This window comes from Zingiber officinale, chromosome 3B (genome assembly GCF_018446385.1).
Source record: "Zingiber officinale cultivar Zhangliang chromosome 3B, Zo_v1.1, whole genome shotgun sequence".
Lineage (NCBI taxonomy): Eukaryota > Viridiplantae > Streptophyta > Magnoliopsida > Zingiberales > Zingiberaceae > Zingiber > Zingiber officinale.
Window position 1 is genome coordinate 76,481,285 of NC_055991.1, and position 72,089 is coordinate 76,553,373.

The 72,089-nt window shown below is 38.8% G+C and overlaps 1 protein-coding gene and 1 long non-coding RNA gene across 4 annotated transcripts; both read right to left on the bottom strand.

Annotated features, from left to right (window-relative positions):
- Positions 1–9,378: 9,378 nt before the first annotated feature.
- On the bottom strand, positions 9,379–18,667 carry LOC122056579. Its single transcript, XM_042618591.1, has 9 exons — positions 18,268–18,667; positions 17,105–17,205; positions 16,655–17,000; positions 12,540–13,406; positions 11,332–11,386; positions 11,185–11,246; positions 10,990–11,096; positions 10,816–10,903; positions 9,379–9,942 (listed from the first exon to the last, which is right to left on the bottom strand). Exons 1-9 carry the CDS (start codon positions 18,403–18,405, stop codon positions 9,625–9,627), a joined length of 2,082 nt encoding a protein of 693 aa, XP_042474525.1. The 5' UTR covers positions 18,406–18,667; the 3' UTR covers positions 9,379–9,624.
- Positions 18,668–37,414: 18,747 nt separating this feature from the next.
- LOC121968370 lies at positions 37,415–39,691 on the bottom strand. Of its 3 annotated transcripts, XR_006108098.1 has the most exons (6): positions 39,439–39,691; positions 38,377–38,483; positions 38,182–38,272; positions 37,896–37,987; positions 37,659–37,766; positions 37,415–37,480 (listed from the first exon to the last, which is right to left on the bottom strand). It is a non-coding gene; the product is annotated as an uncharacterized LOC121968370 (long non-coding RNA). The 3 variants fall into 3 exon arrangements; XR_006108099.1 differs by lacking the exon at positions 39,439–39,691 and having other exon boundaries at positions 38,377–38,572; XR_006108100.1 differs by lacking the exon at positions 39,439–39,691 and having other exon boundaries at positions 38,182–38,275; positions 38,377–38,572.
- Positions 39,692–72,089: the final 32,398 nt, after the last annotated feature.

Sequence of the window (72,089 nt, forward strand, 5' to 3'; positions counted from 1 at the left end):
CTGTCGATCGGTCCACGCATCGACGTAGTACGCATGTACGTCTCGCAGATCGACCGATCGGTCGGGACCGATCGTAGGGCCTGATCGGTCCACGCATCGATCGTTCTAGCCGCTGCAACGCAACGGCTAGTTTCTTCGCTGTTTCTTCTTCGCAGTATAAAGGAGACGAGGGCATCTTCGCGACTTCTTCTTCCTCTTCTCTTCTGCTACAGAGCTGCTGTTCTGGTGCTTGAGCTTTGTTGAGCTCTTCTTCGCAAGCTTCGCGTGAGCTTCTTCCTTCGGCTGGGACTCCGACTGAGCTGCTGCTGTGGTTGGCGTCTGAGAAGCTGTTGCTTCTTCAACAGTCGACAAGAAGGCAAGGGTTGTTTACATTTGCTGTGTATTTACTTCTTGTTTCTCTTGTATTTGTACTCCTTATCTTGCTGTTGCAAGAAGTAGTTGTGGCGAGGTTTCTCCACCCATAAGGAGCTCATATTTAGCCGGTTCTCCGGGGACTCATCCACCGACGGATTGACCGGACTCGTCCACCTTACGGACACGCCGAGGAGTAGGAGCCCTAATCTCCGAACCTCGTTACATCCATCGAGTTTGAGGTTTGATTTCTTTCTTTGTCGCTTCTATTGTTTTATTTCCGCTGCGCTAACTCGACATTGTAGAAAGAATCGAACGAATTGGGGTCGGCTATTCACACCCCCCTCTCTAGCCGTACGAAAGGATCCTAACAGAAGTCTTACCTAACCCAAACTGGATATTAGCAATGTAAGAGGAGTTAACCCATTTTGAAAGAAACCAAGTCTGTGAACTTGTACCCAAACCCATATGTAAAATAATAGTTGACACTAAATGGGTATTTAGAAATAAATTGGATGATAAGGGTGAAATAGTAAGAAATAAAGCTACACTAGTAGCAAAAGGGTTCAGCCAAGTAGAAGGGTTAGACTATGATGAAACCTATGCACCCGTAGCCAGACTTGAATCCATAAGGATGCTGCTATCTTATGCAGCACACAAAGGATTCAAGTTATACCAAATGGATATAAAATTTGCATTCTTAAATGGGTTCATCAAGGAAGAAGTGTATGTAAGTCAACTCCCAGCATTTGAGGATTTGGACCACTCAGACCATGTCTTTAGATTGAAGAAAGCCCTATATGAACTTAAATAAGCATCTAAGGCTTGGTATGAACGCCTATCAACTTATCTAATATCTAAAGGATTTAAACAAGGTCAAATAGATCAAACCTTATTTGTAAAAATCCTAGAAAAAGACATCTTTATAGCTCAAATTTATGTATATTATATAATTTTTGGCTCAACCAACACTAAGTTTTTAAATTTTTTTACCAAATTAATGGAAAGTGAATTTGAAATGAGCTTAGTTGAGGAACTTAACTTTTTTCTAGGCTTACAAATTAAACAACCCAAAGAAGAAATATATATTTTTCAAACAAAATATGCTAAGAAACTAATTAGAAAATTTAGCATGGAAAATTTTAAAAATATAAATACCTCAATGACAACTAATGTTAAAATTGATTCTGACTTTGAAGGAAAATCGACAGATTTAAAATATTACCGAAGTACTATAGGAAGTCTACTATACCTAACTGCAAGCCGACCTGATATTTTGTTTGCAGTAGGTATGTGTGCTAGGTATCAATCTTGTGCAAAAGAATCACACCTAACAAATGTTAAAAGAATATTTAGATACATTAAGGGAACCTTAAATGTAGGACTTTGGTATCCTAGGACTAGCACCTTTGACCTAATTGACTATTCTGACTCAGACTATGCCGAGTGCAAACTAGATAGAAAAAGTACAAGTGGAAGCTGTCAATTTCTAGGTCAGTATCTAGTAAGTTGGTTAAGCTATGTTGTTGCTTTATCCACTACTGAAGCAGAGTACATAGCCATGGGGGAATGTGTATCTCAACTATTATGGATGATGCATACCTTAAAGGACTATCAATTGGAATATAAAAATATAAAAATTTCAATTGATAATATAAGTTCTATTAACTTAACTAAAAATCTTATCCAACACTCAAGGACTAAACACATAGAAATAAAATACCACTTTGTAAGGGATCATGTAACTAATTAGGGTGGCATTGTACTTAACTATGTAGAGTCCAAGTCAAACTTGGCTGACATTTTCACAAAATCCTTACCTGATCTTGAGTTCAGTGCACTAAAAAGACAAATAGGAATGTGCTTAGTAGAATAGAGATTACTTTTTGAAAATATTAATTCCTCTTTATTATTGTTTTTTTATTAGCTTGGTTTTAAAATTCTAGGAAAAATATTTTCAAAATTCAAATTTTATTAGATTTTCAAAATTTGGACTTAGCATAGGTATTTACCCCCTAGAAAGAATGTTCCCCTAGGTCTCAGCTAGAGCATCTCACAAGCACACTAGGATTACCTTGTTTGTGTATGAAAAACACTCAGAATGCTTATGTCTGTGCATCAACATAAGTCTGGGCAATAAACACCAAATTTAAATTAATCAAATTAAGTTATCTATGCTTAGTCAAACTAATTGGAACACTTACTTAATTTGATTAATCAAGTGAAAGCTACTATCTCATGGTATACAGCTAGTAGCTAACGGTTAGACATTTGTTTAAAAGTAAATGTTTATGCTTGAACATATGTTGTTACTCATGCTTGGACTCTAGGACTTTAAAACTTAGAGAGGTTTTTGACATTAAGGGGGAGTGAAATTTTAAAACTATTTTTAAAAAGACAGAAACCAAGTTTTTTCTAAATTTTTTTCAAAGAAACCATTTACTTAGTCAAGTATTTTAACAAGAAAATAGTTTTAAAATTAATTTTTTATCAAAATGTTTTAAATCTAAGGTTTTATCAAAATATTATTGAAGCTAAAAGTATTTTTAACAAAAATTTTTTTGCTTAACTTAATTTTAATTAAATATTTTAAAACTAAGCGTTAATCAAAATCCTTTTTAAACTAAGTACTTCAAAACATTTATGAAGCTGAGTACTTTTAACTAAGATAGCGTCAAAACCTAAGACTAGCGTCAAAATTTAGCTAAGTCATTTTTTTAGAAAAAGCTGAGTTTTCAAAGAATTTTTTTCAAAGTATTTCCAAATTAGCTAAATGTGTTTTTAAAGTACTTATTTTCAAGAACTAAGTTTAACTAAGGTTTTTTTAAGTACTATCCTTCAGGGGAGCTTAAAGTTAAATAGAATAAATATAATTTTTATATTTACATGTAAAACAACCTTCTCTCTAGTTAGTATTTTTTTATTTATGTCAAAGGGGGAGAGAAAAGTCAAAGATAAGAATTTAAACATAATTTTTATAAAAGAGGAGCATAAGAAAGCTTTTACAAAGTATTGTAAAGGGGGAGCTATAACAACTTATACTAAATGCAATTTACATTTCTGCGGCATTTCTTGATTACATTTCTTCTTGATTATCTTTTTATTGTTTTATATTTTATTTAACTTTGAACCGTGTTGTCATAATAAAAAAGGGGGAGATTGTTGGTACGGGAAGCATCCGACGATCGAACCTGTGTTTTGATTATGTCGAAAGGTTCAAAGTTAAGTTGTTTTATTATCTAACAAAGTTCATTGAGCTTGCAGGAAAGTCCTAAGTTACCTTAGGCAAAAGTCCTAGTGGATTCTAGGCAAGTGGAAAAACCTAGGGGGTGGTAACCCTAGGTCGTAGGGGGAGGAAACCCTAGGTCCTAGGGAGAGGAAACCCTAGGTGGTGGAAAGTCCTAGCTGCGGTTAGGCGGATGAAAAATCCTAGGGGGTGGTAACCCTAGATCCTAGGGGGTAGTAACCCTAGGCTGAGGAAAATCCTAGGGGGTGGTAACCCTACGCAGAAAGTCCAGTCGATCTAGAGGACCGATCTAGCAACAGGTAAACTCTCCTGAGAGGATAGGTGAGGACGCATTCCCCGGCGAAGGAACAGTAGTCGTCGGTTCGACTTAGGATTTTTGAGAAATCCGAATTCAAAATCGGATAGTCCGGTGACTGTCAAATACCTATATTTATCTTGTTTTATTGTGCTAACTTTGTTTTGCAGGATATACTTTGTTTGTGGACTAATATACCTTGCAAAAAGTGAATTAGACACTTTTGTCTCGGATGAACAGTGCTCAAGGTGCCTCCATGGAGCTAGAAAGCGCCTTGAGCACACTGGTCGTAGGATCCATGTGGCAGCGAGCGAAGTCGCCTTCGAAGGGGCTTGAAGGCGCCTTGGACAGTTGATGGAAGGCGCCTTCCATGGAGCTTGAAGGCGCCTTCGGGCAAATAAGCAGCGAAGACGTAGGAGCTTATCGACGCTGCGGATTTGACAGGGTGGAGGTGCCTCCTATAGCTGTTGGAGGTGTCCTCCACTGGCTATTAAAGCCCGGTTCGAGCAGCAGCCAAAATATAACAAGAACTTGCAATCCTTCTTCTGTGTACTGCTAACAAATCGATCAGGTGAAGCCCTAACTCTACTCCAACAACCAGAAGCTTTCCATTTCAGATTTCCTTGTTGTTGGTATAATTTAGTGCTTTAATTATTGTATTCTTTTGTAAAAGTTATAGTTATTGTCCATCGAAAGCACTCTTACGTGCATGCCTTGGAGTAGGAGTCGCCACATGCTCCAAACCAAGTAAATCTTGGTATTTGTGTTTGAGTTTAATTATTCCGCTACGTACTTATGAAACAAAAACGAATTTAGCCTCTAGTGCTTTTTGATCCTACAATCTTTAGTTTTGTCAATTTTAGTTTCATCCAAATCATCAAAATCTATATTCTCTTCATTCTTATTTTCTATAAATTTCTCATTCTCGTCACTTTCATTTCTCACAAATTTTTCATTTTCATCATTCTTGTTTTCAACAAAATCTTCATTTGCATTTGATTCATTAGTTAAAATCTGAACTAAGCTTTCTGTTATGTTATGTGATTCTTTCCTAAAATATTTATTCAATGAACCTCTTAAGCTTTGGATTCTCTTTTTCTTTTTCCTTTTTTTTATCTTTTTTGATATCCAAAGAGTTGTTTCATAATGATAAATATTATGAACAATAAGCAATAAGTAAAGAACAATAAAACCTAATATGAAATTTTTTTTCTTTGATTCAAAATCTACTTATATAAGATATCCTGCAAGTTATTAAAAATACACAACAATTCAATTGTTTACATAGAAGAATATTAAGGTAAATAAATATTTAAAGTCATTTGATAACTTTAGTACTTCATGACAATAGCTTAAGTAGAACCTCCAAATTTCCTAGGTAAAAACTAATGATAAAGATAAATTATTGTAAAAACATGACACAGTACTCAAAGTAAAATTAAAAGAGGTGGAAATCCTCAAATATATGAAGTAGTGCACAGTTTATGCAAGATGCCTTGTGAAAAGAAATAAAATATGTTCAAGGTAAAAATAACAATAATTACGTTGACATACACTAGTGAACTATGGAAAATGATAATTTTTCTAATAGCATATCACATTACAGACTCATAAGTGATAACACAAGTTGAGGACTAAGATTAACCATTTCTTGTTCAATTTAATTAATTAAAAAAATAACCATTGATCATCTTTACAGTACTAACAAATTTGAACATCAAGGGCAATCTGTCATCCATCAATAAGACGAATAATCCCAGATTTGGTTCATTTTGTCTTATGTTCACTTAACCTTTTAGTTTTTTTTATTATTTGCAACAATTATCGACAAATTATTAAAAGAACCATTGATCCCAATCAAATAATCAGCAATGGGAAAAGGCGAAAAGCTCACCCTTGCTTGCATTGATCAAGAAGAATCGACAGTGGAAGCACAGAACCGACAAGGCAACAAGGAAATCTAAGAGCTTTGACCTGATTGAGTTGTAGACGATGTTAGGGAAGAAGAGAACCGACAAGGAAGCAGCGGAGAAGCAAAAATGAGCAGTGAGGGCGGCAAAAGCACCGTCAAGACACCATCGATTCGTCGAAGCCTGATGAGGATGAGAAGCTAAAGGTTTCTCTTCAGTCTTCACCAAATTAAAAAAAAAAATGATAATCTCAGTTAGCCTCACTGACTATTCTTGGGATGACCAACCCGACCCTACAAAAATTTTCCACCAATCATCAGGATAAATCAAGAAACGCACGCGGCGGCTAGCCCAGAAGCCCATCATCCTTTGATTGTGCCCCCATTTGGAGAAAAAATTTCTACAAATATGTCATAGCTGTGATCAAATCGCAGGTACCTGGGTGACAACCTAGATGTTCTACCGTGAGACCATAGCCCCAGGGACTAAAAAATGATAATTCCAGTTAGCCTTATTAACTATACTTGGGGTGACCGGTGGCAGTCGCCTTCTCACATGTCACTAAGCGCTCCAAATTAATAAAAATAGGGAACCAAAGTACTCAAGAAAGAGATGTAGTAACGAGTCCCAAGTCATATTTTTCCAAGGGTAACTAGTGAATGTGTGTGAATTCTAGTATTGATTCAAATTGAATTTCCATCAATAAAGTCAATTAAGCTCTTCCATTTGATTCACATTGCAAATTGAATTCTTCTACAATAAAAAATAAGATCAAAGAAGATTCATTCTCATCTAAACATGATCCACTCTCTTTTCATCAAATTAGTATCAATTAAATTTGGATTCTAATGCACCATTAAATCAAACAATTCAATTTCCATATTTTCTATTCTCAATCACAGTAATAAGAAAACTCAAAGGTTCGAACAAACTTGTAGGTACCTAAATATCATCCAATTCACAATTACAATATAATTCAACAATTAAACTCAAAAGCTCATTCTCAATAACAATGAACAGAGGTAAACAATCAAAACATCAAATTAAGCATCCAACATTTAAACAAGATCATAATCACGAAGATTGATTCTATAGAGCACGGAATTGCTAACTAAATAACAAAAACCTACAAACTAACAGTAATCTGTATTGCAAATTCAAAACAGAACATAGATCAGTTACAAAGGTTCAACATGGTCGGGGTTGCAAGCAAGAAATCAAATTGGAATGACAAGAACTCAAACAAAAATTAAATTACAATGTAAGGATTCAGATCTGAAGATCTGAGCAAGTTTAATAAAAAAGAAAACTAAATTGCAAGAAAAGTAAATCGTTCACAACTCAAATCCATGCTTCAGCTTCTTCATTCTGCCAGAAAGCAGAGTCACCTCTGAGAACACCCTTCGGGCAATCACTGGTGAAGATCCAAGCTCCCAGCTAGTGCAGCCTTTCGATCACAGCTTCTGGGAACGCCCTTCGAGCTCACGAACTGGCTGGCACTCTCATCGCACGAAGAATAGTAGCTCAATTCTGAAAATTTGCATCACTCGATTGATTGATCAGTTCAACTCGAGTACAGCAGATGAAATGGAAGTCGTAATGGAATCGAAAGGTTCTAGGAACGCCCTTCGAGCTCCGTTGGCTGATGGAGATCTCAAATCTTGGGGAACACCCTCTATCTAGATCGCGGACGGAAATCAGAAATCGAACTCACGTATTGGGGAACGCCCTCTGCTGCTCTTTAATCTTGGACGATGAACGCTGGCAGCTTAGGAATCATCGGCGATGAAGAAAACTTGCTCACGGATCTGGAAATGGAACGGGAGCTGCGGGAACGAAGATGAACAGTGGATTTGTTGCGAGAAACGCCGAGCTCGAAGGGCACTGTAGCTTCTCGAGCCCTTTTAAATCAACCTCAAATCTGATCAACGACTGAGAATGCTCTGATCTCATCTAACGGTTCAAACTTCTTAGATCAGGGTCAAAAGCTCTAGATCTTGATCGATAGCTATGATGTACTTCCTCTTGGCTTGGATGGATCAGATCCTCAACGAATGGCTCAGATCTCTCCAATCTTCAATGAACGGTCCAAATCGCTCCAAGGCTTGATCGACTTGTTTAGTCCTAGATTTGAGCCCAAATATAGTCTGATCTGATCGGGTGCATGCCCCTTTTGATGCCTACAAAGAATATATCAACTATTAGCATTAAATATCATCATTAAAGGCTAATTTGTAATTAAGTCCAAGATCAAATACAATTTGTGAAATGTAAAGTAAATATGAGTTTAAGTTATGCAAAGATCATTAAAAACATGCATTATGAATCAAGATAATGTAGTAAAATCATAGTTATCAATCGGCTCAGCCCAACGGAAGTTTCCCACCGGCCACAAGGTAAATCGAGATGTGCACATGGTGGCCAACCCAAAAGCCCAATATCCTTTGATTGCGCCTCCCATTTGGAGAAAAATTTGCAAATACGCCATAACTGAGGATAGAACAGTGGATGCCTGAGTGACAACTTGGATGTCCTACCGCAGTACCATAGCCCCAGGGATAAAATGATAATCCCAATTAGCCTTATTGACTATCCTTGAGGTGACCGGCCCGACTCCACGAAATTTTCCTACCGGTCACCAAAGTAAATCAGAAAGCGCACACGATGGACAGTCCAGAAGTCTAGCATCCTTTGATTACATGCCCCATTTGGAGAAAAAAAATTCTACAAATACGTCATAACTAGGGATCAAACTACGAATACCTAAGAGACAATCTGAATATCTTACCGTGACACTATAACCCTTATAAGTTAAAGTTGTTAAGTTTTGATACGAGATTTACAAGATTTAGACAATTTAAGTGATCTCTAACTCACAAGCTCACAATCTAAAGAGTAATTTGATGGTGCAGAACCCATTGAATGAATGGTTTCACGAATAACACTTGGTATTTACACGGAGAAGCATTCAAACTTCTCCGAATCCATTCATACTTTGGCGCATATATATACACGGTGACAAAAAAAATGATTTGTCCTCCCCAAGCTAACATTAAAGAAGTAAATCACACATAACTATTAGTGTCAGACAGTTGAATAATGCATAGGAAGTGACAGACACTCGGACTATTAGCCAAGATTTAATCAGCAGATCTCATGGTGACACCATCATCATGTGCTAACTAACTGTCCATCCGGAAGAAACTTGGCACATATATATATACACAATACTACAGAGAAGCATTCAAACTTCTTAGAATACATTCATACTTTGGCATATATATATACATTTATACACAACCCGAATTGGAATAACCGTGAACAGATTTGATACATATATGAAGCTCGATTATCTATCAAATTTGAATACTTTTGCGATGAGAATGTTGAATGGTTTCAGAAACTGAAGATAGGTAGTTTGTGAATGCTTCGCCATGAAAATGCTGAATGGCCAAGAGATATACCTGTGTGACTACAAAATAAGCATACTGTTATTGATCACCATTGCAAGTAATCCACAGATATCGAATTCAAGGAGTATAATGATCCCAAATTGTCAAGAGGGCGATAAAAAATGATCCAACTGTGAGACTTCCTTTTATTTACAGAAACGTTTCTGGGCACGACTAACTGATGCAATTGACGGATGAGCAACAAAAAGTTGAATGAATTGACTCATCCTAAAAAAGCTTAGATCTGTAATCGCTTGCTAATCAGTCTATATAGGTTCTGGCTAACTTTCAGATCCCTGCACTTTGTTTCGCATCGGCAAAACAGAGTCAAAATGTAGCAAAAAGTGGCAACCGCGCAGATGAAACAAGCTAATTTGAACCGGAGAGCCCAGCAGCAGGTTTGGGGGCAGTCCGAACATAAGTGAGACTCCTAGCTGTTGGAGACTGCACATCGGATGTTTGAGAAGGTTTAGCATCCTCTCCTGAGCCTGAGGGCACGGTCGACGTTCCACGCTTCCATTGCAAGCTCCTGGCGCCAGGTTTGATTGGCAGGCGTCCTCTGAAGGTACCAAGAAGTAGGCCTCGCGGATATGGCCTTCGGCCAAGTCGAGAAGGAAATGGTGGTGCATGAGCCATGCGTGGCCACGGTAACACAGGAGCAGCTTCATAAGAGCTTCTGCGAACAACCTTTAATGAACAACCAGATAACCCATGTCAACATATTTATATGTACAATAATATGTAGATCATCATCAATCATTAATACGTGTTTGTTCAACTGTATTTGGTCAGCTACAAAAATGGTAAACCTCCATTAAGCTCTATAGAAGGCAATATGTTGCGGGAAAAAAACCGACACTACAGTTGAATAACAAGGATGAAATTTTGAATAAAAAGCACTGAAGTTCAGTAGCAATGAGCAACTCAACTATTATACAATCATTAAAAAAATAAGCAGAGCAAAAAAAAAATAACAACCGATGAGTGACCAGCAAAAGCATAGTTACAAAACTGAACTGAGAATCGGATTGGATGAGCCAAAGGTTCGGTGGATCAAATCACAAATTGACCTGGACATCAATCCAGTCAAATTTGTTAAACATAAAGGGGAGCCATAAAGGGGAGCTTAGGTTGCAATGATAAAATTGTTGCTGTATGACTTTGAGGTTATGGGTTCGAGTCGCGAAATCAGCCTATTGCAATGCAAGGTAAGACTATATACAATAGGCGGACCCTTTCTTGAGACCCCACATTAGCGGGAGATTCGTACACTCGGCTGTCCTTTTCTTAGTTAACATAAAAAATCTACCTAAATCTTACTCATAAAACATCATATTTATATAGAGCCAGTAAAAAAATAATTTGTTAGCGCACAAGGAGCAAATATTGATACAAAAATTAGAATAACTTGCGAGTACTTTATAAATGGAGGAATCAAGGTTGTTATTGGATGTATTTGCTGTTAGGGTAGGTTAAAATATGAAAAGGAATTATTTGCCTATCCTAATTCAAATACTGTAAATTGTTTATTGGTGTTTTTTAATGATAATGGAGGCTTGCCTTCAGAATCCGGGACATAAATGAAGTGCCGTTCAATGACAATGCTGAATCTGCCGATTCTTTCTTTAGGAATTCGACATATGCAGACCTGTTGAAAGACAGAAATTTTTTTTTAGAATTTGTGTTGAACTAGAAATAACAAGAAGAATGATATAAACTGCTCTTATTGTTTACCCTGTAGGTTGACCAGTAGTAGCATCAGTGATGATGATTACTTTAAGCACGTCTCCGAACTTGTTGAAATGACGAGAAAGTGTATCTTTAGTTGCAGCAAAGTGAACCTGTAAAATCCAATCAACGCAGATCAATTCCACTGCTTTCCAATATTCACCTGTTTGTCAAAGAGAGGGGAAAAAAACAGATACTTGCATTGCTAACAAATAGAGTTCGAGAATCTCCATCGTCCAAAGGACGGCCAGTAACATATGAACCTATAATTTGAAGAACTTGCTCATTAATCGTTAATAGTAAGCTAGTTGTGATTCTCAGTGACAAAAAAGTTAGAATTCAGTATACCTGGTACCAATAATTGTTTCTGAGTAGATTGCCTTTGATCTGCATGTTTAGTTTCCTGTAGTTATCATTGTATAAACAGACAAGCATGTTACATAAATTCAAATCACATTAAAAAAATGGAAAAGATAATAAATGTGCATGAATTACAAAGCATGTCACTTGAGAATAAAAGTAGATAATATAAAGTCTCTTCACGAACAAATCACTCCAAAATCTAAAAGATTTGCAGGATGCTAATGTAGATGATCAGATGGAGTGGAACTGTGGTATACTAAATCAATAAACAAAGAAACCAATATCTACTAGACTAGTATGATGTCAAGATTTGGCTAGACGTCACGAAATTAAAAAAAACTGGGCTCAAGCCTGGAATAGCTGTTCCAGCTTAGCCATTTGGCATCTTCATTATGCTCCCGTACTAGATACCCAAAAAACCCCTTCGTAAATTAAAAACAGTTGGCTAAGCCCAATGGGTTGTCCTAAAGTTGAGTATGTTTGAAGATGGTTAAAACAAACAAGTCCAAGCCAAGACTTTAAATACCAACCCCTGTCAAAAAGACAATTAAAATGTGAGCATTTCAGCCAGTGGACCATAAAAAATGCAGAGCATGGTCACCAATCCTAGCAGGATTGATATAAGACCATTTGGCAAACACCAATCAGAGAATGACATTATCTAGCCTTTCCATCCTCATTTTTTCTTAAACAAGCATTGTTTCTGTTTAAGCATTCACTCAACTACTTTCCTAATGCTTGAGGTTATATTATCCTGATCAACTGGAACCTTCTTTACTCTTTACTAGCATACCAATAGTTGCATCAGACTAGTATTTTTTTCAAGGATGTATGATAGGGATACCTGAAATTTGATTCAAAGTTTAATCAAGAGTGCTCAATATGCTGTAAGGTCTGAATGTGCTAGAAACTTGTATGCGAGAAATTTTAGGAAATACAAAATGAACTGTGCTTACAAGGCTCTAATGTAAGGAAAGGTCTGAAGAACTAGTAGAGAATCAAAACCTAGAGCACAAACTTTATACATCTACCCCTCCCAAATCTAATATTTTCCTTTTGGCAATAGTTAGAATTGGGCAAAACAGGATGATGAAAATAAAGAATTTCAATTTCTGCCAACAAAAGAAAGTGATTTGGACTACAATGAGCACAACACTAATTGGTTGATGCTTCACGTTGACGAGCACACTTACTGTCATATTCTGAGACGAGAAAACATCATTGTCCTTTAGAAAGTTGACATTCTGGCTTCCTGCACCTTCACTGTTTCTTGCAGTGACTTGATTCTCTACCTTGGGATCATCACTGGCAACTAGATAATGGATATGTTTATGTGTTTCGTTAGCAGAAGTACTCATAATCTTCTTGGATGTCAAAGCTAGTGGACCAGTGCCATGTTCCTGCTCCAACAATCTTCTTTTATTTGATATTTCTTCAGCTACAGCATGAGGTTGCATGATCATTGACTTCACATCTCTATTAGAAGATGAAGTGCCTAGCAGTGAATCTTGATCTGGCTGGCTAAGGTGGCTAACATCAACAACACCATCGCATTCATTATTATCTAAAACAAAATCATCAGCCACATCAGTCTCTTTCTCTAATATGGTCATGTTGTCATCAAAGTTAGCATATTCATTTCTGTAATGATGATCCAAATACAGTGGCTCTGAAACTTTATCAATAGGATCATACTCACCGTCTTCAAGATCTAATCCAGTAGTAACTGGCAACCGGTTAACACTCTCTTCAATCTTTTCATCATGACCCAATCTATTGAAAACACTACCAACTGACCTAACCCTGGTTACATCTTCAGCAGCTTCAGCGGCAGCTTTCAAAGCAATTGATAGAGTACCCGGTGCTCTTAATTCTGATTTTCTATGGAATTTTCCTTCTAGCAGAGAATTTGTAGTGCATGTTGAAATTACTGAGCAAAGTCTTTTCGAAGCTGGCTCAACCCTAGAACTTGACTGTTGCACAGCCTTTACAGCATCTCGAACGGCAAATTGAAGAAGCCGGCGTGGAGCACCAATTACAGGATAGGAAGCTGTATATCTCTGTCAATGATGCATAATAAGCAAAGGAAAAAGCATTTAAGATAATTACACAATGTAAAAACATTAGGGCAACACATTACATCAATAAACAACGAGTATAAAATTCTTCACATTATCAAGGATTAAACATATACAAAGTAGTTCAAACAATTCAACATTATAAAATTCATTATCCCATGTACAATTTATATGGGAATAGTTTTACAAAATGTAACAAAATGGTGAATGGACAGGAACAGTTTTACCATTCAATAGTGTTACGATACTAATAAGATCCTAACCCAATTTCCTTTGATTTCTGCAACATATTTGCAGCCAAAAAAAAATTTATATATACACACACACATATAACGATGTACTTTAAGGGACATTTTTTCCATTTGCTAACCTATAGTGTCATAGCACCCCACCTCCCCAACCAACTCATTAGCAAGCATGGCAAGGGATGAGGAGCGCACATGGGTGATGTTCTTTTGAATGGAACAAGTATGAGTTGTTGGGTTGAATGACCCAGGCAATTTCCATATAGGGATCAGGAGGCTTGATTCAATTATGAGATGGAACATACTACAAAAGTTACATGTGCTGTAGTATAGGATTGAACATCAATAAAATTTCAGGTTTTCTTAAAATTGTTGTCCCTTGAGGTTTTAGAGTTCCAGAATCCCAACTACCTCTAGAAAATCTTATTTATATTCGTCTAATGAATGTTAATTATCTGCCATCAGCAATGGTCCGATCTTGTCTTTGACATGCTTCTTTTTATGTGAACAAACTTGCTCATTCATAAATTAGCTAATTCTCTGGAAAATCATACTTTCACTGATGACTCAAAAGAAAGAAAGAGATTTGGAAACTAAACCATCAAGTATGCCAAAACCTTCAGGACTCCATTTGTATCAAATAATTCAGCTGCAGATGATGAATAAAGTTTTTGATACAGAACAAGAGTGGGAAGTAGAGAGGACTGGGGGAAGAGAAAGTAGAGAAAAGGTGCAAATGAAAAAGCATAATCAATTAAATATACTAGTCCAATTACTATATAACATAGTCATTAGATAGTTGCATGAAAAATAGGAATTACACACTAAACACAATGTCCAATATAAACCAATTATTGATAAAAATGAATGCTAAATTAATTTATATTGCATCATTACCATTACAAGCGGAAATTGACTTTAATGAGCTGAATCGAAGCAATGAAATGACTTGAACATGAACTTTAAAGTGTGCTGCTTCTTGTAGTTTATTGTAGGCAGCAAGCAATTGGATACTCAAAGTCATGATATGGAGTAGGCAAGGTGCATAGTGTCCTTTTTTAGTGATGAGATACAGCAATATAAAAGTGTAGGGAGATGCAACCATTCTATTCTAGTGCTGAGCAGCATATGATGTAACAACTGGCATTAGTGACAATTAGCATCATTCAAGTGGAGGGGAAGGGGAGAAAGAAGAGGAAGGAGGAGGAGAAAAGGATGAAGAAGTGGAGAAAATGATGAAACATTAGGCCCATTTCTTTTGCCTAAAAATGCTTTGTATGTATAAAACACTTCCTAAGGAAAATTTTAAACAATTTTTGCCGCAACCTCCTCCACCGTCAAAGCCACCTTTCCAAAGCTCCCATGGATTGGTGCAGTTGGTACATGCATATGTCTCCCCCCCACCCCCACCCCGCCCTGCCCCGCCCCGCGGCGCGATTTACCTGCCTGTATCTAGCCACGGGGCCGGCGATATTGGGCCACTTTGGGGGAAGTGATATCATCTTTTGCTCCAAAAGCCACCTTCCCAAAGCATGGTGGGCCCCACCCAACCAAACCGGGAACGCCACCAGAATTGCCCATCGGGTTGACGACTAGCTCCACAGACCACCGAAGGTCCTTTCAGCGTGTTTTGTCCTCACACGCACGCACCCTGGAAAACTTCCCAGGAGGTCACTCATCCTCAGATTTTTCCAAGTAAAGCACGCTTAACTTTGGAGTTCTTAAGTTTGGGCTTCCGAAAAGGAAGGTACACCTTGGTGATATGGATAGTACCATCTAACCTTTTAAGTCATACTTAACCAGAATCTCAGAACCGGGGTATTACAATCACCCCCACTTAAAGACACAACGTCCTCGTTGTGTAACCATGAATCACACCACAGACAAATCCCAGAATCTCCCTCGCTAGGTGGTGCCCTAGGTGCTCCTGCCACAGGCGCACTCACGGTCACAAGGTCGCTCTGATACCATCTGTAATGCCCCGGCTCGGGCGCGCCCCACCCGGACCGAAGCATTGGTTAGAATCTAACCTTGCAGGGAGCCTAACCGACAAGATGCTCACCTCACATCCGCTGATTGTGCGACACAAGTGTGAGGCTACATGATGGTTCGCAAAAGGCTACCAGTGGAGAGGGCTCTGTTGGAAGGACAGAGGATCAGTGGAAGGGCAAGTGATTTTTTGGCTTTGTTCTAAGATGACATGATATCTTATCTTAAGGAGACATGGGTCATATAGGTGATTATAGTAAGTGCACGGATACAAGCTAATACAAAGTTTTGGAATTGTGTGAATCCAACTACTTTGTTTTCATCAAAATAAAGCTGTTTTTTCCTTTATAATTTCCCACTTTGTTGCTGTGGAGGACTTGCAGATTGCAAAGGACTGCAAGTCAAAGCTTGCAAAATAGAGTTTGTAGCTAATAAGGAATTCTGTAATTTACCCTTCTTGTTATCTAATTATCAGAGCAATATTGTGAATGTCAACCCCAAGTCAGAATAAAAAAAATGGTAGGTTGTTGTAGTCCCTGTTGCTAGAAAAATACTTGTCAACAACTTTGTGAACATAAAGTTAAATAGTAGAATAAAATTTAGGAACCTAACTCTAAATAGCTGAGAATCATAGTTTCTTGTATAGAGTCTTTTAGCGGAGAGAATTGTTCACCTACAATGTAACACATGGTCACAACATGATTAATACGATCAAGGAAGTAGGATGGTGTCTGCTCAATGGGGAAGGAGATGATACAAAACTGGAGCAGGAAGAAGAGAGAGAGAAAAAGAGGATACCCTAAAAGAATTAACTCAGAATCAATGATATAAGGCATTAGACAACGATTATTCACTAATACAACTAAACAAACCCAGTGCCCATACTACACCTAGTCGCCAATTACTAGAGCAACCCCTTCAATTAATTTGGTTCCTACAACACTTTTACAAGTGAAAAGCAAAGACTACCTCAAAAGCGTACAGAAAGTTATGTACCTGTGGGTGCTCATCATCTCTGCTCCGTTTTCTCTGAATGTGAGCTGTAGGTGAATGTGACTGCCCAACAACATTTTGTCTAGACACTTCCTCCTCTGCGTGCAATATATTGGTCACCACACTCCGAAGAGGAAATGCTCCATTATTATCCTTTGTTTTCCCTTTCCACCCTCTTCCATGACTATTTCTGTTCGTATCAGTTTGAGCAGTAACTTTCTGATCCTCCTGAGAATTCTGCCTTTCAGACAGTACACAAGAAATGGGCTTAGACTTGGCCACTTCATCAGGAATAGATTGGTTCGGTTGTGTATACAAGTGTATATTTGACGATAGATGATCCCACAACCTATAGAACAAAGATTTATAAATAACAGTCAATAGACAAGAAAAATATTAGAATATAGTTTATGATGTAAACAACTACTCTTACACAATGCTAAGAGTCCATACCAGGAAATAAAAGTGTCACTATCATCCCCCAAAAACACATTCAGCTCCTTCCTAGCTTCATCTTTGCTACGACCATTCCTGAGCAAAACTACAACATAATCCTGCCAATGTGAAATTAAAATGCAAGTTAAGCACTAGACAGAAAAATAAAAAAATTTAATACTTAACTAGCTAAATTAGTAAAATGTTGTAAAAATAAATAAACGGATACAAAAAAAATGAAAACAACACAGTAAAACAGCAACCGAAATTCTTCCATCATCCATGTACATTAACAACGGAACTAAATCTTTGAAAATCGAGATTTTATGAAAAGCCAAAAGCTGAAGAGGAGTCAGCCACTCAAAAGACCAAGGAGAAAAAAAAAATGAATACATGAGGCACAAATGAGAGAATGAGAGAAAATAAGTTAGCCTTCACTTTCACTGATCCCAGTAAGGTGACCACAAATGGCACAATGAATAGGTGAAGTGCAAGAGATGGAACTTTCCTTCTGCTGAAGCAATTGGTTCAGTTTGTAACAATAGGAAGTGTGCCCCGTGCTAACATGGCATAGGCTTACCATTTTGTCTCTCAGACCATTACCCATTTAAGGTCATATGTGACAATTGATATTACAATATAATGTATAGAAGTATTAGAGGAAGCTACATGTGGTGGCACTCAAGTATGAGGAAAATTCTGTGTCGTCATGAGGGAATTATTTGACGAAGGCATAGTTGTTAGTGCAAAAAAGTGAACTTTGGCATGTAAAAGGGAAAAACTTATCATGGCATTGAAATTCCAATCACAGTGCGAAGTCAGTGGCATAAAGTTACTCGGTCAAATGGAACATTGATCCCAAAGATTTAGACGTCAGGTGAACATTGTCACACGAAAACATAAATAGAACAACTTTTATTAAACTATCAAGCTAAAGAATCATCTTACAGTAGCATCCACTTGTTTAATCCTCCAAAATTTGATATTCATATATTAGCAGGGAACAAAAACGATCAATGTCTCCAAAAAAACAAAAAATTGTTTGTTTGGATTAGTTGTTTATATTAGAGGTTCAGTTTTCGTTCTCTCCCAAACTAAGGAAAAACAAAGCCTTTCATTCGGTTAAAACACCAATGCCTCAATCCAAACATGAATATAAGTTGGCGGGAACAAAACCTTACCACGAGTGTACCATCAGTATAATCGCCCATGAACTCTTTAAGCTTCTCCATTACCTTCGCATGCAGTCTCGATAAGCCATCCTGACTGAAACTGACCTTAAACGTCCGGTCATATCCGGCGCAATCGGGCCCGCCCATGACCGAGTAGAAAGGCGATCAGATCAAAACCCTAATCCACCTTTTTCTTTCCTTTCTTTTTTTTGACGGCGACCGACGGGTAAAACAATGAACCTATTCGCGACACCGAGACGAGGAGTTAACGCGAAGCGGGAAGAGGCGAGCGGCGGCGCAGTCGACGGCCAGCTAATGCACGGCGGCGGAGGCGTCGCCGGAGCAGATCGGATTGGATTAGGGCTCCGCCTGGGCTCGACTGATTCGATGGTGAACTCGCGGCCTAATCGTTTTTGGGTGAAATATTTTTTTTCATGTACTTGTAGGGGATTAAATTGTGAAAAACCATAAATACCCTCCAAAAATAAATCAAAATCACATTCCTATCATTAATCCAATGATCCAGCTCTTAGAATTCTACTTATCCTAAAAATGGACAACTCAATCCCACAAACCGACTACCAGAAAAATTCAGGAAGCCTGCCATCAAGGAAATTTGGAAAGCATGGATGAGTCCTATCATAGCGTCCGATATCCAGTATCCGATATCATAAGTAGTTCAAGTATTATAGGCTGATGAGGTGAAGCTATGCAGTCCTACATGTCCCGTAAGATAAAAAGTTATACTGAGCTATCAGTTAAAGTCAAAGATGTTATAGATGCTCCTTATGAAGGGTTAAATTCATCATAAAAGGAACTTAAGTTGAGTCTAATAAGCCCAACACATCCATTCTAAAGATGCAAAGTTAAATAAGGGCAAGTCAGTTATCATAGTCCCTGTCTCAACTAAAAGCTAAATAAGGTTAAGTCAATTACCATTGCCCTTGTCTCAGCTAAAATCCCAACACCTTCCTTGGCTCAACCTCAAACCCCAACGGTCTCAATTTCAACTACCGACTCCTTCGAAGTCTCAATGACAGACTCCCTCGTAGTCTTAGCGACAGAATTCCTCTTAATCTCGACAATAAACTCTCTCTCAGTCTCAGCAATAGAATCTCCCTCAGTCTCAACGATAGACTCCCTCACAATTTGGGTCTCAGATACTAACTTTGTCTATTCTCAAGGTCATTCAATATTGACCTCACCTTTTATGCCTCCCTAGGTCGATTCGTTGATAGTAACTATGAATATTCAGGATGGGTAGCATCTTAAGAATAGAGGAGTTATTACGAGGTTATCAAACCTGGTCCCCTATATACTCTCCTACGAACACGTGGCGCTAGATTAGCGGAGCAGTAACTAACGGCTATCAAATCCAGTCCTCTTAACGACCCCTATAATGATGAGGTTTCGGTTAACGTGCAAATGTTCTCTGAACTACCATATAAACACTCACAAAGGTGATGACAAAGGATCCTTAATTTCTGGAAACACTAGACTAGGTTCTACCCTTCTTCTCCATCTTATTCTGCTCACATCACCTTAAATAAATCCTAACTTGAGTATCGGAGTAACCCCAGGATCCGTCCCACGACGAGTCTAACCCTCTTTTGGAGTGCATTATACGTTCTTTCATCTAAATTATCGACGACCTTCAGAAGAGGCGTGAGTCGACAAGTTTGTTGACTAGTATCTTGAACATCCACGATATTTGGCTAGAACAAATTGGTGTCATCTATGGGAACTCTGAGCCAAGACGTTGCGATAATTAACACTAGAAGGATTGTTGACAATCGCAACTCCGGTGGAGAGAAAAGTCTCGATGAAGCGATGACCATCACATAAGAAAACATCGATGAAATAGCCTCTAAGGCGTTGCAAGGAATACTATAACAACACGCCTTCTTGCAACCACCAATAACGGGAGCTCCTCCTCCCGTAGTGGGTACACCTCCTCCCCTGGTTAATATACCACCACCCTTCGTGGGAGTTTCGCCGACCATGGTGTTAATTAAACGAGGCGTGACTCTCCAAGGTGAGGGGACCGCATGAATCCCAAGCAGGAGAGACGCCTCCTCATGACCACAAAGGAAAGGCTCTCACTACCAATGAAGGGATTGTTCAAAGAATATCTTTCTCTAGAGAAGTTCATAATTAGGAACCCCCTCGCAACTTTCAACAACTACAATTGGGAGAATACACAAGGTCATCGAACCTAGAAGATCACTTTTATCATTATGAGAATGCCTCCACATTGTATCAATACATTAATGAGGTTAAGTGTTGGGTCTTTCTAACCACCTTATCGGGTTTGCCCTAATGGCTTGTTGGAGGATCGGTGGCCGGCTTGAAGGGGGGTTGGATAGCTCGGTCACCCCCTAATCGATTTCTTCTCTATAAGAGGGTTAGTGCACAGCGAAATATACTAAAACTAAAGCAATGAAAAATAAACAAGAATACAAACACTAACAAGCTCGATGTAACGTGGTTTGGAGATGATGCTCCTACTCCACGAAGTGTCCTTGAGGTGGACGAGCCCTTGATCCTTCGGTGGATCAGTCCCCGGCAATCTCCGGCTAAAGCTTCTCCTTCTCGGTGGAGCAAACCTCTCACAAAATGATCTCTTCCTCTTTACAAGATGAAGTTTAGATTAGGAGGAAGAGGATTGAACTTGGGAGCTTTGGGCACAGAATAAGAAGGTTTACAATTAGCACCAGTAACCTTCTTCAAGCCCCAAGTCTCTCCATAAATAAGAGGAGAGAGTTGATCAACAATCAACTCAACTCGGCACCAGTCGACTGGCAAAACCATCAGTCGACTGGTGTTACCGTTAGAGGTAGCCAACGGCTACTTTCCAGCACCAACGGTCATTTACCAGTCGACTGCTAAAACTAGCAGTCTACTGGTAGCTGTTTGCTGAGCGAACAGAATGCTTCTGTTCGCTGCCAGTCGAGTGCTAAAACATGCAGTCAACTGGTGTAGTCGACTGCTAAAACATGCAGTCGACTGCTAAAAGTTGCAACCGACTGGACTGCACCTTGTTACACACTCACACTCATCCTCTCCGGAGTCGCCCTTGAAATCCTCTTCTTTGGCCTTCGTCCCTCAGATGCACCCGAGCCCGCGGCTCCTCTCCGTGCCATCCTTCACGTTGCCTTGAAGTCTACTTCCCTCGGCTCCACTCCATTACTCCTCGTCCGACAGTCCCTCGGATGCCTTCCACACCATCCTTCACCGACTCAAGGATCCGAGCCCTAGGATGAGCTTCCCAAGCTTAGTTGCACCAAGCTCCTCATGTGTGTTTCACCAAGTCCTGCAAGACTCAAACACACGTATCAAACACATATGAAAGCCTAACTTAAACTCTTTGACACACACATCAAAATCATGATCGTACCGATCAAACTTAGGTCGATTGCACCAACAATCTCCCCCTTTTTGATGTGTGGCAATATGTTTAAGTTAGGCATTAATAACAATATGAAAATTAAAAGCAATATGTAAATATGAAGCATAATTCCCAAGCTCCCCCTTAACATATGCTCTTCAACCTTAATTTTCAAGTTTTGCACACAATTAGGTTTCTAACTTAAACCTTTCCCATTTCTCCCCCTTTAACACCATAAAAAATTGTACCAAACATGTACACATGCCTAGGTATCAATGGGTACTTAAAATTTCCCAAAACCAGCTCTTGACAGTGCTGGAAAATAAGTACCAGTCGACTGATAACTGTCGCAGTCGACTGGCACATTACTAAGCAGAATTTCAGCCTTCCGAAGTCAACTTCAGAAATGCATAAAAAATTCTAGAAAATTCAAAAAATCATGAAATTTTGAACACATATTTATTTTAATGTCCTTTAATAAGGAAAAATATGGTTTCATGAAAATTCATCATATTTTTGAAGTTTTGATAAAAACTCAAACACCTTGAAAAATACTCAAGTTTGTATCAAATTAAACCCTAGTTTTGAATTCATATGTTTTAAAATAACTATCCACTGTAAATAAAACATAGTATTGTTTTCAAAGCATTTAAAATGTCTAACTATGATCTATGGGCAAGATGTCCATTAATTAAACATTTACTTTCCCCATAGTTGGTCTATGATCACTAAAAAATGATACATCACATAACTCATCAAAATGCCATAAGCATATGTGAATTATTTATATCATCCTAATATCTCACATTTATGGTTAGAAAAGAAGACAAGTCATTGTGAGATAAAGGTAACTTCTACTTAGCCCTCTTAATCATGAATTTCTAGCAATGCTAAGTGCTTCCCCTTAAGGTCTCAAGTCAACCATTCTTCAAGGATTTGAATTATGATTTCCATGGTTGACTTAACCCAAAATCCTCTAACCCTTGAGGATTGATTTTGGCACTCAATAGAAATTATTTCTAATTGGGTTAATCAAATATTCCTTGGAGATCCATTTTCTATCTATGGTCTTGATTTTTGATTGCCCCCTAACAAGTAAACAATGGTAGGTCTTTTCATTATTTGGTTCATTGTTTCCTATCCCATTTTTCTTAAAACTTGCCATTTGGCTCCCAATGATCATATTTAGTGTTTTAGAGCCAATTTCAAATTTCCTAAGGGCATTGGTAAGGTATTCTACCTTTTCCCTTAATTTCCTATTTTCTTCTTCTAAACATGAATTATTTGAAGAATTAGAAGAAGCATGCATATTGTTGTCCTTAGAGCACATGGATTCTAATTTTTCTTCAAGACAAATAATATCATGTTTCAAAGATTTATTTTTCCTTTTTGCCTTGAATAAATCCTCATTTGTGCTTTTAATAATCTTAACCAAAACCTGGGGAGGAAGATTGTGTACCTCACTTACCGAGAAGTCCGAATCCGAGGTTTGACCTCCCCCTTCACTTGAGCTCCCCTCTTCATCTTCACTTGAGCTCCTTCCTTCTTCTCTTTCGGATGAGGTGGAGACTACATCATCAATTCCCATTAGAGCAAAATTGACTACATGGTGCTCTTCTTCCTCCGATGATGATGATGGATCATCCCATATTGCTTTTAGGTTGTGAGCCTTCTTTCCCTTTCCTTTTGTCTTTTTCTTCTCCTCCTTCTTCTTTCCTTCTTTCTTTTTCAAGAGAGGGCAATCATCCCTCATGTGTCCTTTTCCTTGGCAATTATAACAAATGACTCTTCTTGTCCTACTCTTGCTTCTTGAACTCCTTCTAGCATGAGACTTGTTAGTAGAAAAGGTTTTAAATGCTTTTCTCATCTTCCTTACCATATATGCCTCTTGATCGCTATCTATTGAGGCGCTTGAATCCTCGGAGTCGGAGGATGATGGGGATGAAGTTTTCTTCTTCTTCCTTTCTACAACAAGAGCTATTCCCTTCTCTTTTGAAGGCTCATTAGCTTGTTCATGAAGTTCAAATTCGGAAAATAATTCATCAAGCTTAATCAAGGAAAGATCCCTAGATACCTTATACGCATCAACCATCGATGCCCATAAGGTGGTTCTAGGAAAAGATTGGAGCACATACCTTACTAGGTCTCGATTGTCAATCTTCTCACCTATTACATGAAGTTCATTTACTATCTTCTTGAATCTACCATGCATTTGACTCACGGTCTCATTGGTCTTCATGGCAAAGGTTTGAAGTTGCCCCAACAAAAGATCTCTCTTGGCCCTCCTAGATTCACTTGATCCCTCATTTAATTCAATGAGTTTTTCTCAAAGTTCTTTAGCGGAGTTGAATGGTTCTACTTTGCTCAATTGCTCCTTAGAGAGTCCACATTGTAGAGTTGTTGTGGCTTTTGCATTTGCTTGAGCCTTCCTTGCCATCTCTTTTGTCCAATCCTTGGTTGGAAGAGGCGCTCCCGGCCCATCTTTTGGTTTCTCAAATCCATCTACAACATTAAACCAATTTTCAATATCATTTATTAAGTAATATTCCATCCTACCTTTCCAATATGCGAAGTCGTTGCCGTCAAAGAAAGGTGGTCGAGCGGTGCTATATCCCTCTTGAAGCGCCATCTTGATGCTTCGGTCGATGGTTAGTTCTTCCTATGCTAACCTCGCTCTGATACCACTTGTTGGAGGATCGGTGACCGACTTGAAGGGGGGTTGGATAGCTCGGTCACCCCCTAATCGAATTCTTCTCTATAAGAGGGCTAGTGCACAGCGAAATATACTAAAACTAAAGTAATGAAAAATAAACAAGAATACAAACGCTAACAAGCTCGATGTAACGTGGTTCAGAGATGATGCTCCTACTCCACGACGTGTCCTTGAGGTGGACGAGCCCTTGATCCTTCGGTGGATCAGTCCCCGGCAATCTCCGGCTAAAGCTTCTCCTTCTCGGTGGAGCAAACCTCTCACAAAATGATCTCTTCCTCTTTACAAGATAAAGTTTAGATTAGGAGGAAGAGGATTGAACTTGGGAGCTTTGGGCACAGAATAAGAAGGTTTACAATTAGCACCAATAACCTTCTTCAAGCCCCAAGTCTCTCCTTAAATAAGAGGAGAGAGTTGATCAACAATCAACTCAACTCGGCACCAGTCGACTGGCAAAACCATCAGTCGACTGGTGTTACCGTTAGAGGTAGCCAACGACTACTTTCCAGCACCAACGATCATTTACCAATCAACTGCTAAAACTAGCAGTTGACTGGTAGCTATTTGTTGAGCGAACAGAATGCTTCTGTTCGCTGTCAGTCGACTGCTAAAAGTTGCAACCGACTGGACTGCACCTTGTTACACACTCACACTCATCCTCTCCGGAGTCGCCCTTGAAGTCTTCTTCCTTGGCCTTCGTCACTCAGATGCACCCGAGCCCGCTGCTACTCTCCGTGTCATCCTTCGCATTGCCTTGAAGTCTACTTCCCTTGGCTCCACTCCATTGCTCCTCGTCCGACGGTCCCTCGGATGCCTTCCACACCATCCTTCACCGACTCAAGGATCCGAGCCCTAGGATGAGCTTCCCAAGCTTAGTTGCACCAAGCTCCTCATGCGTGTTTCACCAAGTCCTGCAAGACTCAAACACACATATCAAACACATATGAAAGTCTAACTTAAACTCTTTGACACACACATCAAAACCATGATCGTACTGATCAAACTTAGGTCGATTGCACCAACAGTGTTCAGTCGTCTCCTCGCTTCCTCCATCAACTCATTCGATAGCTTCAAAGTCATTTTCCTACACTAATTTGCCACCAGCAAGAGAATATCAAAAGACACCTCTCAACCTATTCACTATGAAGCAGAAGCCTCGAGAATCCCTCTAAGAGTACCTTCAACGGTTCAACTAAGTCATATAGGATATCCCCTCAACTCGTTTGGAGATCCTGACTAGCACCTGTAGGATCGTAAAGTTGCTAGGGTGGTGAATAGCGACCATCAAAAATTACGATTGAAAACGAGTTACACAGTGGAATAAAGAAATTAGAAAACAACATTAACACATATGGTTTTACTTGGTTCGGAGCCTGTGACGACTCCTACTCCAAGGCCCACGATTGTCAATCGCTTTCATTGGGCAATCACTATCAATTTGTAAAAGGATTACAATAATTGAGTACAATAACTGAAAATAAAATTTATTACTGATAAATAGAAAGAAAATAAAGTCTCTTATTCCTCGAACTTTGAAGCGACCTTTTGGTGTCATCGGAGTTTTTTCGGAGCAACACTTGAATATAAAAGTTGTAGTCAAATTTTATTCTAAAGCTACTAGTCGAAGGCCTTATATAGGTCTATTCCGGGCGCCTGGAACCCCTCCAGGCGCCTAGACCATTGATGATGTGGCGATCTCTCATCGAAACTTCTTTCGCGAAGTTTATCCACTTCTGGGCGCCTATACCGCTGACGTGAGTTCGGCCAATCGTCGCGCTCCAACTCAGCTTCGGGATAACTTTTGTGGTCCGAGTGCCTGGACTAATTCTGGGTGCCCAAACCACCCGAGTGCCTGCGGCACCCGCTCGGGCTAAACTGGTCTAAGTGCCTGGACCACATTTTGCCTCTTTTCTTCCCTATAACAAAAAGTTAGTCTTGGCAACAGAAAAATATATTTATCCTACAATACAAAGTTAGCACAACATTAATAAGATAAGAGTAGTAATTAGATCCTATCTCCCTGAAACTAGGATCTAGTCAAGATCTCAGCTTAGGTTTCCCAAATGGACCTAAGCTGAACTGACACCTACAGTTCCCTCAACGAAGAACGTGTCCTCACTGGATCTCTCCTCCAGTTGCTTATCTCCACCTACCAACTGCAGTCGCTTGACTTGCCTTTGATCCACCAGGTCTTCCCGCCAGTTGTCAGGTCTATAGACCCAACTGGATTTCAGCCGATTGTTAGGTCCCAAGAACCCAATCTGATTTCTCGTAAGATATCGAGCCCCATAGGTCTATCTAGACTTCCCACCAGCTATCGGGTTTAGCAGACCTAGCTGAATTTTAGTCTGATGTCAGGTCCTTCAGACCCGTCAACTCCTACACACTTGGTAAAGTAATTAGATAACAAAACACTCTAACTTTAATCCACTTGTCATTCATCAAAACTTGAGTTAGATCATTAGTACAAATTGCATCAACAATTTTCCTCTTTTTAATGCAACGACAGCCTGGGTTAAAGTTAGAAAAAAAAAATATTGAAAGATAATATTTAAAATGCAAACAAATGATCTAAGTTAATTTTGCATTTGTTTTACATGATTAAATTTGTTTGTTGTTTTTCTACATAAACGTTTACCCCTCCCCCTTTGGTATTCATCAAAAAACTAAGGTAAAGGAAATTCAAACACAAGTAATGTCGGACAGTAATACAAAAAATAGTTGAAAGTAAATACTATGTATATCTCAGACTTAGGGAGATGTTTTGATCAAAAGTTTAATTTAGAAAACTTTATAAATATTTTTAAGAGCATTTTCGAATTCAAAATTGTGTTCCAAAATTTTCAAAAATTTTGAAGTAGTCTTTTTCAAAATTTTCTGAGTAAAATTTTTCAAAAATTTTCTTAGTAAATTTTCTAAGGAATATTTTTAAAAAAATTAAGGAAAATTTTTCTAAGGGAAAAAAATTTAGGAAAATTTTCTCAAGTAAACATTTTAGAGTTTTTGACAATTATTTTGAAATTCAATCCTCCCCCTAAATTTGATATTTTATTTAAATAATAATAATTCAATTACCAATATCTTTAGTACATATCTAACCGTTAGTTACTAACTATCTACCAGAAGATTTGATCTAACTTATTGTTTATTAACTTGACTTAATCACTGTATTTTGGTATTTTAATCCAGACTTATATTGATGCACTAATATAAGCATATGAAGTCCAGGCAAAATGCATACACATCTCACATGATTCTATGTTTTTGAATACATAATCAAGATAGACCTAGTGTGTTTGTGAGATGCTCGTTACCTATATCTATAGGATCATGCTTTCTAGGAATTCATTCTAGATTAAAGCCAAAATAATTTTTGCAACACTAGAGAAATAGGAAATTTTTGGAACACCTAAGTAAATAATTTTTCTAGAATTTGCAAATCACTTGAAAATTTATTTGATAATAAAAGTCCTAATCTATCGTGCACATTCCAGTCATCTTAGTAGATTACTGAATTCAGATTCTGGTAGTGATTTAGTGAAAATATCAACCAAATTTGACTTGGACTCAATATAGTTGAGTTTAATGTCTCCTTTGGCGACATGATCTCTAATAAAGTGATGTTTTATTTCAATATGTTTGGTTCTTGAATGATGCACTGGATTTTTGGTCAAGTTAATTGAACTGATGTTATCAATATGGATTTTATATTCTAAGTTAAAGTCTTTTAATGTGTGCATCATTCATAACAGTTATGCTACACACTCACCCATTGCTATGTACTCAGCTTTAGTAATAGATAAAGCAACACAGTGTTGTTTTTTTACTAAACTAACTGACAAGTGATGGTCCAAGTAATTAGCATCCACCACTTATAATTTTATGATTTAGTTTACAGCTAGTATAATCTTAGTCAGAGTAACTTATTAGTTCAAAATTAGGTATTCTAGGGTACTAAATTCTTACATTTGGTGTGCCTTTCAGAAATCTAAAAAAATCCTTTTTACATTAGTTAAGTGGGATTCCTTAGCACAAGTTTAGTATCTAGCACACATACTAACTGCAAATAAAATGTCAGGTCGACTTGTAGTTAAGTATAAAAGGCTACTATGACACTCCTATAATATTTGAGATATGGGTTTTCCATTTGGATCACTATCTAAGGTTATGTTAGCTGTCAATGGTATTTTTATTTCTTTGATCTTTTCCATTCCAAATTTTTTAAGTAATTTATTTATGTATTTTTATTGGTAAACATAATTTCCTTTATTAGTTTATTTAATTTGCAATCCTTAAAAATAGGTTAGTTTACTTAATTGACTCATTTTAAATTCTTGTTCCATTAAGATTATAAATTCTTGTAAAAATTTTGAGTTAGTTGAATCAAAAATTATGTCATCTACATATACTTGTGTTATGAAGATATCTTGTTTGAGTGATTTTACAAATAGAGTTTGATACGAACCCCACCAACAAATGTGATGGAACCCGAGACAAAGGTGGATAGAGCCCCAAGAACTAGATGCCAAGAGTATGAGTCTTGACACGTAACCAAGAACTAGCACGAACCAAGCCTACGAAGGAAAGAAACGCCACACCCGGGGTGATAAGTTTCGATGGGTTGAACGCCACGAGAGTAAACTCGATAAGTTCAGAAAGTCCTTTCAAGAACTAAGAGAGCACACAATCTCATCAAAAACTAAGTTTCTTCATACTAAGATGCCCCTCCCTTATATAATGGGAGTGAACAAGGAAAAGTACAAGATAAGTGCATGCACAATTAGAGTTCCAATGTGGCATGCCTCATGCAAGCTATCTAGGAACCCAAAACAAAATAAATGCATGCACAATTAGAGTCCCAAGTCGCATGCTTCATAAAACAATATAAAATACTTAAGTTTTCATGCATGAACGAGTTCCTATGCTTATTAGTACTCTTCCGTTAAACGCGGCCGAGTCCTCGATGGTTATGCCCGATTACGTGGATTAGGCCATACTAGCAGTTGGGATTATCTTGGTCTCTCCTTGCTCATAGTCCGTCCAATATTCTTTGATTAGTCCATTTAGTGCTTCCTTGAAACGCTTTGCCCGCAGTCTTGTAATTGGGCCTTTCGGAAGTGATAACTGATCTCTCCTAGCTTCAGCCCTTGGGCATACATCATTCTCCCCTACTTGAAAAGGATTTGTCCTCAAATCATCACCTGCATCAAACGGGGATAAGTCAAAAACATTAAAAGTAGAATGTACGCCATACTCATCTGGTAGTTCAAGTTTGTAGGCATTATCATTGATGCACTCCAATACTTGAAATGGGTCATCCCCTCGAGGTAGAAGTTTAGAACGACGTTTGTCTGGAAATCGCTCCTTTCGGAGGTGCAACCAAACCCATTCTCCTGGTTCAAACATAATTTTCTTGCACCCCTTGTTAGCTTGTTGCATGTATTGCTGGGTTCTTTTCTCAATATTTAGTCATGCTTGTTCATGAATCTTCTTTACGAATTTGACCTTCTGCTTACCATCTAAATTTATATGCTCACTTACAGCTAAAGGAATCAAATCTAATGGTGACAAGGGATTGAAACCATAAACAATTTCAAATGGAGAAAATTGAGTCATAGAATGTATGCTCCTATTGTAAGCAAATTCAACACGAGGTAGACAATCTTCCCATATTCTCAAATTCTTATTAATGAGCGCACGAAGTAAAAAGGACAAAGTTCAATTGGCCACTTCAGTTTGCCCATCAGTTTGGGGGTGACACATAGTAGAGAACAACAATTTAGTTCCTAATTTCCCCCCATGAAGTCTTCCAAAAATAACTCAAAAATTTTGTATCCCTATCAGAGACAATGGTCCTAGGCATGTCATGCAACCTAATAATCTCTTTAAAGAACAATTCAGCTATATGCAATGCATCATCGGTTTTATGGCATGGAATGAAATGCGCCATTTTGGAGAATCTATGTACCATAACAAAAATTGAATCTCTTCCCCTCTTGGTCTGGGGTAATCCCAAAACAAAGTCTATTGAAATATCAGTCCAAGATTCACTAGGTATAGGCAAAGGAGTATACAAGCCATGGGGTTTCAATTTAGATTTAGCTTGTTTGCAAGTGATGCACTTCTCACAGATTCTTTCCACGTCACATTTCATATGAGGCCAAAAGAATTGATCTTATAAAATCCCTAAAGTCTTAGTAATGCCAAAATTACCCATCAAACCACTACCATGGGCTTCCCTAGTGATCAATTCACGTAACGAACACATAGGCACACACAATCTATTTTCACAAAATAAAAAACCCATCATGCCTATAGAACTTACCAAATGCAACCTTATCACATGTAGGGGTGAGCAAAAGTTCGGTTAAACCGAATAAACTGATCAAACTGACCGAATTTAAAAATTCGGTTCGATTTATTCAGAAATTCAGTTTTTTCTCCAAAAAATTGATTAATTTGATTAATTCGGTTCGGGTTCGGTTTTGAATTTTTTTATTCGGTTAAATCGAATTGACAGAATAGACTGATTTTTTGAACCAAATCGATTTTTTACATCATAAATTTTAGATCGGACCAAATTTTTATTATGCTAAAGCAAATTTTTAGAAAAAGTCAGTTTGTTCAGTTCGGTTTGTTCGATTTTATTGAAAATTTGGTTTGGTTTAGTTCGATTTTTATCAAAAATCAGTTCGGTTCGATTTGTTTGGAAAAAAATCAATTCGGTTCGGTTCGGTTCAGTTTTAACCAAATACTCACCCCTAATCGCATGCTGTGAACACATCAGAAAATCAGTATCATTAGTATATAAATCCTTGATATATTCAAATCCAAGTAACTTCGTATCTAAAGTGGACAGTAAAACATACCTTCGAGATAGTGCATCAGCAACTATATTCTCCTTTCCTTGCTTGTATTTGATCACATAAGAAAATGTCTCAATGAATTCTACCCATTTAGCATGGCGTCGGTTCAACTTATGTTGGCTCTTCAAATGCTTTAGAGATTGATGATCTGTGTGAATCACGAATTCTTTTGGTCATAGGTAATGTTGTCATGCCTCCAATGCTCTCACCAATGCATACATCTCCTTGTCATATGTGGGATAGTTGAGAGTGGCTCCACTCAACTTCTCACTGAAGTAAGCAATGGGCCTCATCTCCTGCATAAGCACAACACCTATACCAACACCAGAAGCATCACATTCGATTTCAAAGGTTTTAGAAAAATCTGGTAAGATTAGTAAAGGAACAGAACTTAGCTTTTCTTTCAAAGTGTTGAAGGTCCTCTCTTGCTCATATCCCCACTTGAATGACTCATTTTTCTTGATGACTTTAGTAAGAGGAGCTGCAATATTGCTAAAATCATGAACAAACTGTCGATAGAAGCTGGCCAAACCATGGAAACTCCTCACTTGGCTAATTGTTGTCGATGTTGACCACTCTTGGATTGCTTTTACCTTTTCCTCATCTATCTCAACGCCTTTAGTACTAACAACAAAACCAAGAAACACGACTTTCTCCATACAAAAGGAGCATTTAACGAGGTTAACAAAAAAGATTTTCTTCTTTTAGCACACTCAAAACTAACATTAAATGTGTAACATGCTCTTCTAAGCTTTTGCTATAAATCAAAATGTCATCAAAATACACAACTACAAATTTTCCTAAGAAAGCATGCAAAACATGGTTCATCAAACGAATAAAAGTGCTAGGAGCATTAGTTAAGCCAAAAGGCATTACTAACCATTCATATAAGTCATGCTTGGTTTTAAAACCAGTTTTTCATTCATCACCTTCATTCATCCTAATCTGATGGTATCCACTCCTAAGATCAATTTTTGTGAACACACAAGAACCATGTAATTCATCAAGTATATCATCAATCTTAGGAATTGGATGGAGATACTTTATCGTGATGTTGTTGATGGCTCGACAATCCACACACATCTTCTATGTTCCATCCTTCTTGGGAACTAGTAAAATAGGCACGGCGCAAGGGCTCATGCTTTCTCGAACATACCCCTTTTCTAATAATTCATTAACTTGCCTCTGAAGCTCCTTTGCTTCCTCCGGATTGCTTCTATAGGCAGGTTGATTTGGAATGGATGCACCAGGTATGAAGTCGATTTGGTGCTCAATTCCTCTAATTGGAGGTAAACCATGCGGAACCTCTTCAGGAAAGACCACCTCGAATACCTGAAAGAGAGAAACAATAACACTAGGCAAAGAACCGTTAAGGTCGTTAGTGCTCAAGAGTGTCTCCTTATACAAAAGGATAAGGGGCAACTAATTCTAAAACAAAGTTCGTTTGATCTCACTTTTTTTTTTGCATAAGAATTATTTTTCTTTCTCTCTCCTTTTTTTTCCTTACCCTCTCTTTTTGTTTTCTTCCTCTCATTTTTCTTTTCCTCGACTTCTTTTCTCTCAATTTCCTTTTCTCTCTTCTTTTCATTTTCTTTTTGTAATCTCAACTGGTCCTCCATAACTTGTCTTGGAGTCAATGGTACAAGAATAATAGGTTGTCCCTTCAGAGTAAAAGTATACTTATTTGTGAGGCCATCATGTGTTACCTTTCGATCGAATTGCCAAGGTCTCCCCAACAATAGAGGACATGCATGCATGGGAACCACGTCACACAACAGCTCATCTTCATATTTGCCGATGGAAATTGCTACCAATACTTGTTTTATTACCTTGATTTCACCGCAATCATTTAACCACTGGAGTCGATAAGGACGCGAATGTTTCTGAGTTGATAGTGATAATTTCTCTACCAAATCAGCACTTGCCACATTGGTGCAACTCCCCCTATTAATAATAACACTGCAAACCTTGTTGTTGACAAAGCAACAAGTATGAAACAAGTTCTCCCTTTGATTACATTCTTCCTCCTTAGCTTGTAGATTGAGAACTCATCGGGTCACCAATAAGTCCCCAACAACAGCATGTTGTTCATCATCACTACCCTCTTTTTAAGGCACTTCTTCAACTATTTCATCCTCATCTTCCGACTCAAGTTCACCTTGGGCATTTATTACCATCACCCTTTTGTTTACACATTGACTAGCTATATAACCATGCCTTGACATTTAAAACACTTGATATCACGAGTTTTGGAGGAAATGAGCTCACGATTACCTTGAGTAGTAGATGGTGTGGGTTTGGGCTTCTTGAAGGGTTCAAACTTTAGCTTATTTTAAGGTTGTTCCTCCTTTCTTGGAGCTGTCCGCCATGTACCGTGAGTAGTCATTGATTGTCCCTTCCTAGCCAATCCTCTCCTCTTGAGTTGTTCTTCTACTTTTTGTGCTTGGTGGACAATGTCTGTCAATATAATGCTGCAATTCAACAATATTATCAATTTCTGGGTTTAAACCATGTAAAAACCTGGCCATGGTGGCTTCCCAATCTTCATCGACATTAGCTCGGATCATGGACAACTCCATCTTCTTGAAATATTCATCCACACTTTTGGAGCCTTGAGATAAGCTTTGAAGCCGCTGATATAAGCTTCTATAATAATGGCTGGGTACAAATCTCCTTCTCATGAGCACTTTCATCTCCTCCCAAGTGGGCACAGGTTGCTCTCTATTTCTTCTCCGAGTCATCACCACTTGATCCCACCACACAATAGCGTAATCAGTGAATTCAATTGCAGCTAACTTCACCTTTTTAAACTCTGAGAATTCATGATAGTCAAACATTATTTTCATCTTAGTTTCCCATTCCAAGTAAGCTTCTGGGTCATTTCTCCCTTGGAAGGTTGGAATCTTCATCTTAATCCCTCCTAAATCATTATTTCTTCTAGTTACGTTGCTATCTCCTCGATATCCAATATTGCCCTAATGGTAGTTTTGCTCATCAAAGTCTTCAACAATAACCTCTTCATCTTCTTCGACATCAATCCCTTGGGCATGTCTTCGTTGTGGTCTAGTAATACAGTCTTGTTGATGTCTTCTTGGTATCCCATCCTCCACCCGATCCAACCTCTCATGGATTGATTCTAATTCTGCCCTCATCATTCGCTCCATCTCTCCCATCAATGCTTGCAATTGCAGGTTCGGAAGTGGCCTAGCCCCCTCATTTGCTCCATCCTCCTGGTTGTTGGACATAGTTGCAAAATGAAAGAAAACCTCACAAGAACTCAACTCACATTTGGGTGGTAAGCTCTCAATTGATGATATCTCTTAGTTCTTAATCAATCTCTAGAACAAATCGGAATATCATATAGCAATTCAAAAGATACCACCGAAACTTATAATGGTAGAATTTTAAGAGAAAATGAAAGAGTAGAAGTTTAAGAGTAAATAAAACAAGAAAGGGATTGTTGAAGACAATTTACTTCGATTCGCACAAGCAGTTTTTTTTTCTTTCTGCGCTTTCTTCTTCTTCCTTTTTTTTTTTCTTTTCATTGCGCTCTCATCTTTTTTTCCCATGATTTTTTTTTGCTTTTGGATAAACAACAAGTAAAGATAGATTTGCACTTGGCTTTGAACCAAAGCTCTGATACCAGACGATACGAACCTCACCAACAAATGTGATGGAACCCAAGACAATGGTGGATAGAGCCCTAAGAACTAGATGACAGGAGTGTAAGTCTTGATCTGTAACCAAGAACTAGCACGAACCAAGCCTACGAAGGAAAGAAACGCCACACCCAGGGTGATAAGTTTCGATGGGTTGAACGCCACGAGAGTAAACTCGATAAGTTCAGAAAGTCCTTTCAAGAACTAAGAGAGCACATAATCTCACCAAAAACTAAGTTGCTTCATACTAAGATGTCCCTCGCTTATATAATGGGAGTGAACAAGGAAAAGTACAAGATAAGTGCATGCACAATTAGAGTTCCAATGTGGTATGCCTCATGCAAGCTATCTAGGAACCCAAAACAAAATAAATGCATGCATAATTAGAGTCCCAAGTCGTATGCTTCATTAAACAATCTAAAATACTTAAGTCTTCATGCATGAACGAGTTCCTATGCTTATTAGCGTTCTTTCGTTAAGCGCGACTGACTCCTGGATGGTTATACCCGATTACGTGGATTAGGCCACGACTAGTAGTTGGGATTATCATGGTCTCTCCTTGCTTATAATCCGCCCAATGTTATTTGATTATCCCATTTAGTGCTTCCTTGAAACGCTTTGCTCGCAGTCATGTAATTGGGCCTTCCGGAAGTGATAACTGATCTCTCCTAGCTTCAGCCCTTGGACATACATCAGAGTTGGATCAATTTGACCTTGGGTGAACCCTTTGGAAATTAAATAGGAGTTCAACCTTTTATACCAGACGCTAGGTATTTGTTTAAGACCATACAAGGCTTTCTTTAGTTTAAAGACATAATCAGGATGATCTAGGCTTTCAAAACTCAGGTGGTTGACCTACATAGATTTCTTCCTTTATTAGCCCATTTAAAAAGGTGGATTTAACATTCATTTGATAAAGCTTAAATCTTTTATGGGTTGCATAGCTCAATAACATTCTAATAGATTCAAGTCTGACTACTAGAGCATATGTTTCATTATAGTCAAGTCCCTTTACTTGACTAAACCCTTTGGCTACTAGTCTACCCTTATTTTTAACAATTTCCCCATTTTTATTTAGTTTATTTTTGAATACTCATTTTATTTCTATTACCTTTTTATTATAAAGTAGTGGTACTAATTCCCATACTTTATTTCTTTCAAATTGGGTCAATTCTTTCTACATGGCTATAATCCAATCTCGGTCAAGTAGGGATTCTTCTATCATTTTGGGTTCAATTTTAGAGATTAAGGATATTTGACTTAGGTTTCTGAAGGATGATCTAGTCTAAACTCTTAGGTCTTGGCCACTTATAATTTGTTCAATTGGGTGGTTTGAGCCGACTCTTATTGTTCTAGGCTTAATTTGTATTTGTTCATTTCCTTATGGTTGATTCTATTCATTCTCTTATTCTCCTAATGGGTTTTCACTTGCTCCCCCTAGATCAGTGCTAACTCTAACGAAGTCCATTGGTTGATACTGAGGTTGAGTTGAGTTAGATTCTTTAGTAATTTCATCAAATTTTACATTGGTTGTTTCCTCAATTCTTTGAGTTGTTTTATTATAAACTTTATATCCTCTACTTTTTAAGGAATACCCTACAAAGATTCCATTTTCCACTTTTGAGATAAATTTTTCTAAGTATTCTCTTATATTTAATATGTAGACAAGACATCCAAATACCTTAAAGTATTTAATATTTGGTAAATTTATTATAGTAAATTTTAAATGAGGTTTTATCGTGTTTCTTATTTATTATTGTTCTATTTTTTACATAGCAGGTTGTACTAATAGCTTCTACCTAGAAATATTTTGATAATTGGTATTCATTAAGCATTATTCGAGCGGCTTCTTGGAGAGTTCTATTTTTTTTTTCCACTATTCAGTTTTATTGAGATGTATTAGAACATGTGAATTCTTGATGGTACCCATTTTCTAAATAGACACTACAACAAAAATGACTTTTCGCAGAGTGCAAATTCACTTTTCGCAGCGTACATTGCGCGCTGCACAGTTAAAAGCTGTTGAAAGTCATAAATTATCCGCGGCGTGCGTTTGTGTGCTGTGGATAGTATTTTCTGTAGCGCGCAAAGCACGCCGCGGATACTATTATCCACGGCGTGCAAAGCACACCGCGGATAGTATTTTCCGCAGCCGCAAAGCACGCCGCAGATAATAGTATTTTCTGTAGCACGCAAAGCACGTTGTGGATAATAGTATCCACGGCGTTCTTTGCACGCTACAGAAAATACTATCCGCAGTGCACAAACGTATGCTGTTGATGGTCTTAACTATATTAAAAAAAATTGACGAAAATAATAAATTAAAATTTTACAACAAATTTAGTGCAAATCAAATCCATACAAAATTAATAAAAGTCATAGTTTTTCATTATACCACAAAAACATAAAACATCTAAAACAATATATGAAATATCTAACAAACTAGCAATTACATAACAACAATTCAACTTACAATCCAAACAAATTAGTATAATATATATCAATCACACAATACTATAAATATAGGTAACCATGCGACCGTGCTTTCTATTGCATCATCGAGAAACTGCATTTCATCATTTGGTCGAATTAGGTCCACCTGAAATTGAACACATGTACTAACTCATAAGTAAAAAACAGCTTGAACACATGTACAAGGAGGTATAGAAAAAACATTTTAGGCTGTATAAATAGAGATCTTAAGTATAAATTCTTATGAAAAACAAGATCAGTGGAATAAAATACTAAAGAAATCTAAAATGAGTGGGCATGCTTACTATTTTCTCTCCAACAGCTTGAGTACTAGGCTTCCCATTTTTTTTCTTGTGACCTTCAATCCAAACTTGTGATCTTGTAATTTTTGTATCTACCGGACTTATCTTTTCCTTAAATATAGAAATATATACAAAATCATTACAGCACAATTCAAAAGATACATATATCATTACTTATTACTTAAATTATACAAAATTAAAAATAATTACCATAATATGAGTCAAACGAGCATAACCTACCTGAATGGAGAAGCCTGAAATCCTGTTAAGGCACTACCACAACAAATCTACTGATATTTTGAGCTGGAAAATCCAAATTGGATACGCTTCAGCTGTTACCGATAAGAATTAAATCCACATAATTATTTAACAAAGAACATACAAAAAACTAAGATGGGAAAGTGAAACTATTCGACCAGAAGGAACAACTACATAATATCTTTTCGATCTTGTAGCAGCAAATCAAACTCGGAAAAGCAAGTAGCATGAAACTACCATCTAAGATATTCTCGTTGAGAAGAACTACCTTAGCACAAATCATGGAGCTTTCTAGATATGTAGCAAGCCAACAGAGACCAAGCCAACACTCAGACGCCATCACAATGTAAGACCAAACACTACTGTGCAGAAAAGAATTAGTGCTATCAATTCAACAGTACATTAAAGACATGAATCTAGTGGAATGCTTATATATAACATGCTTGCGAATATAAGTAAATACCTCTTCGTTCAAAACACCATTTGAAGATTATCTAGGTCTGTGTATGCCATCTTAGTGTCCTCTGGCGTTTTAGTATCAAATAGAGGAGTAGCCAGCTTGGGAGGGTTCTAAACAAAGGTGAATCACTCATTAAGACGAAAAATCTCCAAAACAATCAAACATGCAAGTTGAGATATGGAGATATCGGAATAAAGTAAAGCTGATTTTGGAAAGCAAGTTCTAAATATTATAAATAGTCATACTTTCTCAAATAAGATAACATATCCATTAATGGAGTTAAACTGAGTTTGGAAAACAAGTGACAACGCATTGTCACTCTACGCTACGATATCACCATTAATGGAGTTAAACTAAGAAATGAAATAGAAAAACATTAAATGAACCTAACCTAGTAAATGAAAGACGATGCAAATAAGGAAACCTATTCTAACTTAAACTAAGATTGCAATGAAATTAAAGACAACATAAAGTAAACATTGAATTAAAAATCTAGAGCATTAAAGAAATCTAATCTAACATATCCTAATTGCATTTAATCAAAACTAGAACCTAACAAAATTGAAAGAACAAGACAAAGTAAAAATTAAACAAGTTAAAACACATCAAATTGAACCTAACGACTTAAAGAAACATTTCATCGAACACATTTTATGCATGAAACAAAGTAGATAAAGTGTGTGCAATCTAAACATGAGGATCTAAGTTTGCTACAAACATTTAATAAGAATTAACAAACATCAACAGTAAACATAAAATAAACTAAGACTTCCGACCACAATTCACACTTCCGCTTCCGATTCCAACTACTACCCTCGTCGTCACATGAAGACCCGGCTCGGAACCCCCAAAGTCGGTGGACAGAAGCTCACTGCCGGTTGCTGCTTGCTTAGACAACGAAGATTATGCGAATCTTCCACCGAGGAACCCCCTCAGATGGAAGTTGACCGGACTGTCATGGAGATCCTACCGTGCTGCCTTCTTCTTGCTGCCAACTGAACCCCAGAAGGTAAGAGTGAAGGAAGAACGTCAGGAGGTGAAGGATCTCACCGGAGGGGTTCTCACCGGAGAACCCCTCCGGTGAGGTGGAGTTGGTCGGAATCGCCGCAGTCGCCTGCTGCTCCCTGCTGTGTTCGCCTATGCCGTCGCCACTGGAAATCTAGAAGAGGAAGTGGGCTGTGGAGGTCAGGCCGGTGACGAGGAAAGGGAAGATGAAGAAGCCGCCGGCCGGTTGTGAGGAAGGAAGAAGATGCGCTGGTGAGGAGAGTTGTCGCGCCCTAGCTGCTGGAAGAAGAAACGCGAGCCGACAGGGTGAGAAGAAGGGCACTGTGCGCGTGTTTGCTTAAGAGGGGAATTTCTCCTCATTTAATCTGGGCCGTCCATCTTTGTAAGGGAGATGATGAATATCTGGCCGTCTGATTTAGCTGATGGAGAGATGTGTGGTTTGGATCAAGCTGCCTTTATTCTTAGATCCAAGGGTCCATAGCATTTAGATCTAATCAAGGGCAGGATACTTAGATCAAAATGAAGGAGCAAGATCTCTCTTGATATAGATCAACGGTCCACACTATTCTGCTTGATCTACCCCATTTGACATCCAAATCAAGTCAAATTCAGTCCAGCTTGACCCTAATCCATAGCTCTTTTGATTTCCTACAAAACCATATAAAAATATGAAATTAAATTCTATAATTTGTAGGAAATTTATAATTAAGTTCAAAATGAGTTTCTACTCACAAAATATAATATAAACACCAAATTAAGTATGAGAGAAGGTAAAAATTGCAAGAATAAGAGCCAAAATAATGCACCAAAATACTCATTATCAGGCTTCGGCGAAGGGCATCGCGTGAGAGGACTTCGGTGGAGGGCTTTGCGTGAGAGGGCTTCGGCGGCGGAGGAGTTTGCGTGAGAGAGAGGTCTCACGTTTAAGTTTTTTTAAACTTAATGTGAAAAAAATAATAATTTTATTATTATTTTTTTAAACTAATCGCAGCATGCTGCATGCCGTTGATAATTTTAAAAAGTATTCGCAGCGTGCCTATTTTTGCATGTCGTTATTGTTATTAAATATTTATAGTATTAACGACATACTTTTAATGTGCGCCATTAATATCTGGACGTAATTTTTTTCCTTCTTTAAGTTTATACTATTAACAGCGCGTAACAATCTGCACGCCATTAATAATACTATTAACGGCATGCTTTTAATGTGCGCTGTTAATAGCAAGCTGCGAAAAGTTATTTTTGTTGTAGTGAGAATTTAGTAAATCTTTGGTTTTTGAATTCTCCATCGTTATCACTCCTAATTCTTTTGATTTTTGAGTCTTTTTCATTTTCAATTTATTTACAAAAATTACTAATATTTCAAATATTTTGTCTTATTTTTCAAAAATTTTACTCAAGTGAATATTGAGTAATATCAATTATTACTAGACAATATAAATTTTCATTAATCGATTTAATCCCATGTGAGTTAAATAATTCAAGTATTGAGTTGATTTAAATCTGATTAGTTGGCTTATGGGTTAATTTGGTCTATTTTCCTTGTTGACAAGTATTACAAATTGTTGATTCTAAGTTAGGTAGTTTTAGTAATCCTCTAACTAAGTCATTTAGTTTGGTGAGGTTTCTAAAGTTAATATGGGGCATTCTCTTATGCCACAGCTAAGTTTTCACTTTTTGTGTTAAGTGACACTTAAGTAAGGAGCTAGCTACATTAATTGTATAAATGTTATTATTTCTAAGTCCTTTTAATTTTATTGTAGGGTCTTTGATATGTTTAATTAAACATTCAGCGGATGTAAACCTAACCTTATATTCCGAGTCACACAATTGACTAACACTAAGTAAGTTAAATTTAAAATTTTCAATAAGGAGTACTTTATTAATAATGAAATTGGATTCTAATTCAATGTTACATATTCCAATTACCTTCAGTTTGTCGTTGTTTCCAAAGGCAACTGTTCCTAATCTTTTGAAGGTTAACTTTGTGAACATGGTTTGATCCCCGGTCATGTGTCGGGAGCAACTACTATCCAATATCTATTTAGATTCCTAAAAATAATTAGAAGAAATAAACTTTTAGCTCAAGTGTGAACTTGATTATAATTAAATTTATTTTCATTCAATTTTATTTATTTTTTTAATTTAATTCATTTTAATTTTTATTTTAATTTAATTTAATTTATTTTAATCCTTATTCATCTCACCCAAAATATATTTTCAATCAAGTAATCCTATAATTTTATGAGATGAGTCAAGTTATATTTCAGGGTTTGGTTTAACTTGTGTTAGATTCCTCCACAATCGCATGATATTGTCCACTTTGGGCCTAAGCCCTCATGGTTTTGCTCTTGGGCTCTACCCAAAAGGCCTCATGCCAATGGAGATATCTTTTCTCTTATAAACTCATGATCTTTCCCATGTGTTTCCAATATGGGACTATGTTTGCAACCTTGCAACCCCAACAATCCCCCCCTCAAACAAAGGACCATAGGCTTCCTGCCCCTCGGTCCACCCGACCTACTAGGACTTCCTTGCCTAGTCACAATTAGGACTTCCTGCCTGGTGTCTGATCCTCTTGATCCGAACATAGGAGCCCCCACTTTCTTTGTTCGAGGTCAATATTGTACCCACATGGCTCAATCAGACCATAGCTCTTGTGCACAGTCGGTGGTTAAACCTTCTGGCAGTCCAGGCTCTGATACCAATTATAGGATCGAAAAGAATTTAGATATCTCCACAATCGCATGATATTGTCCACTTTGGGCCTAAGCCCTCATGGTTTTGCTCTTGGGCTCTACCCAAAAGGCCTCATGCCAATGGAGATATCTTTTCTCTTATAAACTCATGATCTTTCCCATGTGTTTCCAATATGGGACTATGTTTGCAACCTTGCAACCCCAACAACTTGGACATCATTAGAGTAATCATGCCTTTGAAATTTTTCACTTAGCTTAAATAATAACTTTGGTCTAACCAGCTAAGATTGATAAGGGGTAGCTTCAGTTAGTTCTACTAAGCCAAATGCACCAAGTCGAAGTCATATCCTCCTAGACATGCATAGAAATAGTTTCCCTAACCTACTATCATCCAAAACTTCTCCAGTGTTATTTGTCAGGATAAATTTTTGTCTCTATTTAAGCTAGTTCTAATTACCTAACCGAGTAAACTATTATTTTTGGAGGTGCCAACTAATTTGGTGTCTCCCTCTAAATTATTGAATTTGTGTTTAAGTTTTAGGTTTATATCGATTATTTTTATAGTTATAATAGACTTGATTGTAGCTTGAATTTGAATTAGCTTTGTAGTTAGTTGATTTAAATTTATTTTTCCTATTTGAGTTTGAATTGTTTGACTTCATTTTACATTTTAGATTTAGGTTTGATTTGATTTTATTCTTTAGTTTGAAATTTAGCTTTGAAGGTTTATTTTGGTTTGGTTTTAAATTAATAGGTTTAGTTGGATTTAGTTTTAGATAATGAATTTCATTTTTAGGAACATAAAATTGATTGAGTCCTACTTGCTTGGTTAGGTACCCTTTCGAACCCAGGTTTTAGTTTGTTGCTTATTTTGGCTTATAAGTGATATAAAGGTTTTGTTAGTCAATCTGGACTTGTATCCGAGTCAGGACTTATTGTACACAACTCTTTGTGATCCAAGTATTATGTCTAGATATTTGGATCTGATTGTGAATTTTTCTAACAATTCTTTTAGATTGGTTATTTCAGTTTTCAATTTAGCATTTCCTTCCTTAAGTCTTTCGACTTGAGTTGAGTTAGAAGTTTTTATTTGGGAGTTAAATTGTTTATTAAGATGTTGATTTTCCTTAAGGAGAGTGTCATTTTATTTTTCAGATTTTATTAATTTTTTATTTAGGCATGCAATTATTTTTAAAAATCTAGCAGTTAGGATAGATGATACCTCATTGGAACCTTCAAAAATAAGTAAGAATTCGTGACTTGATTCATATTCGGACTCGCCGTCTTATTCCGTCTCGATTTTTTATTCCAATCTGGTTGCCATCAATACGAGGTAGTTGTGATGCTTCCGATCTTCAACCTCTGATTCTCCATCCCAAGTCACCTAATCTTCTTCATGCATTGCGACATTAAATAATTTATTTATAGGTGAATTTATTTCGATTACCTTTACATCATTTGTTTCTTTATGTAACTTGATGAGTTTATCCCAAAGGTCATTTACATTTTTGAAAGGTCTGACCTGGTTTAGTTGTTCTTTCGTTAGCCCGTATTGGAAGGTGTTTAGGGCTTTGTTGTCCTGCTAGGCCTTCTTTTTCATTTCTGGGTTCCAGTCTTGGGGTCCGAGTGGTTTTTTCAGCATTGTCTATCAAGATCATGTAGCCTTTACGGATGCTGAACCACTATTCGATGTCTGTCTTTAGGTACATCTCCATCTTTTTCTTCTAATCTGGGAAGTCATCCTCGTTGAAGAGGTGGGATGGGCGGTGATGTATTCTTCGCTTTGGACCATTATTTTCTGAATGAAAAACTTTGAAATATGGCCAAGACTTGGTCTTGGGGTAAGTAGCGTGGGAGATGAGAAACTAACGATGTTTCACAAATTTTAAATAAAATAATAATAACAAATATTAGAACAAATTTTATCAAATGAGATATTTTACCAGTTTTGACTAATGGTGAAAATTTGAAAATGGGGGAAAATAAGAATTTAAAAAAATAGAGGAAAAAAATGAAAGACGTAAGAATAATTTCTAATCTAAAACGATATATAATTTTCTTTTAAAAAAAAGGAACCCTTGCTTTATTGGTGGTTTCACCAATTCAGAATAACCTCACTTTGATACCACTTATAGGATCGTAAAGTCGCTAGAGGAGGTTGAATAGCGATCGTCGAAAATTGTGATTAAAAATGACTTGCGCGGTGTAATAAAGAAAATACAAAACAATGCTACAACAGATGGTTTTACTTAGTTTGAAGCCTGTGACGACACCTACTCCAAGGTCTGCGATAGTCAATCGCTTTCATTGGGCAATCATTATCAGTTCGTAAAAGGATTATAATGATTGAGTACAAGAACTGAAAATAAAATTTGTTACTGATAAATAGAAAGGAAAATAAAGTCTCTTGTTTCTCAAACTTCGAAGCAACTTTTCGGTGTTGTCGGAGCTTTTTCAGAGTAGCACTTGAATATGAAAGTTGTAGTCAATGTTAGTCTGAATTTGCTAATTGAAGGCCCTTATATAGGCCCATTCCGGGTGCCTAGAATCCCTCCCGGCGCCTGGACCATTACTAACATGGCGATCTCTCGTTAAAACTTCATCCGCAAAGTTTATCTACTTCCGAGCGCCTGGACCACTAACGTGGGTTCGGCCAGTCGTCGCGCTCCAACTTAATTTCGGGATAACTTTTGTGGTCTGGTCGCTTGGACCAATTCTGAGTGCCCAGACTGCCTAGGTGCCTGTGGCACCCGCTTGGGCAATCCTGGTCCGGGTGCACGGACCAGCTCCGAGCACCCGAACCAACTCCGAGTGCCCAAACCAGCTTTGGGCACCTGGACCACTTTTTGTCTCTTTTCTTCCATGCAACAAAAAAATATATTTATCCTGTAAAATAGAATTAACACAATATTAATAAGATAAGAATAGTAATTAGATCCTGTCTTCCCGAGACTAAGATCTAGTCAAGGTCTCAGCTTAGGTTTCCCAAATGGACCTAAGCTTGAATGACACCTACAGTTCCCTCAACGAGGAACGCATCCTCCCTGGATCTCTCATCCAGTTGCTTATATCCACTTACCAACTACAGTCGCTTGACTTGCCTTTGACCCACTAGGTCTTCCCACTAGTTGTCAGGTCCGCAGACCAAACTGGACTTCGACCGGTTATTAGATCCCACGAACTCAACCAAACTTTCGGCCAGATATCGGGCCTCGCAGACCTATCTGGACTTCCCACCAGTTATTGAGTCCCACGGGCCTAGCTGGATTTCAGCCTGGTATCAGGTCCTTCAGACCCATCAATTCCAACACACTTGATAAAGTAATTTGATCACAAAACATTCTAACTTTAATCCACTTGTCATTCATCAAAATATGTGTTAAATCATTAGTGTAAATTGAAACAACATCACCTTCTCTCAAGGCTTGGTGGATGGAAATTTCTTCAGATCTCTAGTAAAGAAGCCTCCACTAAACTACGAGAAACTACTGAAGTGGGCTAAGAAGTGCATCCACTTAGAGGAGGCTCAGCTGGTACAAAAGGGTAAAGTCGTTACAGCTCTCTAAATAGACAAAAAGTCCCTTCATCCCTCATTTAAGAATAAGATTCCCCATCAGCTCCTCAACTATGCCCCCATCAGAAAAGAGGAGAGAGTGGTGCAAGTTGTGAACACGGTTCCCACATTTGTAATAGGGACAAGATAGTTGGCCCAAGAAGGAACTATTCATTTCTGCACTTACGACTAGTCATATTCTCGTGGCACTGAAGAATGTCGGCAACTTGCTCAAGAAATAGGTTGATTCATAAAGGAACAACTCTAAAACGGAATGACTTCTCCTACAGCTATCAGGCTTGCACCTGACAAATATACTCAACACAATGATGTAGGGAATCAACCAAAATGGCACTGAAATAACTCAGTCCCTTGATAGGATCCAGAACCACCTCAACACCATTCCTTAGACTGTCATAATAACTGTCGAGATGACCACCAAGAAGACTATCGAAACAATCACCAAAATGATGGTTGAGATCATTGTCGAGGTCATCGAGGTAACATGGCTCCCCAAGGTAACATCAATAAGATCATGGGGGCTCCATGGACGGGAACTCTAACAGAGTTAGGAAGGCTCACAGACGAAGGTTGGAAAGGTTGGAAAATTATAACATCAACATTGGGAGAGGTCGAGAAAATTATCCTCTTATAAATTTTGGGCCTCAAGACATAAAAGGAGTTGTCACCCCGTACGACGATGATGCCTTAGTAATTCGTGTCATTATAGCCAACTACAATGTGGTGAGGGTGTTCGTAGACACAGGGATCTCAATGAACATTTTGTACAAAGAAGCTTTCGGCCAAATACAAATCGATTGAGAAGAGCTACGACCTATGTCTACCCCTCTGTTTGATTTTACTGGTCATGAGGTACATCCACTAGGAGAAGATCAGCCTCCTCCTATCACTAGGTGAAGAACCTCTAAAACAAATCTAGAGCATGCTCCATCCACCTATAATGCCATCTTAGGAAGGATGTCTCTTAGCTCATTTCAAGATGTGGTCTTTACTTTGTATCAAAAGCTAAAGTTTCTGATTTTAGAAAGGGTTGGCTTGGTCAACGGAGATCAAAGCACCGCTCGTAAGTGCTACATGCAAATGGTCAAGACCAACCTCAGAAAGGTGTGAAGGACTCAGAAGCACTCAGAGGATGATGGTTTAATCCTTATTGGTCATACTGGTCCTTCCATCGGTCCGTGAAGGAGAAGAAAACTTCAACTATCTTAGAATGCTTTGTCATATCCTTTTACTTTTTGTCTACTAGTTACTATCACTATTCCTTGAAAATATCTATGCTTTATCTATAAGATCATTATCTTTTGCTTATTTATCCCCTCTTACAGAGCCACCTTACTACAAGCTCAGGAAACCTAACATCGTGCTAGTAATTGAGACTAAAAATTTTAGTCTTCGATGGTCTCTTCACTTGTTACCTCAACAGACTCATAATCACAGTCTTCTAACAGTCTCTTCACCTCGTTACCTCAGCAGACTCAAAATCTCAACTTTTTGATAGACTCTTCACCTCGTTATCTCAGTAGACTCAGAATCTCAGCTTTCTGACAATATTTTCATCTCGTTACCTCAACAGACTCAAAATCTCAGTCTTTTGACAGTCTCTTTACCATGTTACCTTAGCAGACTCAGAATCTCAACCTTCTAATAGTCTTGTTATCTCGGCAAACTCAGAAATTCATGGTATGTCCCTCCTTTTTGCCCCACTCGCTAATGACTCCACCCTACAATAGCCCAAGAAAACCTAGCATTGTGCTAGCGATAGAGACTTGTTCGTCCTCTTGATCTCACTCGCCAATGGCTCCACCTTACGATAAACAAGTAGACTTAGCATCGTGCTAGTGACTAAAACCTAATGGCCCTCTTAACCTTACTCACTAACATCTTAGTATTCTAATATACCTTGAACTCCGATAGACTGAGAACTCCATGATTTGCCTACCCTCTTGGCCCCACTTGCTAATGACTCTGCCTTATGACAGGCTAAGAGAACCTAGTATCATGCTAGCGACAGAGACTTTGCCCGCCCTCTTGGCCCCACTCGCCAATAGCCTTATCTTACGATAGGCCAGGACAAGCTAGTATCATGCCAGTGAAGCTCTCAACCCTCCTAGCTCCTCGCTAATGGTTCTGCCTTACACCAGGATTGAAATTCCTAGTATTTCTCTAATGTAGCTCTCAACCCTCCTAGCCCCTTGCTAGTGGCTCCACCTTATGACAAACTTGAAATTTCTAGCTTCGCACTAGCGTAGGTCTCAGCCCTTGGAGTCCCCGCTAGAGGCTTCGCCTTACAACAGACTCGAAATTCTTAGCCTTATGCTAGCCATTCAACCTTGCAACAGGCTTGATTTCAGATATCTCATCCTCCATTACTTGACAGCTTGAGATTATCAGCTCAAGTTATATCAACAGATAAGTTTTTAATTAATTTTATATAATTTTAATTCAATATATTTTCTCTATCACTGGTAGAGACTCTTCTAGTCCCACACTAGTCATTCAGCTTTACAACATGCTTGATTTCAGATATCTCATACTCCATTATTTGGCAGTTTGAGATTATTAGATTAAATCATATCAATAGATAAGTCTTTAACCAATTTTATGTGATCTCAATTCAATACGCTTCCCTTATCTCTTGCAAAGTTTGCCCTCGTCTTGCGATAGCCATTCAATTCTAGATCTAAGCCTCATTCATGTCTCGGCCTTAAACGCTGACAACCTCTCTAACTCAATCTCAGTAAACTAAAAGATCTTAGTTTCATATTGGAAGTTTAGCTGTTCGACAAAACCCCTTAGCCAAGTTATTCCTTGTTTAGTACTACTCATAGAAAAAAATGTCAAGTAGGAGGCAACCAAGTCAATTAGTAAGACTCTCAACTGTTTGTGACTTAATTAGACTTTTTGAGAAAGATGGTTGACTTAGTCATTGTTTAACTCCTTCCTTGCTCAGAAATGAACCACAGAAATACATAATCAACACATATAAGCAAAACAAGTTTTAAAAAATCAAGACAAGCTCATAAGACAAGTTATATAAAGAGAAATCCATTCATAACCAAAGAAGTTTATTCATGACCATACAAAACCAAATACAATAACGCAAGAGTCAATGATAGCAAGGGTGGAAGGATGTAAGGTCAATCAGTTTTTTAGGAGGCAGGCAACTCATCTCAAACTTTCTGTAGATTTGAAAATGATAAATTTGCTCCCCTTAGGATAGCTTTGCTTCAATGCATTGGTGGAGAGCATCCTTAAATCCATACCTCAGCATATTGCTGGTTCTATCTGTGAGCATATCATAAAATTCTACAAAGTCCAAAAAAGCTTTTTCTGAGTTTCTTGACGATTCTCTTCTCCTGTTTAACAGCGGTACAGCTCCTGCTAAGCGGCTTCTTGCCTAGTTTTGGTGGCATCCAATTCAACTTTGAGGGTCTCTAGCTCAGATGTCATCTTCATTTCTCTTTTCTCCACCTTAGATAGATGCAACCTCAGCTTCTTCTTAGCTTGAGTCTCAACACAAAAGTTGCATTGGAGTTGCAGCTGTTGTGTTTCTAAAGTAGCCAACTTCCCCACTTACACAACTAGCTTCTGCTAAGTCTGATGTAATTCTTCTCGGACCTATGTGCAACTCCTCTGTAGCCTATTCATTCTTAGGTAATTCCTCAGAAGCTAGCACAACCGCCCGTGCCTAATTGAGTTCACTTTTCAACCCTTATGCCTTGTCAGAGTAGGCCTTGGCCTTGCTACTCCATTTCTACACATCAGCCTCAGCCCTCTTCACAGTTGTCAAGTCCTCTATATAGCCCATTATCCTAACTAGGCCTACTAACTCTCCAGTTCAACTACTTTGTCTTTCATGTCGTGGTAATTTTTCATTATATTGTGGATGTAGTGGTGTAGTCTCTTCACTTCCACCTTAGACTGTACAATCGAAGTCATAATTTACGAATGTTCTAAGGATCTCAAATTAAAAAGTACATTATATCTTTCGAATGGACCAAACTAAGTGCTCGCTCAGATTCAGAAGGCCTAAATGGGGCATGACATTCGTTTGCGGATAAAGAAATGTGTTGCCTAATCACACTAATGAAGGCGATCACATTCGCCACAATAGTGGAACTGCTGCTTCTCTAGAAATAATAGTTAGTACCACAATCGTAAGCGCTTCAGCCCTCTCTTGGGAAGTTGTCTCATAAGGATCACTTCTTATTAGTGTTAGCCTCGAGATTGGTTTTCCAGAAAACTAAACTAGTTTCCTCTTGTAAGAGGGCTCAACCTCGAAGGTTGTTTTCTGTCGTTTATCGGCCCAGACAAGACTTGGAATAACATGAGGTGGCACTATGGGAACAAAAACCTTATTCTCAGCGGAATAAAACAAAGAAAGAAAAACAAAGGGCACGTCTCTTTTTACTTGGTTCGGGCCCAGTCGACTTTTACTCCAAAGCCCGTGATCTTTGATCAATTTTGTTGGGCAATCCACTAAATGAAGAAATAATACAATGTGGCATTTGGTTTAAGAGTTTGGGAATAAGGATATGGATTCATTCTCAAACCTTGTGTTTGGTTAAGGGAATGGAATTAAAATTTTGGAATGAAACCCAAAAACTTGGGTATTGATGAAACTCACCTCCTCCCTTGGGTTTTGATGGGAATGGTAATGAGAGTTAAGTTTTGGATGAAAATATTATTAATATATTTGTTTAATTTTTCTTTTATATCACTTTCTCTCTCCTTATTCTCTCTCATCATACTTTTTCTCTCATTATTCTATCATCACATTTTCTCTCTCATAATAGTTCCTCTCTCCTCAACATTTCCCATCATATTTTCTCTCATCACATTTCTCCCTCTTCATTCTCTCCCATTACACTTTCTCTCTCCTCATCCTCTCTCATCATGCATTCTTTTCCATCATACTCTCTTTTCTCATTTTTTTTCATCATACTTTCTCCCACCTCAATCTCACCGATCACACACTCTCTCTTCTCATTTTCTCTCATCACACTTTCTCTCTATTCATTCTCTCCCATCACACTTTCTCTCTCATCATACTTTCTCTCCCATCACACTCTCTTTCCCTATTTTTCCTCATCATACTTTCTCTCTCATTATATTTTCTTTCTATCATACTTTCTCTCTCCTTAATTTCTCCCATCACATACTCTCTCTCCTCATTTTCTTTTATCACACTTTCTCTCTCTTCATTTTCTTCCATCATACTTTCTCTCCCAATATATTTTTCTCTTTCCTTATCCTCTCTCATCACACACTCTTTCCTCATTTTATCTCATTACACTTTCGCTCTCTTCATTCTTTCCCATCACATTTACTCTCTCATCACACATTCTATCTTATCATTTTTTTTCTCTCACATCTAATTTTTTTTCTCTTATTTTTCTCCATGGGTAAAAAAAAAAATTTTAGTTTATTCCAATAGAAAATATTCAATAGACCAAATATTATTTTTAAAAGTGATATCCATATTCATACTCATTCTCATTACACAATACTATGATTCTCATTCTCATTTTCATTCCTAAGAAAGAACCAAACGCCACCCAAATATAATACAATGTGTAAGTAAAACAAATATACTGACAACAATCATATAGAAGATGAAGCGTAGGTTGTTACAAGCCTCTCGGCGTCGTAGTAGTTGCATCTTGCACAAGCAGAGAATGAGCACGGTAGAAAATTGAAAAGCATGAGTTATCTCTAGCTCAGAGTTTAAGGGCTTCTTTTAGAGGTCTTGTTCCGTCGACTCATAAGAGGTTTCGTCGACTGAATCGATCCATCAACTAATTACTCTATCCATCGACTGATCCTCTGTTCCTTTCTTATTTGCGTTGATCCGATCCATTTGATCACAGAAATCTCATTGTTCCATCAACGAATCAAGATCTTTTTGTTGACTGAACCTTGCTTTCCTTGTTTGCTCATATATGATCCACTCAATCCCTAAGATCATGTTGTTCTATCAAATGATCAGACTTTATCCATCGACTGAACAACTTTTTCCTTTTATGCTTTGATTCAAATTTTACTATTCTAATATTTCATTGATTTGTCGACTGAACACCTTTGTTCCATCAATGGAACATCATTTTCTGTAAAATAGTGTTAGGAAAAAATAATATTTACCCTATAAAATAGAGTAGAATAGAGATATATATGCATGAGTAAGACAGTACTGACTGCCCTGATCTCAAATTAGAAGCCTCCATCAGTTTCTTTAATTGAATCAGTACCTGAGGTTTGTCCCTAATGGGACATGACCTCACTTCACTACCTCTAGTAGTTTGCCTCAAGTCACCTGCCAAACATCAAGTCTTTCAGACCTATTTGGACTTACTCTGCTCGATGTCTGATCACCTTATCTACTAAGATTATTTCTGCAATACTAAATTAGTATAACAATAATAATACTAATACAAAATAGTGTTGATAAAACTATACTTAAGTTTACCAAAATTCACTAGTCTAGTCGACTGCGCGCAGTTGATTGAAAATCATTCGGTCATACATGCTTGGAGTTCACTCCTCTAAGGCTTCTTATTACCTAGATTATCTCCGCCTATAATTTTTCATTATCTGGCTTCACTCATCAAGACTTTCACCACCCAACTTTACTCACTAGGGCCTAGCTTCACTTACTAAGACTTTTACTTGGAATTCACTCCTCCAAGACCTAGGGTTACCTTCCCCTAGGTACCTAAGGTTAATCCCCCTTGGATTTTCCTCTTTACCTAGGGTTACCTCCCCCCTAAGATTTTCTCCTCTTGCCAAGCATTCGATCACCTTGACCTGCTTAGACTTACTAGTCACTCGATAGACTACTCACCACTTGCAATCACTCGGTAGACTACTTTCCTCTTACCAATCATCTAGTCAATCTTGACCTGACTAGACTTCTCATTTGACTAGGTCAATCTTAACCAAGCTCCATTAAATATATTGTTAAATATCAAAATCCTAGAGGTCGATTGCATCCAAAGCTTCAACTAATACATACTCGTCTCTAAGAAGGGAATGAGGGGTGGCATTTCAGACGACCTTTTGGTGGCATTTGAGGGAGCTCATACGCTATCTGTGGAAGTTAGATCTCACTTCAATTTCTTAATTATTGAGGAATTGCACATTATTTGACCTACAAAAATAAGAAAGTTTGTCAATTACAAGGGAAAGTTAACCAAAGAGTGTCTTACTTAAGCAGTCATCTAATGCCATTGCATTGGGGCTTAGCCTAGTCAGGTGAAGCAGGACTTTGTTCTTTGTCAACAACCTAGTGTTGAACTTCAGTTTAGACAAGATCTTGACCATATCTAAATACACTAATTCTAACCTATAGTCATCCAGTGGTGGTAGAGCTGGTAGATTATCTAGCCAGGGCGGCAATCACATGTATGGTTGAGGTGGCTTGACAAAGATGAAGCGACCCTTCCACCCCTTTTATAAAGGGGGGTACTCATCCAAGAAGTTACACCCTATCCTAGCTACAAAGTAAAAGACCTCAGGCTTTGACTGCCTGAGGTAAAAATGATAGTGGAAGATGATAGGGTCAAGAGGAATTTGATACAATCAATAGATGATGACTGCAATGCAGATTAAATGATAAGAGTTGGGAAATAATTGGGACAAAAAAGTTCAAAATAGTTGGCCAACTCCTAAAGGAAGGGATGGAGGGGAAACCTAAGGTCACTAGCTAACTGGCCGAAGAAGCACGTGATATATCTTAGAGGTGGCTCATGTGGTCGCTCTAGCATCGAAATCCTAATCTCATGATCAGAAGGGATACTGAAGGTCTGCATGAGTTGTTGGTCTGCACCTTTGGTATATATAGTCCGCTAGGACTCATACCACTTATCTGAGGCGACCATGGGTTTGAGAAAGAAGAAGAAAAGAAGGTAGACAAAATTGATAAATAGAAGGAGAAGTAATGAGGAACTTACTGAATTGTTGGACGTGGGGAAGGAGATGAAGGCAAAGATGTTGAAGGCAAAAGAAAATTGAATGAGCACAATGTTGTTTTTGAGTAACCTAATATAGTTTGGTGGTGGCATAGTAGAGTTGTCGCATCAAATTACCTAACCATTGAACGGTGAGATTTCTTCTCCACCGTTGGATCGTTTGGCTGAAGGATCACTACTACGACCTAGTTTGCACAATTAAAGTGCAATAGTACTAGGTTATGAAGCAATGCATTAATCTCCAAGACAGTTCAAACACTATCGTCGAATGAAAAGATTGGATAAGCACCAATGCACCCCCACATCAAATCTAGGGTTGTGTTAGTAGTACATTGCCACACACCGTTGTATTTAATATGATATGGTGATCACATGGCCCAGCGGATATCGCCGCCACCCATTAATTTATCAGTATAGAGCAGCAATCATCATCCTACTAAGCGATCTTGCATATCACGTCCATTGAATGAGAGGATTTGCTATTCTCGATGACCAATACTCAACCAAATATACCAGTAAAATGCAGCCATCTTGGCTCAACACTATGAGAAAATAACTTCGGAAAGCAAATGACAACTTATCACAGTCCAGTCACTCAGAGTATGCTACCTTCAACTAGCCTTGAAGGGAAAGCTTATGATGTGGCGAAGCTCTGCAATCCTACGTGTATCGTAGGATAGAAAGTCATGCTAAATTATCAATCAAAGTTAATATGTGGTAGATGCTACCTATGGAGGGTCAAACTCATCATAGAAAGAACTTAAGTTGAGTTTGATAAGCCTAATACACCCACTCCTGTAACGACCCGCCTCCTACTAACTAGGCTGTGAGGTCGATCGTTACATTATGCTGTGCTAACTATTCCATGACCATCATTAAATCTAAGTGCGGAAGCTGTACTAATTAAAATTTTGCTAAACTATTATCATTTCTTGGTTCTACATGTGCTAAGGGGTGTAATCTAAACTATTCATGACATATATTACATCCCCCAATGATTAAGGAACTTAACTAAGAGTTTCTTGCTGATATCAGGCCTCCCAATCGATCCACGGATCGATTGGAATGGCTGGATCGATCCATTGATCGATCCAGGTGGCTACTGTATGTGGGGCTTAGGTTGGATCGATCCAGTGATCGATCCAGCACGCTACTGTGCTCGGGCAATATTCTGGATCGATCGGTTGATCGATCCAGACTGGCCAATCGATCCAGTGATCGATCCCATAGCCTTCTGTTCGTGACAGAATTTGCTGGATCGATCGGCTGATTGATCCAGAGGCCTACAGTTCGCGGTACGAACTTCTCAATCGATCGGCTGATCGATTGAGAAGCCTCCAATCGATTGGGGTTTCTGATTTCCTACCAGAAGTCTGATTTCAGCACTGTTTCGTGCCTCAATCACACATACAAGTTCAAAAATGGTTAGGAAACATTCTAACATCATGTAACAATGTTCGAAGCATGATAGAGTGCATGATTCACTAGTTCATGGTATTTAACATACTAAGGTGCGGAATAATAAAATGCTAAAACAAATTCTAATGTTCAAAATAAAACTCGCTGAAATTCTCTAAGATCTTTGTCCCAAGTTCCATCCACACGCATCTTTGCAGCATTGTCCTCCAGCCTCCGCTAGTCCATCTTCCCTTTACCTTTATCTGCAATATAAGGAAAATAGTATCTGTAAGCTTGAGAGCTTAGTAAGAAACCATCTACCTTACTAAAACATGCACACGATGCAATTTATGATTTGAAAACATGCTAGTTGAAATACATATTGAACCGGTGAGAGCATGGCATGGTATCATACAACATAGAAACCAAATCTAATCATAGAACTATCACATGTATCAATAATGAGAGCTAAACTGAAACGTGAACCGAACTAAAATCAAACTAAGCTAGAACTGAATTTAAACTGTATTCATGACTGATTTGTGAGTTTTGAAAACTACTTATCATAATAGATTAAAATACATAATCAAACTGCTGATGGGCCTGACAACTGTACGTGCTATGCGCGCATCCCTAACTAGACCCGGGTTTGCGAGTCCCGAATTTAGTAGGGTTTACTAGGTTATCTAAACCTAGGGACGACTGTGGGAGCCCAACCCAATGGATATCTAATCCAGTACAGTGCCTCTGCTAAAATAAAATACTGAACATAAGCTAATACATTCTTGTCTTGCTTTTACTAGGTTGTCTAAACCCAGAACTGGGTTATCTATACCTAGAGGCGACTGTGGGAGCCCACCCATTGGACATCTGGTCCTGTAAAAGCTGGAGCAAGACTCAATAAGCTATGAAATGCTTCTATTGCATTTATCTAAGCCACTAAAATGCCTAAGTTGCATTTTTCTATGCTAAACAATTTAAATCGAACACTTGGTATGCGCTAATTCACATCCTTTGTGTCGATAGTCTACATATTACTAAACTAATACATGAAATTCACACGAGAGCTACTTATACTACAGGTGAGGGGTTTCTTACCTCCTGTTCAGATTTTCTTACAAATCTAATCGCTAGGCTTTCCGGAGGAGAGATCTCTTCGACGATCTTCTCGCGTCTATGCGTTCCTCTAGCGGAGAGGAGCGTCCTCGTATCCTTTGTATTGTCGGGAGGTGCTCCTAGAGCCCTTGGCTTGGTGCGCTGAGAGAAGGAGGAGGAGAGGAAGGGATCGGCGGAAATTAGGGTGAGGAAGGAGAAGTTGCCGATTAAAAATTCCATCTCCCCACTTATTAATTCCTATTTATATTAAGGAATTAATTCGCCCAACTAAAACATAAATATAATTGTTTCCCTTTCCTTTCAGCACGGCCCTGCTGGGTTCACTTGGTTACTAGAGTCCGCTATAAGTCGTAGGACTCAATAGGTCTCGGGTTCAATTCCCGCGTAGGCTATTTTCGTTTTCTATTTATTTTTGCTACTTCCGCTACTCTAAAAATTCTGTAAAAATATCCTAAAATTCCAGAAAAATCATATAATATTTCTAAAATAATTTTGAGAATTTTCGGGCATTACAATCCCCCATACCTTATAAAAAGTTCATCCTCGAACTTAGAATAACTCTGGGTACTTCCGTCTCATACTGACTTCTGTCTCCCAGGTTGCCTCCTCTGCTGTGTGATTTTGCCAAATTACTTTCACTAATGGTACTTCCTTGTTCCGCAATTTCTTAACTGCTCGGTCTATTATCTGAATAGGCCGACTGTCATAGCTGAGGTCTTCGCGAACTTGTACCGACTGGGGCTCAATCACCTGGGTGGCATCTGGGATATGCTTCTTCAGCATAGAGACATGAAATACATTGTGGACAGCTGACATTTCCTGGGGTAACTCTAGCTCATATGCTACCTTGCCCACTCTTCTGCTGATAAGGTATGGTCCCACATATCTGGGACTTAGTTTGCCCTTTTTCCCAAAACGCATTACTCCCTTCATGGGAGCTACTCTGAGGAACACTGAATCCCCAACTGAGAACTCTAAAGGTCTGCGCCGTGTATCAGCATAGATTTTCTGGCGACTCTGAGCTGTCTCTATCCTCAGGCGGATCTGCTGTATAGCTGCTGTGGTATCTGCTACTAGATCTGTCTGAAGCTCTAGTTCTTTCTGTTCACCACTCTCATACCAGTAAATTGGAGATCTACACCTCCGCCCGTAGAGAGCCTCGTAAGGTGCCATACCGATAGTGGCCTGATAGCTGTTGTTGTATGTAAATTATGCTAAACTCAGATATTTGCACCAACTTCCTTTGAAATCTAGGGCACATGCTCGGAGCATATCTTCAAGTACCTGATTTACCCGCTCCGTCTGTCCATCTGTCTGAGGATGGAAAGCTGTGCTGAACTTTAACTTCGTGCCCAACGCTGACTGTACACACTCCCAGAAGTGTGATGTGAATCTGCTGTCTCTGTCTGATATAATGGTTCGTGGGACTCCATGTAGTCTAACGATCTCTTTGAGATACAACTGTGCTAGCTGTTCCATGGAGTAGGATATCATGATAGCTAAGAAGTGGGCTGATTTAGTACAACCTGTCGACTATTACCCAGATGGTATCAAAACCATTCGTGGTTCTGGGTAGTCCCACTATGAAATCCATGGAAATGTCTTCCCACTTCCATTCGGGTATCTGAATGGGCTGCAAGACTCCTCCTGGTCTCTGATGTTCTGCCTTAACCCTCTGACAGGTTAGGCAGATGTTGACATATCGAGCGATGTCTCTCTTCATCCCAGGCCACCAAAAACGCTTCTTCAAGTCCTGGTACATTTTGGTGGAGCCTGGATGCATCGCATAGGGAGTCTTGTGAGCCTCATCTAAAATCTTCCTGCGTAGTTCCTCCTGATCTGGAACACATAATCTGTCACCAAAGTACAACACCCCACTAGCGGACACTCTGAATTCTCCACTTTCTGTTCCTGCTAATCCTTGCTTGATTTTTTGAATTTCAGGATCCTGCTCCTGAGCTGTCTGGATGTCACCAAGCAAGGTAGACTCTAATGCCATAGTAGAGAGCTGTCTAACTATGAGTTCGAGACCGAAATCTGTGATCTCTTTCTGTAGGGGCAGTGACATGGCTGCTAAAGATAATAGGGCAGCACTGGACTTTCTGCTAAGTGCATCTGCTACCCTATTTGCCTTTCCTGGGTGGTAGAGGATGTCTATATCGTAGTCTTTAACCAGTTCTAGCCATCTGCGCTGTCGCATATTCAGATCCTTCTGAGTGAAGAAGTACTTCAGACTCTGATGATCTGTATACACTCTGCACTGAGCTCCATACAAGGGATGTCTCCAAATTTTGAAAGCGAACACCACTGCTGCAAGCTCAAGGTCATGAGTAGGATAGTTCTTCTTATAATCCTTGAGTTGTCTGGAGGTGTAGGCGATTACCTTGCCGTCTTGCATCAGCACTACTCCTAGTCCCAACTTAGAGGCATCACTATAAATATCGAAGCTGTCTGTGTTCTCGGGTAGAGCTAGAATAGGTGCACTGGTCAATCTTCTTTTTAACTCGCTGAAGCTGTTCTCGCAGTCCTCTGTCCACTGATATTTCCTGTTTTTCCTGGTGAGAGCTATCAGTGGGGAGGCTATCCTGGAGAAGTCCTCTACGAATTTTCTGTAATAACCTGCTAATCCCAGAAAGCTTCTGATCTCGCTAGCGTTCTTGGGTCTTTTCCAGTTACTCACAGCTTCTATCTTACTGGGGTCTACCATAATACCATCCTTTGAGATGATGTGACCCAGGAAGGACACCTGATCTAACCAAAATTCACATTTTGTGAACTTGGCGTACAACTGGTTCTGTTGAAGGATCTGCAGTACTATTTTCAGGTGCTCTGCGTGTTCTTCCTGAGTTCCTGAATAGATAAGAATGTCATCGATAAAAACAATAACAAATCTATCTAGGTAGTCCCTGAATACTCTGTTCATGAGGTCCATAAAAGTAGCTGGGGCATTTGTCACACCAAAGGACATGACTACGAACTCGTAATGTCCGTATCTGGTCCTGAATGCTGTCTTGGGTATATCCCCTTTTTTTAACTTTCACCTGATGATAACCTGATCTGAGGTCTATCGTAGAGAACACTGCTGCTCCCTTTAGCTGATCGAACAGGTCATATATTCTGGGAAGAGGATACCTGTTCTTAATCGTGACTTGGTTTAGTGCCCGGTAATCTATACACAGGCGCATGCTCCCGTCCTTCTTCTTCACGAACAATACAGGCGCTCCCCATAGTGAGTGACTAGGGCGTATGAAGCCCTTGTCCAGTAACTCCTGTAGTTGCTCATGAAGTTCCTTCAGTTCTGCTGGAGCCATGCGGTAAGGCGCTTTGGAGATAGGATTTGTACCGGGAATGAGTTCTATCTCAAATTCAATCTCCCTGTCTGGTGCTAAGCCTGGTAACTCTTCAGGGAAGACTGCTGGGTAGTCACATACGACTCGGACCTCTGCTAGCTGTCGGTCCTCGTCCTGACTGGTACTGACTACGTGTGCTAAAAATCCCGTACATCCTGAATCCATTAATCTCTGTGCCTTCATAGCTGAGAGAAATTTCTTGGGCTTTCTCTTTGGTTCTCCGACGAACTCGAACTGTGCTTCTGCTTCAGGTTGGAATACAACTTTCTGCTTACGACACTCGATGGAGGCACCATATCTGATCAAGAAGTCCATTCCAAGGATGACATCATAGTCAGTCATATTTAGCACTATCAGATCACAAAAGAGTTCTCTGTCTGCTATAATAACTGGCACTGCTCTGAGCCAGTGCGTGGATGCCATAATTTCTCCTGAAGGTAACGTCGTCAGGAACTGACTACTGAGTACCTCTGGAGGTATCGCTAATTTCTTTGCAAATGCCCTGGATATATAAGAATGGGTTGCCCCAGTATCGAATAAGATAGTTGTACTTTGCTGTAAAATACTAATATGACCTGTAACAACTGTCGAGGCATTTGCTACATCCTCTCTGGTCAGTGAATAGATCATCGCATTGGTCGTAGCTGGAGGGGCTTCTAGTCTGCCCTGGCTGATGTGGGGACCATCTAAAGCGGCCTGCATCTGATGCAACTGTGCTGGCTTGGCTTCGTACTGGATCGGCTGTGGTGGAGGAAAGCTGGCCTTGTTCGGACACTGCTTGGCCATGTGCCCTTCTTGTCCACATTCAAAGCATCCTTGTGTGCCCTTGCGACAAACTCCTGGGTGAAATTTTCCACAAGTAGCACATTTGGGATAACTAGGCTGTTTGCTGGCTGGTCCTCCCTTTGGGTAACTCCCTGGTTTGTGCTTGTTGCTGGGGTTCCCTTTCCAGTTAGAGCTGTGGCCCGGTTGTTTCTGAGTACCTGAGCCTCCTTGCCCTTTAGGCTCTGAGAGGACTTGCTTCTGCTGCTTGATATTATTCTGGTAGTGCTCGGTGGTCAGAGCACTGCTGACTAGTTCTTCGGTGGTTTGCGGCCTGTGAACGCCGCCAGCCACGTTCATTGCTATTTCCGGCCTCAGCATCTTGAGCATCAACCGGACTCGTTCTTTTTCTGTGCTAACTAGTTCATGGCATAGACGAGTCAATCTATTGAATTTCTTCACGGCTTCCTCAACTGATAGGTTGCCCTGACGAAACTCAGTGAACTCGTCGTAGTGGCGGTTTGTAACCCGCATGTGAAAGAACTCCTCGAAGAATTCTTTCTCGAAGTCAGCCCATGTCATCTGATTTACTGGGCGCTTCGCTCTAATTCTCTCCCACCACATGCGTGCATCTCCCGTCAGACAGAAGGAGGCGCACTTCACCTTCTCATGCTCTGGCCAGTCCAGAAGCTCCATCGTGCTCTCCAGTGTTTTGAACCAAGCTTGAGCATCCCATGGTTCGCTGGTGCCTGAGAAATTCTCGGGCTTGACTCTCTGCCACTGGATCAGATAGGCTTCTCTCTTTGCCTCTGCTGCTGGGGCTACTGGTGCTGTAGGCTGGACTGGTGGAACCTCTAAGACTACTGGCGTTGCTAAGTTTGGTTCCGGGGTGACTGTGGGAGTATTCTGCTGATTAGCCTTTAAGGTGGCTATCTCCTGTTGCTGTTCAGCTAGCTGCTGCTGTAACTGAGCCACTAATGCTGTAAGGTCTGGGGTAGGCACTGAACTGCCTGCCTCATGCTGGGGCTCAGTAGCTGGTGCCCTTCTAGCTGTGCGTCCTCGTGCCATTCTAGAGACATAGAGGACATACATAACTAATACAATCATAATTGCATATCTATGGTTATCATATTAGGTATTATCATAAATAAACATGCTTCATTTACTTCTAACATGAAAACAGGAAGCATAAATAAGGTGAGAGATGTTCTTACATGGAAGTTGCAGGTTCAATGCTGATGTGTGTGTAGGAAGTATGGAAACTTGGCTCTGATACCACTCTGTAACGACCCGCCTCCTACTAACTAGGCTGTGAGGCCGATCGTTACATTATGCTGTGCTAACTATTCCATTACCATCATTAAATCTAAGTGCGGAAGCTGTACTAATTAAAATTTTGCTAAACTATTATCATTTCTTGGTTCTACATGTGCTAAGGGGTGTAATCTAAACTATTCATGACATATATTACATCCCCCAATGGTCAAGGAACTTAACTAAGAGTTTCTTGCTGATATCAGGCCTCCCAATCGATCCACGGATCGATTGGAATGGTCGGATCGATCCATTGATCGATCCAGGTGGCTACTGTATGTGGGGCTTAGGTTGGATCGATCCAGTGATCGATCCAGCACGCTACTATGCTCGGGCAATATTCTGGATCGATCGGCTGATCGATCCAGACTGGCCAATCGATCCAGTGATCGATCCCAGAGCCTTCTGTTCGCGACAGAATTTGCTTGATCGATCGGCTGATCGATCCATAGGCCTACTGTTCGCAGTACAAACTTCTCAATCGATCGGCTGATCGATTGAGAAGCCTCCAATCGATCAGCCGATCAATTGGAGTTTCTGATTTCCTACCAGAAGTCTGATTTCAGCACTGTTTCGTGCCTCAATCACACATACAAGTTCATAAATGGTTAGGAAACATTCTAACATCATGTAACAATGTTCGAAGCATGATAGAGTGCATGATTCACTAGTTCATGGCATTTAACATACTAAGGTGCGGAATAATAAAATGCTAAAACAAATTCTAATGTTCAAAACAAAACTCGCTGAAATTCTCTAAGATCTTTGTCCCAAGTTCCATCCACACACATCTTTGCAGCATTGTCCCCCAGCCTCCGCTAGTCCACTTCCCTTTACCTTTATCTGCAGTATAAGGAAAATAGTATCTGTAAGCTTGAGAGCTTAGTAAGAAACTATCTACCTCACTAAAACATGCACACGATGCAATTTATGATTTGAAAACATGCTAGTTGAAATACATATTGAACCGGTGAGAGCATGGCATGGTATCATACAACATAGAAACCAAATCTAATCATAGAACTATCACATGTATCAATAATGAGAGCTAAACTGAAACGTGAACCGAGCTAAAATCAAACTAAGCTAGAACTGAATTTAAACTGTATTCATGACTGATTTGTGAGTTTTGAAAACTACTTATCATAATAGATTAAAATACATAATCAAACTGCTGATGGGCCCGGCAACTGTACGTGCTATGCGCGCATCCCTAACTAGACTCGGGTTTGCAAGTCCCGAATTTAGTAGGGTTTACTAGGTTATCTAAACCTAGGGACGACTGTGGGAGCCCAACCCATTGGATATCTAATCTAGTACAGTGTCTCTGCTAAAATAAAATACTGAACATAAGCTAATACATTCTTGTCTTGCTTTTACTAGGTTGTCTAAACCCAGAACTAGGTTATCTATACCTAGAGGCGACTGTGGGAGCCCACCCATTGGACATCTGGTCCTGTAAAAGCTAGAGCAAGACTCAATAACCTATGAAATGCTTCTATTGCATTTATCTAAGCCACTAAAATGCCTAAGTTGCATTTTTCTGTGCTAAACAATTTAAATCGAACACTTGGTATGCGCTAATTTGCATCCTTCGTGTCGATAGTCTACATATTACTAAACTAATACATGAAATTCACATGAGAGCTACTTATACTGCAGGTGAGGGGTTTCTTACCTCCTGTTCGGATTTTCTTACAAATCTAATCGCTAGGCTTTCCCGGAGGAGAGATCTCTTTGACGATCTTCTCGCGTCTATGCGTTCCTCTCGCGGAGAGGAGCGTCCTCGTATCCTTTATATTGCCGGGGGGGGGGGTGCTCCTAGAGCCCTTGGCTTGGTGCGCCGAGAGAAGGAGGAGGAGAGGAAGGGATCGGCGGAAATTAGGGTGAGGAAGGAGAAGTTGCCGATTAAAAATTCCATCTCCCCACTTATTAATTCCTATTTATATTAAGGAATTAATTCACCCAACTAAAACATAAATATAATTATTTCCCTTTCCTTTCAGCACGGCCCTGCTAGGTTCACTTGGTTACTAGAGTCCGCTATAAGTCGTAGGACCCAATAGGTCTCGGGTTCAATTCTCGCGTAGGCTATTTTCGTTTTCTATTTATTTTTGCTATTTCCGCTACTCTAAAAATTCTGTAAAAATATCCTAAAATTCCAGAAAAATCGTAGAATACTTCTAAAATAATTTTGAGAATTTTCGGACGTTACAATTCCAGATATGCAAAGCTAAACAAAGGCAAGTCAATTACCATATATAGCTCCTATCTCGGCTCAAATCCTAACACATTGCTTGGCTTAGCCACGAGCCCTGGCATCATCCCTTAGTCTCAATTTCAATTACCAACTCCCTCACGATCTCGATTTCAACTACTGACTACCTTGTGATCTCGATTTCAACTACCGACTCCCTTACAGTCGACGACAGACTTCCTCACAGTCTCAGCAATAGAATTCCTCTCAGTCTCAGCGACAAACTCCCTATCAGTCTCAGAGATAGAGTCCTTCTCAGTCTAAGCGACGGACTCCCTATCAGTCTCGGTCTCAGATCCCAACTTTGTCTGTTCTCAAGGTCATTCCACATCAACCTCACCTTTTCCACTCTCCCTAGGTGGGTTTGCTGATAGTAACTGCAAATATTCCAAGGCATGTGACATCCTGAGAATGGGGGACTGGTTACGAGGTTGTCAGACCCGGTTTCCTAGATGCTCTCTTACAAATATTGTAGGATCAATGCGTGTTAGAGGGGTGAATAGTACTCGTGGCTTTCACATTCATTTTAAAGTAATCAGAGATAGATGCAGCATAAATAAAGAGATAACAAATAATTGCAAACATCAAGATTTACTTAGTTCAAAACCTGTGGCGACTCCTACTCCAAGGCATGCACGTGAGAGTGCTTTTGATGTGCAATCACTAATCAGTCGTAAAGAATACACGTACAATCTTACATGATTACAAGCAATTTGAAAAGTAAAGAATACCGACGGCTTTATATGATGAAATCTTCAGTAGAGTTATTGTCGGAGCTTTTGGGCGTCGTAGAGACTTTATCAAAGCAGCGCACAAAAGCGAAAGTGGCTTAGAATGTTATATCTGGTGCACTACTCAAAGAGGGCAATTATAAGCTATTGAAGGCACCTTCAACCTCCTTGAAGGTTCCTCTAGTTGTGAACTTTATCCCCACAACATCAAAGACGATAATTTTCGCAATATGCGAAACTTATCCGGTCGAAGGCACCTTCAGGCTCATGAAAGGCGCCTTCCATCCCTTATCCAAGGCGCCTTCAGACACCTGGAAGGCGCCTCTAACTCCCACTTGCGCGAAGCTTTGGCTAAGGCACTCGAGGCACCTCCAATAGCACCGGATGAGCCTCAAATACTATTCATCCAAGCATGTCCTTATGCATCTCCCTGTTAGTGCAGGTTGCACTAACGGTCAAACTTAGATTTTGATTAATGATAAAGTAAGTTAAGTTAGGTTTATTATAATCTAACGATGTAACTAAGTGTTCAGGAGAAGTCCAGATAAGTCGACGAGCTGATCGGATATCTGGCAAGAAATCCAGCTAGGTCGACGGACTAATCGAATAACTGGTATGAAGTCTAGATAAGTCGACGGGCTGATCGAATATTTAGCACGAAGTCCAACTAGGTCAACAGGCCGATTGGATAGTTGGCACGAAGTTCAGATAGGTCAACGGGCTGACCGGATGTCTGGCAAAGCGGTAAGTTAAGGTAAGTCACTGAAGGGGAGTGACTTAGTGAGGACACATTCCCCGTTTGAGGGAACAGAAGGCGTCGATCCAACTTAGATCCATTTCAGAATCTAACTTGAGATCTTGACTAGATTCTGGTCTCGAGGAGACAGAATCTAATTACTATTATACTTGTTATATATTATGCTAACTTTGTTTTGCATGGTAGTATAATTTTTATTTACCTCGGACTAACTTTTTCTTGCAGGAAAATAGTTTGCTGGAAAAGGTGGTCCGGGCACCCAGAAGGGATCCGGACGCCCAGAGTGGTTCGGACACCCAGAACTGGTCCGGGTGCCTGGAATGCCCAAGGGTTATCTGCTCGCTAACTTGGAACGCGCTGATTGGTTGGCCGATGTCACGGTCCAAGCTCCCAGAACTGCCTATATAAGCAGTCTTCCACTAGGAGCATAAAACACAAGCTTCTTCTGCGATTACTTTCTTGTGCACTGCTCCAAAGATGCTCCTGTGACTCCACGACGCGACTCCGACGGCCGAGTGACGCTACTCCAACGACCAAGCAACACAACTCTGATGATAAAGTGACGCGACTCTAATAATTAAAAAGCACACAGCCTTCCAGATCTCTGAGAAGTTGTTGGTATACTTGTTTCTGCACTTAAATTATAGATATGTTGTATTCCTCTTGTAAAGATTTGCGAATTGTTAGTGGATTGCCCAACGAAAGTGCTCGACGAGTGCGAACCTTGGAATAGGAGTCGACGAAGGCTCCGAACCAAGTAAAAATTGGTTTGTTAGCATTGTTTTCAATTTTCTCTTCCACTGCGCACTTTAATTCTGTCTCTATTTTCGACGATCGCTATTCACCCCCCCCTAGCGTTCTTCACATTCCAACAAGTGGTATCAGAGCAAGGTTCCGCTCTGATTTGGTGTAACCACCAATCAGGCAAAGGGGGTGAAAATTTTTTTTCTCATTTTTCGATTTTAAGTTTTTCGATATAATCTAAATTGGTACCATTACCTCTTTGGGAACATTTTTCTCATAGCAAACCAATCTTAATTGGCGCAACACTAATTTAGTTTTAATATTTTTATTTTTATCCCACACTACTAATCCAAGACCAAAAGTCTTGGGACCATCTGTGTTTGTCTTTATTATGTGTAAGAGCAATGGCCCAAAACGAGGGATATAGCACTGTCCGTCCTTCCCTCTTCAACGACGATGACTTCCCATACTGGAAGAAGCGAATAGAGGTCTATCTGAAGACCGACTTCGACCAGTGGTTCAGCGTCACCAAAGGCTACAAGACTCCCATCGACAACTCCGGAAATCCAATGGACCCGGAATATTGGAATCTAGAAATGAAAAAGAAAGCCCAGACCGACTTCAAAGCTCTCAACATACTACAATGCGGGCTAACGAAGGAAGAGCTAAACCACGTGGACCCACATGAAAATGCGAAAGAACTATGGGATAAGCTCATCGAATTGCATGAGGGAACCAGCAATGTGAAGGTAACCAAAAGAGACCTCTACTTGAATAAATTATTTAATATAAAAATGCAGGAAGGAGAATCCACGAGTCAACTCCATGTGAGGATAAAGGGCATCCTCTATGGGCTTCACACCATCGACCACCAAATGAAGAACCGCGACTTTATAAGGTACGCCCTAAATGTATTTCATCGAAATGCACTGTGGGCATCCATCATGGATGCTTACAAGATTTTGAAGAATCTTTCTAAATTAAAACTTGGCGAATTATTTTGTGAACTCGAACTCTATAAGCAGACTAATTCAAAATAGGCCGAGAAAGATATTGACCTTTTTGTAGGTTCCTCAAAAGAAAAGTCAAGATCTAAACCTGAACCTGAAGGTGAGCCTGACCAAGACTCAGAAGATGAAGAATACCTAGAGAACTTGGTAAAAAAAAATGTTCACCAGGAGAAAAAAGAACTTCAGCAGAAATGACCTGCAGAAGATCAACTCCACCACCGACCCTAACAACAAAAATGTGACCTGCTTCGGATGTAACAAAGAGGGTCACTACAAGAACGAGTGCCCAAAGCTTAAGAACGACGAATCCAAGACAACCAAGAAGAAAGCACTCAAGGCAACATGGGGCAAATCGTCTTCAGATGAATCAGATGCCGAAGATCAGAAGCACCCAAGCTACCTCGCGTTGATGGCCCGCGAATCAGAATCAGAGGACGAATCGGAAGACGGGTCCGAACTCGAATCGAGTCACGAGTCCGTACTCATTTCTGAAAGTTCCAATGAGGTATACCTTAATCTAAGCAAAAAAAAAATTTAAAGTTATTACATGCTTAAATAGAAAATTAACCAAAAATGAAAATCAAAATAAAATGCTCCTTGAGGAAAATCAACACCTCAAGGAAGAAATTGAAAATTCTAATCCAAATCAAGTTGTAAAACTTGAAGAGGAAAACTCAACATTAAAAATTGGAATTAACAAACTTAAAGGACTGTTAGAAAATTTTAAACTAGATCCAAAAACTTGGATCTAATCCTTAAAAATCAAAATGCCGTATACAACAACTCTGGGCTTGGATACAAGCCCAGTTCAACAAATAAATCATTTATATTACTAGTAACTCAAAATAAAACACAAACTAAATCTTGGATTCCAAAAGCGTGTCTAACCACGCAAGTAGGAATTAACCAATACTATATACCTAAAAATAAAATATATTATGTAAAATCAAATAACTCAAATCTAAATCCTAAACCTAAAACTAAATCAACTAAACCAAAGTCAAACCATAGAAATAACTACAGAACCAACTCAAACCCAAACTATCATTAAGTCTATTATAATTACAAAAGTAACCGACATAAACCCAAAACCAAAACTTAAAAGAAATCTAGATCAATAATTTAGGAGGAGGCTACAAACTAGTTGACACCTCCAAAAATAACCTACCCATCAGGGTAATTAGGATTAAAGTAAAAAGGGACAAAAGTTTAACTTGACCTATGGTATTGGTGAAATTTTAGATAATAGTAGCTTAGGGAAGCTCTGTCTATGCATGTCTAGGAAGATATAGCTTCGACCTGGTGCATTTGACTTAGTGGAACCAACTGAAGCTACCCCTTATGGATCCTAACTAGTTAGACCAAGTTTTTGTACTAAGTTCAATGGATAAGACTATTTAGAAAACCTAGAAGGCATGGTTACTCTAATAATTGTTGGTGCAATTTCCAGTAGGTCAAGGTTGACCTAGTTGACCAAGCGTAAACCTTGGTCATGGTTTCGATGTTTGACAATACAGAAAGACATGTAGACATGGACAATGCAGGTGCAGTTGTCCATGCGGAGAGATACTGATCAGGGTCTGATCAGGTTGAATGAAGAAGAGTCAAGTAGGTCAAGGTTGACCGGATACTTGACTGGAAAGTCCTGGTGAGTGAAGCCAGGCAGACGGAAAAGTCCTGGTGAGTGAAGCCAGGCAGATTGGAAATCCTGGTGAGTGAAGCCAGGTGAAAATCCTAGTGAGTGAAGCTAGGTGAAAGTGAAAGTCCTGGTGAGTGAAGCCAGGCAGTTGGAGAAAGTCCTGGTGAGTGAAGCTAGGCAGTTGGGAAAGACCTGGTGAGTGAAGCCAGGCAGGGGAAAGACCTAGTGAGTGAAGCTAGGCAGTTTGGAAGTCTTGGTGAGTGAAGCCAGGCAAGGGAAATCCAGATGGGTCAAGGTTGACCAGACATCTGGTGAAAAGTCCAAGCAGGGAGCTTGGCACGGGAAAAGTCCAAGTATGGAGACTTGGCACGGAGAAGACCAAGTTGGAGACTTGGCACGGAAAGTCGGAGAGGGCTCGGTAGCTCGTTCTCCGGACTGTGGTCAGAGAGGGCTCGGTAGCTCGTTCTCTGGACCGGACGAAGTCGGAGAGGGCTCGGTAGCTCGTTCTCCGGACTAGGTCAAGAGAGGGCTCGGTAGCTCGTTCTCAGGACCATTTAGGGTTTAGGGCTGGAGCTCTAAACCTGGATCGGTCTGGTGACCGATCCAGCGATACGCCTGAGTATCTGATCGGTCTGGTGACCGATCAGATAACAAACAGAAGGATCCAGAAGTCAGAAGATGACAGGAGACCGATGGCTCACGACGGATCGGTCTGGACCGATCAGGCTCCATCCTGATCGGTCCACAGAGCTCTGATCGGTCACGGGACCGACCAGGCTAAGCCTTGGACCGTGCTTAAGGTCTGGACCGATCAGGCATGCTCCTGATCGGTCCAGCTTCATCCTGATCGGTCCTGGGGTCCGATCAGAGCTTTCTCTGATAAGTTCAGGGTCTTTTCTTTTTTTGCTTCCTCTCTGTTTCTTCTTGCTGCTGCAAGTTCTTCTGCGAGCTTTGCTGAGCTCTTCGTTCCTGAAGCTTTTTGTGAGCTTCCACTCGGCTGGGACCAACTGATCAGTTGCTGTTGGTGTTGTGGTTGGATCCGAGAAGCTGCTGCTTCATCCAGTCGAAGAGAAGGCAAGTAAGCGAAGGTGTTTCATACATTTGTATTGTATTTTGCTTCTTGTTGCTTTCTACTCCTGTATTACTTTTGCAAAACATTGTGGCGAGGTTTCTCCACCTAGAAGGAGTGTTACATTAGTCGGTTTTCCGGGGACTCATCCACCGACGGATTGATAGGCTTCGTCCACCTTACGGACACGCCGAGGAGTAGGAGTTTCATCTCCGAACCTCGTTACATCGACGAGTTTGAGGTTTGCCTTTCTCCGTTGTCGTTTCTATTGTTTATTTCCGCTGCGCTAACCTTGATTTGTAGAAAGAAACGAACGATTTGGGGCGGCTATTCACACCCCCCCTCTCTAGCCGAGATCATCGATCCTAACAATAATGTCCAGGTGACTCATCATAGCTGAGAAGCTTTTCCAAAGAATGTCTGTTTGTTAAGCCCAAATCTAAACTTGAATCTAACACAAAGTTAAATCAAACCATGAAATTGAACTTAACTCATCTTACAAAAATTATAAGATTCCTTGATTGAAAATATAGATTGGGTGAGATGACTAAGAATATAAATTAACTTAAAATTAAAATTAAAATTAACATTAACATTAAATTAAAATTAAAATTAAAATTAAATTAAATTAAAATTAAATTAAATTTTAATTTAAATCTAAAGCTAAATTAAATTAAAACTAAATTAAAATTAAATTTAAATCTAAATCTAAATTAAAATTAAGTTTAAGCTAATTTAAAATTAAATTTAAATCAAAACTAAATTAAATTAAATTAAAACAAAATTTAAATTAAAACTAAGTTAACGTTAAATTAAAATTAAATTAAAATAAAATTAAAACTAAACTAAATTAAAATTAAATTAAATTAACTTAAATTAAAACTAAATTAAAATTAAATTAAACCTTAACTTAAAACTTAAATTAATAAACTTAACTTAAAATTCAGATTAACTTAAAATTAACTAAACATTCAAATTAAATTAAATTAAAATTGCCTTAAAATTTAAATTAACTTAAGATAAAAACTAATCTTAAATTCCTACCTGTTGTAGGAAACCAAATGGATATTAGACAATGATTATTCTAAATATATGACTGGGGATCACACTAAATTCACTCATTAACCTACAAAAGCTTAAGAATAGTTGCCTTTGGAAATAACGACAACCCCAAAGTAATTGAGATAGATAATATTGAACTAAAAATTGATTTCATTATTAAGAAAGTATTACTTATTGAAAAACTTAAATACAACCTTCTTAGTATAAGCCAATTGTGTGATTCTGGATATAAGGTTAGGTTTCTTTCCTCTGAATGTTTAATTAAGCACTTAGATAACCCTACTATAAGCTTAAAAGGGTTTAGAAAGGATAATATTTATACAATTAACCTAACCTCTTCTTCACTTAAGTGTTACTTAACACAAAAAGAAGAAACCTTATTATGGCATAAAAGAATGTCACATACAAATTTTAGAAATCTAAGTAAATTAAATAGATTAGTTAGAGGCCTACCAAAGTTACCTAACTTAGACTCAACAATCTGTAATGCTTGTCAACAAGGAAAATAAACAAAATCTACTCACAAATCAATTAATCAACTTCAAACAGATCAAATACTAGAACTGTTGCACTTAGACCTATTTAATTCCCATGGGGTCAAATCAATAAATGGAAGCCTATATTGCCTAGTAATAATAGACGACTACTCTAGATTCACCTGAGTAAAATTCTTAAAAAATAAAGATAAAATATTTGAAATCTTTACTAATTTTTACAAACAAGTTGAAAATGAAAAATACCTAAAAATTAAAAGAATTAGAAGTGACAACGGAGGTGAATTTAAAAATCATAACTTTGACCAATTTTTCCTTGAAAACGTTTATCATCATGAATATTCATGTCCTAAAACACCTCAACAAAATGAAATAGTAGAAAGAAAGAACAGAACCCTACTTGAAGCCTCTAGGACAATGCTAAATGAATATAACCTACCAAAATACTTTTGGGCAGAAGCTGTTAGCACAGCCTGCTATGTACAAAATCGTACCACAATAAATAAAACTCATAATAAAACTTGATTTGAAATATATTATAACAAACAACCTAATATTAAATACTTTAAAGTATTTGGATGTCCAGCCTACATACTAAATACAAGAGAACACTTAAAAAAATTTGTATCAAAAATAGAAAATGGGATCTTTATAGGATACTCATTAAACAGTAGAGGTTATAGAATATATAATAAAGTTACACTAAGAATTGAAGAAACCTCAAATGTAAAATTTGAAGAGTCCAACCAAAACTTAGAATAAATCTAG

Bases quoted from the DNA above. Each gene is read 5' to 3' on its own strand.
- LOC122056579 (XM_042618591.1), bottom strand. From the start codon at position 18,405: ATGGGCGGGCCCGATTGCGCCGGATATGACCGGACGTTTAAGGTCAGT. The intron at 17,001-17,104 runs GTATGGACTCTT...TTTGTTCTATAG, and splicing joins AGTGACACTTTTATTTCCTG to GTTGTGGGATCATCTATCGT. The intron at 10,904-10,989 runs GTAAACAATAAG...GTCTTTCAACAG, and splicing joins ACTACTGGTCAACCTACAGG to GTCTGCATATGTCGAATTCC.